Source organism: Lissotriton helveticus, chromosome 7, assembly GCF_964261635.1.
Source record: "Lissotriton helveticus chromosome 7, aLisHel1.1, whole genome shotgun sequence".
Lineage (NCBI taxonomy): Eukaryota > Metazoa > Chordata > Amphibia > Caudata > Salamandridae > Lissotriton > Lissotriton helveticus.
This window is the reverse complement of record NC_136068.1, coordinates 1,305,440,137-1,305,512,225: the sequence shown is the minus strand read 5'-3', so window position 1 is coordinate 1,305,512,225 and position 72,089 is coordinate 1,305,440,137.

The window sequence follows — 72,089 nt, the reverse complement described above, 5'->3', positions numbered from 1 at the left end:
TTGTAGCTTTGGGGTATTAGACTGTCCGTGATTGGTCACTTTGAGGGGTGGATGAGCATAACCTCATCACCTTATTGTTCAATTTCCGCAGAGTCATTGTTATAATTTAGAAAATAAGGTTTCTATTGTCTGTATCATTCCTCTTCCGCTTGTGTCCTTTAATTTGTTATTCGATGCCTAATTCCCACGTTCATGATGCTCACATTCGAAAAAGTTGGCATTCATTCCATAACCAGACTACACTTTCCTTGACCCATTCTGCACAGGCACAGGCTGCTCGCGCTTCTCCTTGTGTTCTGTCACACATGCGCACATCATCGCAAACTCGAAGTCGCGGTCAGCGCCCATTTTATTTGTGCCATATAGGCCACAAATGGGAACTATTACAGAAACAAACACAAATAAACATTAAATTTAGAAATAAAGTTCTTCTGTTTACCTCCCCCCATACTAAGGTATCCCAATTAGTCATTACCTAGCTTTTAAGCAACATATAGGCATGGTTTACTCACCAATCTCTATCATTTATGCCACAATAAGACAGACATAAAGCACATTCATGCGATTGTCAATTAGATTATAACAAATGCGCACAGATTAAACAGGACGCATTACATAATTAGTAGATTATGATTCGCAATACATGCAAGTTAGTATCCCACATGTGTTTGTGCATTCTATTCTATGTTGGTTAATTTCAAAACCACACAATTAATTCATGTTACTGTTATGGAAAAGTGATTTTACAAGGGGTATACAAAAATGTTTGTTTCCAACCTTGCTCCATCACTATCCTAGCTGTACCTGTACTTTGAAGTTGAGAAGCTTGCACGGTTCCTGCCCAAGGTGTACCTGATCTTAGAAGAGAGGTGTTTTGAATGCTGTTACCCCATCTAATAAAAATACAAAGGATATTTTGAATACATTTGCATAACATGTCCAGGCCACTTAGAAGCTTTTGTTGGACCAAGGGCAAGAACTAGTTGAGGGGCCCTGACCTAGAAACCCTGGTTTCAATCACAGTTTTCCAGCTTGACCAAATTGTGTGATCCTGAACAATTACTTTTCTTCCCTGTGCCTTCTTTTCCATGATCATCATATTTGAGAGCACCTTAAAACAGTTCAGTTTAGGATTTTCACTGTACAAAACTCTCTCATATATGGTTTAATTGACAATATTGTTGGTTTACTTATGACAGAAATAAAGGCCTTGCATAGATGGCTCATGGAAACTGGCTTGCCTCTTGGATCACTGATAGAATTGTCAACAGTGCGGAAGGGGAAAAGAATTCAATACCCACCCAGGGTCAGAATTGTACAATGTCCATTCAGGAAACCTGGCTTCAATCCCAGATTCCAAGGTTGACCAACCAGCATGACCCTAGGCCAGTGGTTCCCAAACTCTTTCGGCACGCAGCTCCCTCGACCATTTGGTCTCCATTACATTTTCTTTGGAGGGAAAGCATGGCCTCTGTAGTGCTTTCATTTTAATCCCTGAAACTAATTGGGATGAAGGTATGGAGGAAAGTGCGTGCAAAGTGCATGCAATGCAAGGATATGTCTACTCTCTCTTCAGAATATTTGTGCGTCCTGGGGCCATGCAGTGACTACATCTGTTTGCTGCTCGTGCTCTCTCAGCTTGGAGCTGGACACATCCAGCCAGGAGTACCGGGGTGCCGCTGAGCACAGTTTTGGAACCACTGCACCAAGTCGTCATTGATTACAGAAGTAGCATTTTTCTGAGGCCTATACATTGATGGAGGATGCTTCTCTCATTTGCTAAGCTCTCCGTTGCTTATGAGTCTTTGTGACAATTGACCTCGGGAGGTGGGAATGTCAGTTAACACATGTTTGAGTACGATTAATTGAGGCGGCACATTTTCCCACAACAGTCCTTTGTAAATTGGTGAAGGTTACAATGTGTCCCAGATCCTCATTATGCTACAGGAGACCAGATGTTTTTCTTTTTATTTGACCGAAGACTTTAAAGTACTCAATGTACTGACTTTGGAAGAATGGAGACCTAAGTCAGCCAAGCCGGGAGTCGAAGTTGTGACCTACAAATCACTATACTTTTTAAGGGTGAGCACTGAATTCAAATCCCGCCTCTGATACTTTACTACTGCTTGACAGTATGTGCCGCTCATAGCCGTTTTTGGACTCCGTCTTGGATTGTGTGGTGAAGCGAGACCCTGCCCGGATTGACTGGTGGCGCGAACTGCGGAAGGGGGACTAACTCCATTGGCGAACAGAGGGAGCGGGACTGCGAGTCCCAGGCGCCAGTGCGCGAAGGTGATCCAGCGCACCTGGGACTCTGCCCGCCCCCCTCATCCCCAGCAGCATATCACGGCTCGCGGCCCCGCTTAGCGGGAGCCGCTAGTAGCCGTTTTTGGACTCAGTCTTGGATTGTGTGGTGAAGCGAGACCCTGCCCGGATTGACTGGTGGCACAAACTGCGGAAGGGGGACTAACTCCATTGGCGAACAAAGGGAGCGGGACTGCGAGTCCCAGGCGCCAGTGCGCGAAGGTGGTCCAGCGCAACTGGGACTCATCCCGCCCCCCTCATCCCCGGCAGCATATCACGGCTCGCGGCCCCTGCTTCGCGGGAGCCGCTCGTAGCCGTTTTTGGACTCCGTCTTGGATTGTGTGGTGAAGCGAGACCCTGCCCGGATTGACTGGTGGCACGATCTGCGGAAGGGGGACTAACTCCATTGGCGAACAGAGGGAGAGGGACTGCGAGTCCCAGGCGCCAGTGCGCGAAGGTGATCCAGCGCACCTGGAACTCTTCCCGCCCCCCTCATCCCCGGCAGCATATCATGGCTCGCGGCCCCCGCTTCGCGGGAGCCGCTCATAGCCGTTTTTGGACTCCGTCTTGGATTGTGTGGTGAAGCGAGACCCTGCCCGGATTGACTGGTGGCGCGAACTGCGGAAGGGGGACTAACTCCATTGGCGAACAGAGGGAGCGGGACTGCGAGTCCCAGGCGCCAGTGCGTGAAGGTGATCCAGCGCACCTGGGACTCTTCCCGCCCCCCTCATCCCCGGCAGCAGATCACGGCTCGCGGCCCACGCTCCGCGGGAGCCACTCATAGCCGTTTTTGGACTCCGTCCTGGATTGTGTGGTGAAGCGAGACCCTGCCTGGATTGACTGGTGGCGCGAACTGCGGAAGGGGGACTAACTCCATTGGCAAACAGAGGGAGCGGGACTGCGAGTCCCAGGCGCCAGTGCGCAAAGGTGATCCAGCGCACCTGGGACTCTTCCCGCCCCCCTCATCCCTGGCAGCATATCACGGCTCGCGGCCCCCGCTTCGCGGGAGTCGCTCATAGCTGCTTTTGGACTCCGTCTTGGATTGTGTGGTGAAGCGAGACCCTGCCCGGATTGACTGGTGGCGCGAACTGCGGAAGGGGGACTAACTCCATTGGCGAACAGAGGGAGCGGGACTGCGAGTCCCAGACACCAGTGCGCGAAGGTGATCCAGCACACCTGGGACTCTTCCTGTCCCCCTCCACTCCCCTTAACACATAACTACGCCCATAATCGCGCCTCGCGCGACACGCCCGTGCGAAGCCCGGGAAAAGGGCAGGCCGTCTGTGGCCGTCAGGGGCTGCAGGAGGCTGGGCTGGGCCCACTCCCTAACATTTGGCTCAGAACCATCTTATATTGGTCTATCTATGCAACAGTGAGTTGTTACCCGTTTGAGATTACCAACTGTTAGTGCTAAAGGGTTATTACATTTTCTGGACCCCTTACGCTGTGATCCATAGTGACTACGACTGTCTTTACTATTGTCTGTTGGTTCAAGCATGTCTATGTGTTCACTAAATCCCTTACCCTCCACGGTAGGGGCTACAATACTAGGTCCTCTAGATAAATATTTTGCCAGGGCTACCCGCGAGATAGACAGAGAAATTGCCCTAGCTGAGAGACGTGCTGAGCGCCGGTTATCCATTGAACTTCTTAAACATCCTCTAGAGAGGCGGTCGTCTTTGGGCTCCTCGGCGCTGGCTCTTTCTCCAGTACGTGCAATTGCTTCTGTGTTGAATGTTTGTCCACCCCTGGATCAGCCAATGGCGGCTGCTTTGAGGGTTAGCTCTGACAGTTTGGAGCGTACGGCAGACGTAGTTCCACCTATCGAAGATGATGCTACGGCCTTGTGGTCTAGTAACGCCCCTGCCCTTATATCCGCTTCTAACACTCCTTCTAGTCACGGGGAACTCCCTCCTCCGCCTGTGTTGGTATCGTGGGTAGCAGCTAGAGCGGTCCATACCAAAAGGAAAAGAACTGCTAGCCAGCGTAAAGGTTGCCATCCCAAACCCTACAAGAAAATTAGGAAACTTGGCACTAGGGTGGGTGTGTCCCATAAGAGTGCAGGGGTGGGTGCATGTTGCCCTCAGGGGGTCACGGGGGGTGTGCCCTGCGGCGCGATATCAGCAATTCCACGCGCTGATCTGACTACAGATTCTGCTGAGCTCACAGCCCTCGAGATCCCCTTGATCTCCCAAATAGAGATATTGATGAAATCTCTATTGATTCCGGTCTTAGAGAGAGTCAAAGGGCTGGTGGAGCGGTTGGACAATTTTGAGCAAGTGACCCTGGACAATTTCTTCTCCACAAAATCTCTTATCAAATTACATTCTAGAATTAGGGATCATGATCCAGGGGGGGTACCTGTTGCCCGGGCGACCTCTTTTACCCCACAGGATTCATTTAATGCAACTGGATTGGCCAAAGGGGCGGCAGCGGTAGATGCTCACGCTGTACTTGCTGTCACGCCAAATGGGGGTGATCGGAACCCCGGGCTGGCCACAAATAACATTATCAAACACCCAAATCTTCCAAGGGCTACCAATATCCATGCCAAGAAGCCTGTGCGTTCCGAGGTCACTGGTAAAAATGACTCTGTTAATCCTAGAAATCCTGGCACTGGCAAAGGTCCCGAGCTAGCCCAACCTAGAAGCATTAGTTCCATTCCTCCTCCTGTTATCCAGCCTGATGTGTTACCTCCCAAAGAGGCCCCTAGAATACCACCCATGAATCTACCCCCAGATGTTCACCCCTATGTTGCCATTCTTACTAATGTACCACCCTTGAAGGCTGACCAGCTAGAATCCTACCAAACGCAAAAAAAATTAAACCATGCATTGGTTAAGGACAAACAGACCCCTTCCTAGGGAACTAGATGGTTTGATCCTGGGTGTTAGAAGGGTAGGGTGGGTGGGTTATGGGCATAAACATTTTGAGGGTGACTGTGTGGTGGTCAACTTTAAGGATGTCAGGGTTGCCCAGACAATTTGCAATCAGAACCTGGGGATTGGTGGGGCTGGCATTGGAGTAGTAGACTTGACCTACTTCTACCCGAGATCTGTGGGTAATCATTGTGGTATCAATTTGGATGGAAGAGGGAGGCACAATTTTACCTTACCCGGGAATGACTTCTTCCCCATGCCTTATCAGCCAGTTGCATGGCTAGGGTTACATGGGAGGATGCCAGGATATTGAAACAATACTTCCCCCGGGGTGGTCCCCTTGCCTCCGGGACTTTGGTCAGAGCCTTATGTCTTAGACATTATTAACGCCAGTCCGTCACCCTCACCAGTTGTATGTAGTCCCCTAGTACAGGATCCTAATCTGGTGATCGGGTTTCAGCAAGGAGTAAGTGCACCTCAGACACCCCCGAGAGGGAGGGAGTTTCCTGCCCCGTACCTCGCAGCGAGCCTGCTGTGGCGGATCCAGATATAAGGATTCTCAGCTGGAACGTTGCGGGTATTTTGAGGAAGCTGGCTCTACCCGAATGGAACACCCTTGTGGAAGGCTACTCTATTTGCATTTTCCAAGAAACTTGGAGTAGGGAGCCTTGTCACAAGGTAGGTTTCTCAACCTTTTTTGTACCAGCAGTGTCACCCCTTTCGGGGAAGGGCCGCCCCTCAGGAGGCCTCCTCATTTGGATCGCCATTTCACTTGGCTGCCAAGTCACTCAGCAAGTCTTAAATTAACCAGATCTTCTGAGTATTTCAATCAAGGGACCGAGGAGAGGGCTGACCTTGGACATCTTTAATATCTATGCCAGGGGCACGAAGGGATGTTCGCACTCTCCCATAGTATCAGAGTTGGAATCTTTGCTTAGGCAGGGCACTAAAAGTTCTCATGTCCTGGTTGCAGGGGACTTAAACTGTACGTTTGAGCCCCTTGGATTGGAGGACACCTTGGGGACAGCTGTTGAAGATATTAGGAGAGGAATACCAGTCCTAACTATACCTCCCATCAAGAGGTGGTCTCAAGTGGTGGTCCAAATTAACTCCCTAAATATGGAATTTGGCCTTAGGGCTGTGAATGGTAGGACGACGTCAGATCCATTTGGAGCCCACACTTACAACAGGGTGAACCACACGTCTAGGATAGACTATATCATCCTTGACGTAAAACTTTGGAGCTTCTTGCAGGATATGGAGGTAATCCCTTCAGTCGAGAGTGATCACAACCCCCTTTCTCTTGCCCTCCGTCCTCTGTGGATTGGGAACCCGGGGGTGCTTACGTCTTACTTGGCGCCTACCCATCAGGAAGTATATCCTTCCAATTGTGGTAGACGTTTGAAATGGAGTAAGCTCATTATAGATGAAGAGAAAGTGTTAGCTATTGGGGCACTCTTAGATATTGCTCAGTCTAAATTCCCCAGTCTGAGGAAGTCTCAGCGCTTTTTTGTGACACTACCAAGGCCCTGAGTGGCCTTTTCTTTCTCCCAAGTAAGGCCTCTCGAATTGGCAAGAGTAAGAACTTGTCGAATCCGCCTGGCTGGTATACTAAAAAATGTAGGGAGAAGAAAAATTCTCTTATTGGTGCTGTTAAAAGTAAATCCTTGGATGCTATAAGACTGGCAAGGAAAGAGTACTCCCAGACTACGTCTGCAGCTAAGAGAGAATGAGAGGATAGGTTCTGGGCGGATCTCATGAGAGCAAGCTCGGATAGGGATGCCAGAAGCTTCTGGAACCTTATAAGATCTAGGGATAGGCCAGTTAGCACCATGATGACGTGTAACATCCCTGCCCACATCTGGTTCAATCACTTATCGTCCCTCTATACCTCTGCTGGGTCGACTACCCCTACCACCCTCTCTATGGCTGTCTGCCCAGGGGGTTTTGAGTATGTTCCCTTCACTGCTAGAGAGGTGGAAGATGTAATTAAAACTTTGGTGCCTTTGAAAGCAGCAGGGCCTGATGGGTTACCGGGTGACTTGCTACGGGCAAATCCCAAGGAGTGGGGGAAGTTAGTTTCATCATTGCTAAATGCCATAAGTAAAGGTGCGCCCGTACCCGAATCCTGGAAGGGGGCTGAGGTTGTCCCGATGTTCAAAAAGGGGTGTCGGGACAACCCTGCCAACAACAGACCAATAAGTCTCATTGACTCATCCCAAAAAGGAGCAGGGAAAGTGATTCTGGGAAGGGTGCTTCAGTGGGTGGACGACAATAACATTCTGTCGTACCTCCAAGCCGGATTTCGCTCTGGTACTGGGACCATTGAACAGGCCTTCATACTGGCTCTCTTATATTGGAAGGTGGTGGTGCTGGGCAAAGGCAGTCTGTATTTGGCCTTCATAGACCTTAAGACTGCCTTTGACCTGGTACCGAGGGAGGAGTTGTGGAATGTTCTGTCAGAACTGGGGTTGCCTGCGTATATTCTCTCTCTTCTTGCAAGACTACATGCTGGCAATTTTGCGCAGGTTCGTTGGGGCACGAAGGGTGAAAAAACCGACATGATCCCTGTGGGAAGGGGCGTCCGCCAGGGATGTGTGTTAGCCCCCACCCTGTTTTCCCTTTATGTAAACGGTGTGGTCGAGCATTTGCTAAGAAACCCTTCCGACGCTCCATCCCTGGTGGGCAAACGGATCCCAACACTGCTTTTTGCAGATGATACTCTTCTTATCTCAAAGTCTCCCATGGGTCTCCAGTGCCTCCTGAATAGTTTCCAGGAGTTTGTTTTGTTGAGGGGGTTGGTAATCAATACCGATAAAACCACGTTTTTGATTATGAATCCCCCCAAGAAACTTGGGCGACCCCCGGCTCTGAATTCTGTTCCATTGGAGAGGGTATCCGAGTTTGACTATCTGGGTATCCGCCTTAATGATTCTCTTACCTGGAACCCGCATTGTGGAGAAGTGTGGCTCAGTGGTTAGAGGCGGCAGACCCGGAAGCTGAGATCGGCTGTGGACCAGGGTTCGATTCCCCGCCTCGGCGGGTCTCGGGCTCTAAAATTCCACGGACTCGATAATTCTCGCTCCGGTGCCTACTCGACTCACGGGGTCACACTCTGCGACTCTGGGCAATAGCTTGCTTAATCTCCACTGCGGCCCCTCGCGGCGGGATGCCTGGCTTTCACCTTGTGGATACCCTGCCGGGGTATCTCACAGGGGAATACCAGGACGGGTTCCCTAAGCAAGCGCTTAGATACCGTGTCGGTGATTTGCGCTATATAAATACATTTACATTTACATTTACATTTACAAAAAATGCTCCTCGGTCACAAAAGGGTGGGAGGTGCTCTACTTAAGGAACAATGCTCCTCCACAAGCAGACCTATAGCCCCAGTTGTGGAAATATATAAAGCCAGAGGGGTCAGCGATGCCCTATATGGGGCGGAGCTGTGGGGTACCTGCAACCTGGATGTTTTAGCAAAATCAGAGAGCAAATTTTTTAAAGATCTGATGGCTCTCCCATGGAGTACACCTACCGTACCAGTGTTAATGGACCTAGGCTGCAGATCAATCAAGGACCAAGCGCAACTCCGCCCCCTGCTTCTTTGGGCCCGACTGTGGCGGGTGCCTGAACTAGCCCCTTACACGGAGGCGCTATCAGAGGTTATGGCCATGGTAGGCTGGTCCAGGATTAAATGGCTGAGGGATGTTAAATGGCTATTAGCGGAGATAGGGATAGGTGATGCATGGGCATTGAGAACTGCCCCACCCAAAGCCATGATTAAGAAGCTGTACTGGAACTGGGTCTCCTCCAAACTACATTCAGATTTATGTAATTGTAACAACACTGTAGCTTTTGTGAGGATTAAAGTCGTGGTGGCCTATGAACCCTATCTAGATATCATTTCCATCCCTTTTGACCGTGCCCTGTATTTTAAGTTTAGAGTGGGGATTCTTCCAGTAGGTGAACTAGTTTGCCGCTGGAAACCATCTTACCAGTCTTCCCCGTTCTGTGTACGCTGTCCTACCCGAGTAGAGTCGGTAGCCCACATTCTTTTTGAATGTCCCGATTACTGTGCACCCAGGAGCCGCTGGCTAAAACCCTTATGCAGACTCCTAGGCACCCGCCAACACAACGTGGCGCTGCGTATTTTAATGTCAGACACATCCACCTTGATTGTTTGCGCTGTGTCAAAATTTTTAAAGTGGTCATGGTTGATTCATGCAAGTGAGATTCCGTGAATTCTGAACCCGTTCCATAAAGGTCATGGTTTCGTTATGAATTTGATATTAGCGAACCATAACTAGTTAGTGCGGCAAGTATGAGTGTTTTCATCATGTTAGACTGATGGATTCACTACATATTTAGAGATTTCGTTCTGAACCCTTGGGTTCCATTTTGTGTATGGCAGCCATTTTGTGGTTGCCCTCACATAGGCCGATGACTGTGGCTGAACAAGTCTTTTAAGTACATGTACACCTTAGCTCCAGTTCGTGCTGACTCCTGTTTGACCTGAGTGAACTGACCCTGTTGCCTGAAGCCGACCTTGTTAAACCAGTTCCTGCCCTTTAGTTGATCAACATTAAGGATCAGAGCACAGGACATCGTAAAGTTTTATTGCACACAAATATGCCTTATCCTACTCTCACCTGTTTCTGCTCCTTTCTTTATGGTCCATTTATGATTGGGTTGTGGCCTTTTTTATTATGGGTTCGTTCGACCTGTCTAAAGAAGAATGTTGGGTTTGACCGATGATTGATCATGGGCTGGGCAACTGAAAAGTGGGTTTTACCGTCACGCGATACCTCTGGTGTGGATACATGTGATTGGACAGTTTGTAAATGTTAGGTATTTGTCTGGAATGTGATTTTGGCATAAAAAGGGATGACTTGCTGTGTAAAATTGAGCAGTCTCCTGAGAACTCATACGGTGATGATTTCTAGGACTTCTGTTACTGGCTGCAGCCAATAAATTTGATCTTTGACGCCACCAAGAAGTTTCCGTGTCTCTGTATTCTAAGACAGGTGGAACCCGAAGACTTTGGGCGTGCCCCTGGCGCCGCTGGGTATTAAATAACCCGGTTCTTCAATTGGCGCCCAACGTTGGGCGACTTCAGCGGTACCAGTCCAAGCCTGAAGATTGTGAGGAGCTTCATGAGGAAATTCTGGAGGACAGCCACCACTTCATCGGCCCCGGCATGTCGAATGTGGACTGAAAGTCTTTTCTGCGAGGCTTCCCGCTTTCCTGACGGCTACTAATGACTGCTGCCCTGACTGTCGCCCTGTCTTGGACCCATTTGTGATGCTTTGTACGGCGAGACGATAGACGGGTCTTCTGGTGGCGTGACTGATACCTCAGTTAAGTATAAGTGGGTCGCTCCCAGTCCTTAGTTTTTGGTTCTTTGGTTCTTAGTTTGTTTGGTCCTTAGTTTTCATTTGAAAATTGCAATTTCCAAAGCCGAGGGACTCGTATGTTTGCGAGACTATCGTTGTAGATAATCCCTTGAAGTTTGAAGCTCGATTAGTGAGCGAAGATGCCTAATCGTAGCAAATTTGGTACTTGGTTTGGTTGTGGTTGTGGTTGCAACAGGGATTCCCGATTGGAGGATTCATGTCCGATACCTCCAGTTGGAACTCCGACTTATGAGCTCTATTCTAAACACGGCGTAAGCCCCATTACGTTTAATGAAGTATGGGTCCGATACACTAGGAAAGACGGTGTTTTAAAATGGCCACATCCTGGTAGCTATGACACAGAGATTCTAGATAATTTGGAAGTTAAACTATTTAAGAAGAAAGCCCGGCCGGCAATGTTTGACTCCTTTCGCCTTTGGCGTAAAGAAGCCAGACAAAGAGAAATTAAACAAGCTAAAAGAGATCAAAGAGAAAAGGATGTATCAATAATGCAAGCTGCTAGGCTGTTTAAAGAAAACGAAGAAGATAAAGCAATTGAGGTGTCGGATAGGGAACATAATATGGCTATTGATAAATGTTATCCAGCGTTGCCATCTCGTCTTGAGAATGCAATGAAGGACCCTGAGAAGTATCCTTTGATGTCACATTTGTTGAGATTACCACCTCCTTATGCACAGAGTGCTACGGCACCTCCGCAACCTCCAGTTGCACAGCCTCTTGTTGCTGTTCAGCCACCCGGTACTCCACAGATGGCTTTACCTCCTCCTGCGCAACCCGCTCTAGGGTCGCAAGCTTCACTGCCAGCTTTGCCTCAAACTCCTTTGCCTTCCGCTTCTGCATCTGAGACTCCTACTGTTCTTATTCCTACACCTTCTTTGCCTCAAAATACTTATTCTCCTGTTCTTATGCCTGCTTCTTCTTCTTGTGTTCGAAAACGAATGACAGAGACTGTTTCTAGTTTATTGTTTTGGTCATTGAATATGACCCCTGTTTCGGAACATAGGCAGAGTCGTAGTCAGCTTCCTGGTTCTGTTGGATTTGTTAGCTCGTAAATGGATTATGAATGCCTCAAGGTATAGTTTGCCAGCGGTTATGGATGTTTTCTTTCAGTGGGAACCGCCTAAGCAAAGGTATGTTTTTAATGTAATGTGTATGTTTCTGCGTCAGGAATGGGAAGATAATGATTTGGGTTTGATCCCGCAGGAACTACTTGATGTTCAGTCGGATTTTGCTAAAGGGATGATAGTGAAATCTGATATTACAGATGTCGTAGAGACGATACTGGCTTTTAGATCTAGCCTTCCGCCTCAGACATTGCACGAACCTGATTCCTCTGTTAGGAGAAAAGAGAAACAGTATCCCATGAGAGAAGTTCCCCCAGTTTGGAAGGAAGGGGACCCAAACGCTAATCCAGCTATTCTGCCTCATTTTCAGCGAGTATGGGTACATGTGCCATGGAAGAGAGCAGAGGTCTTGGCTCTTAAGCAGACCTTACCTGATCCCCGTAAGAATCCAGCTGGCTATTACAAAGAATTGTCCCAGACAGTTGACGCATGTATCATGAATTTGGCAAATATAGATATGCTGTTGGGTAATGTAGTTCCGCAGCCTTTGTGGGCAAAGATTCGTCATGAGAATCATGCGGTCGAATTAGGAGATACTTGGGCGAATATTGTTGCTGCAGATGGAAGACAACAGGGAGGTGCTAAACCTGAACCTTTGGTTACGGAATTGCCAGGTAGAATTATTAATTTAATGAAGACGATGATGCCAGTGTTACAAGTAAATTGGGACAAGTTAGCAGCATGTAAGCAGAAGAAGGACGAAAGTGTATCTGATTTCTTCACTAGATTTGAAGAAACATTTATAGATCATAGTGGTCAGGACCTGAGTACGGAAGGTGGGCAAAGATTATTTGTGGACAAATTTGTCTTTAATTTGCTCCCTGAACTTTCTAATAAGTTGAAAGATTCTGAAAGTTCTTGGGCTGTTTCATCGTCGGCCCAGATATTGGCGACTGCACAGTACTATGAGAATAGGGATAAGGACGAGAAAGAAAAAGCTGAGAAAAAGACAAAAGACTTAAAGACAAAGGTTCTTTTGCAGCAGGCGTATCCGCCTCGCTCGAATCAGCAAGAGTCACAGCAACGCCCACAGTTTCAGCAAACTCCACAGTTTCAGAGACCTCCAAGACCACCCTTAGGTCTAAATCAGTGTGCGATTGTAGGGAGGAAGGCCATTATAAAAATGAGTGCCCTGTGTTGCGACAGCGCGCGAGTGGTATGACGGCCCCGAGAGGCCGTGGTAGTTTTCAGCAAGTGTCTTGGGGTAGAGGACGTGGTGCGTTTCCTCAGAACGAACATTCCTTTCCCCCGCAGAATTCTATGAATTGCTTTGATCAAAAGAAAATTGCATCTGGTCACTCGACTCAGTACTATGCTGATGACTATTATGTTGAGAGTGAGAATGCTGATTATAAGGATTGCTAGGACAGCCATGGACAAAGAGAGGGAGTAGTGTCGGTTCCAGTAGATCAGAGTGGGCCTTATGTTGCAGTAGCCACATCGGGTGTGGTAGAGCCTTTTCTTTTGGATACTGGTGCAGCGAAGAGTTCTATCATGCACTCTAAACTCCCTGGCGCACCTTTGTCTGGCTTAACTAATGTTTCAGTAGGATTCTCTGGCGCCCCAGTTCGTAACCCAGTTTCTAGTCCCTTGTCTCTTTCTATAGGGCCTTGTGAATTGGAAGCACCTCTCATTTTAACGACAGGTTGTGGTGAGAATTTGTTGGGTATGGATTTGTTGAAAAGGTAGCATGCAACATTACGTTGTTCTCCTGCTGGAGTACAGCTTACATTGGGTAAGAAAGTGATCTCTCCGATGTATTTGTCTAAAGATCGGCTTCCACCGGAATTGCGCTCTCTCCCTGATACTGTTTGGGCTACTGGTCCTAATGATGTGGGTCTTTTGGAGATTCCACCTTATGTTGTAACGCTTAAAGCGAATGTTAAAATGCCGCGTATTCCCCAATATCGGATTTCTAGCGATTGTGAAAGAGCGCTTTTAGCAATCTTTTATGATCTGATTGAGAAAGGTGTGATTGAAGAAACGAGAGGTAATGTCTGTAACAGTCCTGTTTTGCCTGTCCTGTAACGCACTGACTCTTCTCAGCCACCTGTTTACAGGTTTGTGATCGATCTTAGAGAGGTTAACAAGATTGTTGTGCCACAGTTTCCAGTTGTTCCGGATATTACTGCTTGACTTTGATTAATGCTTCAGCTGCCTGGTTTTCGGTTATAGATCTGAAAAATGCTTTCTTCAGTATTCCAATTGCTGAGGAGAGTAGAGATATTTTTGGCTTCTCTTTAGGACGCCGAAGCTTCCGGTTTAAGAGAGCTCCCCAAGGCTATTGCAAAAGTCCTTCTATTTATAGCCAGGCTTTGAAGACTCAGCTTGATACTCTTGTGTTGCCTGCTGGTGCTGCTCTTATTCAGTATGTGGATGATCTGTTAGTGGCTGCTGATGATGAGAAAACTTGTAAAGAAGCTACTATTTCTTTCTTGCGACATCTGTCGGACTTGCATCATAAAGTGTCCCCTTCTAAGTTGCAGTATTGTCGCCAAGAAGTGACCTACTTAGGTCATCTCTTGTCGAAGGAGGGAAGAAGGTTGACCCCAGAACAAATTCAAGCGATTGCTCGAATGACTGTGCCAAGTACACAGAGAGAAGTGCGTGCTTTCTTGGGTATCACGTCGTATTGTAGACAGTGGATTCCGAACTTTTCTTTGCTGGCGAAACCTCTATTGGCATTGACTTGTAAGGATATACCGAACCCTTTTCCTTGGTCCAACGATTGTCAGAAAAGTTTTTCTGATTTGCGTGATGCATTGTGTTCTGCTCCTGTGTTGGGTACTCCTGACTACAGTAAGCCTTTTACACTCTATGTCCACGAGAGAGAGGGTTGTGCATTGTCAGTTTTGACTCAACAATTCGGTGATAAGCAGCGTCCATGTGCGCATTTCTCGTCAACTTTAGATCCGGTAGCTAGAGCGTTGCCGAGTTGCTTGAGAGCTACAGCGGCAGCGGCTGTTTCTATCCGACAGTCTGCTGGACTGGTGATGGATAATACGTTGATTGTGATGGGTCCACATGCAGTGGATACTTTATTAAATCGGACAAAAACTCAACACCTTACTAGTGCAAGGTTGTCGGGTTATGAGTTGACACTTTTGGCTAGTCATGTGCATATTAAGCGATGCAATGTATTAAATCCAGCAACATTGTTGCCGACGTCTGTGGATACAGATGGTCAGGAACAACATGATTGTTTTTTGAGGACGGAAGAGGAGACGAAGGGTAGGATCGACTTGAAAGATTCTCCTCTTCCGGATCCTGATGGTACGTTATGGGTTGATGGTTCATGCTACAAGCTTCCGAATGGTGATACGACTGCAGCATATGCCATCACGACATTAAGTACAGTTGTTGAGACTGCACGAGTGAGCTATAATTCAGCACAAGCAGCGGAATTGATTGCAATAACGAGAGCGTGTGTTTTGTCTGAAGGAAAGAGAGTGAATGTGTATACCGATAGCCAGTACGCGTTTGGTGTTGCTCATAGTTTTGGACGCTTGTGGAAAGAAAGGGGATTCTTGACTTCCCATGGGACTAAGATTCAGCATGGACAGTTGGTGAATGAGCTTTTGGAATCACTTACTTTGCCGAAGCAAGTTGCGATTGTGAAGTGTAGTGCTCATCGGAAGGTTACGGATAATGTTGGCCGTGGTAATGTGTTTGCGGATGAAGTTGCGAAAGACACAGCAAGAAATCTGATGAGCCGAATGTATGTTGCAGGCCCTGCGAGATGGATTGGTGATGTTGGAATGTGCGAAGATACGATTGAGAGTGTGAAATCAATACAGGCTGAAGCTACTGAAAGTGAGAAGAATGTTTGGAGAGAAACTACGGGTAGATTGGATTCGACTGGCTGTTGGGTTGAATTGTCAGAACACCAAAGATGGATGTTGCCAGATGCGTATGTGCTTGCGGTGGTTACGATGGCACATGGTTTGTCTCACATTAGAGTGAAAGGGATTTGTAAGTTGTTGGCTCCAGTATGGCAGAATGCTGGAATTCCCAAATGTCCAGAGAATGTGGTCAAGAATTGCATGGTGTGTTTGATGTATAATCCTGGCAAGGGAACTCCAACTCCAGCTGGTCATTTTACGCCTCCAACGTATCCGTTCGAGGTTTTGCAATTGGATTTCATCCACATGGAAAGGTGCAATAGTTTAAAGTACGTCCTTGTAGTTGTTTGTGCCTTTTCTAGATGGGTAGAAGCATACCCCCTAAAAGATAATACTGCCTCGTCCACTGCCAAAGTCCTGGTCAAAGAATATTTCCCTAGATTTGGATTGCCAAGGATGGTATGGAGTGATAATGGAAGTGAATTCGTGGGGAAGGTGATGAAGAGAGTGTGTGAAGGGTTGGGAATTCACAAGAAATTCCACGCTGCGAATCATCCCCAATCAGCTGGTTTAGTTGAGTGCTATAATGGCACGTTAAAGTTAAAGCTGGCTAAGATTCAAGTGAGCACTGGTCTTCAATGGCCTGATGCTTTACCGTTGGCACTTTTGTCGACTAGAACTACAGTACATTCCCGAATAGGCCTTAGTCCCTATGAGATAGTTTTTGGCCGTCCGGCAAATGTGTGGGGAGTGCCGAGGCCAACGAAGTTCAGTGACATCGATTATCCTATGCTAGTGGACTACTTGTATGACTTAACGACTAAATTACGTGTCTTGCATCACCAGGTTCATGATAAATTGCCGCCAGCTTCTTTGGATCCAGGTCACACCCTCAATCCTGGTGACTGGATTTTGGTGAAGAACTTTCAGCGAACCAAGAATGATCAGCCCCGCTGGACCGGCCCACACCAAGACTTGTTGTCTATGAGGACCTCAGTGAAAGTTTTCGGGAAAAAGAACTGGATCCACAGCGTACATTGTAAGAGGGCGCCGTTGCCTCTGCCGTACGACCAGTGGGTCCGTGAAGGTATTGCAGATTCAGAGACTGAAAGGGTGCCGAAGTTTGCACCGTTTAGCGATGCTGAGTTGGTGTGGAGAGGCTCCGAGAAAGAAGATGACGATGTCCTTCAAGAAGCTGTGCCTGTGTCTCAAAGAGAGCCGTTGAGAAAATTAACTTTAAGAAGAAACTGTGTAAAATTATGCATAGCAAATGTTTTCTGATCACATGTCTTTTGATGTTTTTTAGCATGACGTTAGCTTTGGTGGGTTGGTTTGTATTTTCTCTTCAACTGATTTCTGCACCCATTTTCCAACCTACGACTTTACCTGCTACTACTTCTTTGCATTCTTTTCATACTTTACCTGAACACGAACAGATTAGAAGGTCGGAATTTGTGAATAATTCCTTTGTGCAACTTCTCCATCAACACCAGTTAGTAGTAAACACCACTAATTGTTGGGTGTGTGGTCTTATGCCACATACTATGGATAGAGGTATTCCTTATCTGGTTCTGCCATTCAGTTACAATGGGTCCGTATGGGCATATCAGACGATGTTTATTTATGCCATCGAAATCTATCCCCTGCGTTCCATGAGAGATAACTCAAGTAATAAAGCCTTGGTGAAGGGAATTACAGATATGAGTAGAGATATCGAAACGTACGAGACTATTCCCAAGGATGAGTTACTAGCATATGTTGGTTGGAATGCAACTGTATATAGTATTAGTCTGGGTGAGAAGCAGAGACGAAAAAGGTCACCTCCAATTTGGATTGTACCCCATCTAGTCATTTTTGTCTGCAATGGAAAGGCAAGAATCCGAGAGCTCAGTTAGGGAAGAGTATTTGTACTCAGACGTATGTCTTTGCATCCCAAACTTCCCCACCATTTTTAGCAGCTAAGGGCAAGTATTTTGTCTGCTATGATAGAGCACATACATGGTTGCCCCCTGATTTTTCGGGAACATGTTTTGTTGCATATTTGTTGCCTCCTACGTACACTGCTGCCGTAGATTACCACAGAACGAGAGTCGTTAGGGGTGTCTTCAGTAAGGAAGATACCACTGGACAAGAAGTGGGAGACTTTTTCAAGGGTTTCCTACCATTTTGGGGACCCATGGCAAACAGTAGAAATTTATGGCAATTAACGAGAGTGGTTGAATCCACCATAAATGAAACTGCCGGTGCCCTTAGTAATCTGACCGCTGAGCTTCAAGCGGATCGCCTTATGACGTTACAGAATCGAATGGTTTTAGACGTCATACTTGCAGATCGAGGTGGGGTATGTAAAGTGATCCAATTGAGTTACTGCGTTTTCATACCAGACAATGCTCCTACAGTATACCAGGCCATTTCTAAGTTACATAAGATCTCTGAGTCTATAAATGTGGATAAAGGAGATTGGTCGTTGATTGGATGGTTTTGGGAACTGTTATCGACCTGGGGATGGAAGATTCTGATGATCATTGGGATGGCTTTAGCGATTCTTTTCCTGTTCTGTCTTTGTGTGCAGTGCGCTCCTGCTATATGTGGCCTCTGTGCTACTATGTGTGCAAGGAGACCTGTCCCAAGAGAGGTACTAAGTAATAGGATTATGCTCCAGCAACATCTTGATGATCTGATGAATATAGACCTGGATTCAGATTGACGTGAGTTTAGGTTATTGCCTATGTAAGGGCAAAAGGAGGGTCTGAGGTTCCGGGAATTCTGAACCCGTTCCATAAAGGTCATGGTTTTGTTATGAATTTGATATTAGCGAACCATAACTAGTTAGTGCGGCAAGTATGAGTGTTTTCGTCATGTTAGACTGATGGATTCACTACGTATTTAGGGATTTCGTTCTGAACCCTTGGGTTCCATTTTGTCTATGGCAGCCATTTTGTGGTTGCCCTCACATAGGCCGATGACTGTGGCTGAACAAGTCTTTTAAGTACATGTACACCTTAGCTCCAGTTCGTGCTGACTCCTGTTTGACCTGAGTGAACTGACCCTGTTGCCTGAAGCCGACCTTGTTAAACCAGTTCCTGCCCTTTAGCTGATCAAGATTAAGGATCAGAGCACAGGACATCGTAAAGTTTTATTGCACACAAATATGCCTTATCCTACTCTCACCTGTTTCTGCTCCTTTCTTTATGGTCCATTTATGATTGGGTTGTGGCCTTTTTTATTATGGGTTCGTTCGACCTGTCTAAAGAAGAATGTTGGATTTGACCGATGATTGATCATGGGCTGGGCAACTGAAAAGTGGGTTTTACCGTCACGCGATACCTCTGGTGTGGATACATGTGATTGGACAGTTTGTAAATGTTAGGTATTTGTCTGGAATGTGATTTTTGGCATAAAAAGGGATGACTTGCTGTGTAAAATTGAGCAGTCTCCTGAGAACTCATACCGTGATGATTTCTAGGACTTCTGTTACTGGCTGCAGCCAATAAATTTGATCTTTGACGCCACCAAGAAGTTTCCATGTCTCTGTATTCTAAGACAGGTGGAACCCGAAGACTTTGGGCGTGCCCCTGGCGCCGCTGGGTATTAAATAACCTGGTTCTTCACAAGAAGGCTTTCTTTGTAAATTTAATTCTGTATTAACTGTTTTAATATTTTCCTCACTGTCCTTATTTTTTTTGTGTAAATAGAATGCGATTGTTGTAATTGTTGTGTTTTATATTTGTTGTACAAGCTTTTATGATATTTTTATATCGAAATAAAGCCAATCAATCAGTTATAAAACACACACATTTAAGAATAAATTAATACATTTTGGGCAAGCTATCACTGGAAGTTGAAAAAATGCAACTGTGAAAGTTTGTGAATTATGATCAAAGATACAAATAAGTTTTCATAGGTTGCACTGTGATCAAAGATATACAATATACAAGATAAACGAGTCAACCTTAAACTCCTTTGCCAGCTTGGCGTTTGCGATGTTCCCTGCACTGCTTTCGTAAAACCTATAAATAAATTCCACGGCCATAGAGTAAAGCACATTCTTAAAAAAAAAAAAAACGAATCTTAGACACAGTTTTCTTTTTTTTTTTTTTTTTTTTTTTAGGCCAAATGCATAAAATGTAAGCTCTCTAACCTAGACTTCTCAAGCATTTTGGGACTAATAAAACGGATCTTCCGATCAGCACCTTCTGTTTACTGGCTCTGACTGGAAATACACTTTGCCTTTGATTTGTATAGAATTTCAATTACCTCTGAAATGTAATGAACATTTTGGCATTAAAATATTTTGCTTGAAGACTGGGAGCAAGTCTTGAGGCGTGTGCTAATACTGGCATCTAGTGGCTATTATAAGAACTGCAGTTTGTTTAAAAAAATCTGTAAACTTAGTTTCACTGCTATGAGCAGCATTGATAGTTTTGTAGAATAGGCTGACTTGATGAGTCGAGTAGAATATGAACTGTGCTCCGCAATACCGAACACGGTGCCTCTGGCTAGTTTTGGCAGTGCACCGGGGTGCCGCGTGCACAGTTTGGGAACAACTGCTTTATTGTGTTGTGAAACTCCGTATATAATGTTCTGCTACTACACATGAGCAAAACATAATTCAGATTGCCAATGCTTGTTTTAATGCCTGATGTGAGTGAAAGCGTAATCCCTCACAAAATATTTGCACAAAGTTAACTTTTGAATGTATGCCTGAAGCAAGAAACATTTTTAACAGTGCTGCATACAATTGGTTGAAAAAACAGATGATGGTATAGTTCTTGGCTGCCTGCTTTGGGTCTTGAGGTCAATCAGAGGTTAAACAGACCAGTGGGTCGGAGGGCGGAGACAGCCTTTCAGATACAAATGCCAGTATCTTTCTGCGAATAGGTAGACATAAACACTCCTTAGAAAACCTGCAAAATGCTTGTTTGCCACAAGAGAGTGGGAAGCAGCAGTTAGACATGTCTGTAGTGTTGGGGCCCTAGGCCCACATGGTGAAAGGAATGAGACACAGGACACCAGTTAGGGGATAGTAGATCTGGCCTCGAGCACGTGCGCTCAGGGTCTTTTATTAACAGCGTCACCTGACCCAGTGACGTCTGTGGTGGGTGGGTGTTTAGTGTAGGGTTACACATGAAACAACTAGACTGTGTCCTAGCAGGACACTACATTCCTCCCAAACTTTAATGAAAGGAAAAACGAATGTCCAACCTGCAAGAAAACAGAACAATAACATTTGATAGCCCCAACAGATCTGCTTCAGGCGATCAGCTGGGAGAATGTTGAAAGTTCCAGGACTACAAAGTCAGTCAGATGAGCTTCACCTCGGCGGTGTACTTCAGATCATCCTTGTCTTGCTGTGTTGACGCTTATATACAGTGTTCATCACTTGGAGCATTGGGAGCAGAATGGGTGTGACCCTTGAGGGGTCTCGCAGGTGTTCCTAGTCCAGTGGATGAAAACGCTTGTTGGTTGTAGGAGACGACTATGGCACGAGAGGTCTTTCTTTGGATTTGCTGACCTTGATGCCTTCACATCTCCGTCCGGCCAAGTAACTTCCGACTTGCCTTCCTTGCCAGACTCCTCTCTCACTGGAGCCTCGAAGACTGGCCTCTCCTGCTTGGACTCTTCTCTCACTAGAGACGCTGGGAGGACCCTCTTGCCAGACACGATGGGACCGGGTGGGCCGTGCGGCCTTCGCATGAGCCGCGCAAAGGCGTCGCTGCCGAACTGCCAACGGACTCACCGCCAAGTCTCTCATGATGTCCTCGGGGGTGTTGATGTCATCCGCCAGGATGGTCTTGCCGTTAGGACATGGGTTCAGTGTCTTCGACAGACCGTTTCTCGGTGCCAGGTGTTTACCTGGGGCCTTCATGCTTCCTGTTGCCTGTCGTGGAGCTGCCGCTGCTGTACCTCTCCCATCCGGATTCCTCTCACAGGACATGCGGCCGAGGCCCTTGTCCCCTGGACTGCCACATGATCGCGTGGGCTGTGCGGGTCACTGCGGAACTTCGGACATGGCCACAGTCGAGTCTTGTGTAGTCCACAAGGGTGGATTGTCTAGTGCTCAGGTATGCTCTGCTTCGGCAAGCTTCAGGTTCACGGGGCACCCATGCAGTTCTTCAGTGGTTGGTCTCCTCGAATGCAGGTTGTAGGGATTACTGGGATCCACACGGATGTTGCGATGTTCCTTGGCCAGCACCGATGTTCCGATGTGCTGACTGTTGCGATGCTCCTTGGACAGCACCGATGTTCCTGTGTGCTGTGGTTCTCTCTCTTCCTCTGTGGAGTGATGTTGTGATTCTCCATCCTTCCTCTACGTTCTCTTCCTCGACGCGGTCCGGTCTTCTTTCTTGCTTACTCATGCTAACCAGGCTTCTCCATGTAGCGGGCCCTCTACATGTCGTCCCCTTGGTCTTGTCCATGTGGTAGGACACTGTCTTCACTTGGCTTGGTGACTAGACCTGTCGTCGTATCTTCCTGTCCCTTCTTCCTTTTCTTTATGGCGTCGCGCCCTTCCTTTCCATGTTCCTTCTTGCGACGTGGTCTGGTCCTCTTGCTGTCGTTGGCCTTCCCGACCGGTCTTCCCCAGGCGGCGTGCACTCCACCTGTTTCTTTCTGGTTTGGACATAGCTCTCCAGCATGGTGCTCTTCTCTTCTCTGACTGGACCAGTTGTCGCGATCTTCTCTGTTGCTGCTTTTCTTTCCTTGGCGACCAGACTGGGTGGTCGGCTTTCATCTTGGGCATGAGTTGTCATGCTGTGCTATTTACTTTGTGGTCGCTATTCACCGTCACTGTGTTTTGGCGTTGGCGCGCTTTGTCTGCGCGGAGGAGTGTTGCGTCACCGCTCCTGGTGCATGCCGCCATGCGTGCTGACGATGGCGTTCTGGTTGCTGGGAGACGTCGCTCTCTCTTTTGGGGACCTTTGTGCGCTGTCCCGTGGCGTTGGCGTGTCGCTGTGCAGCGTCACTCTGGCGCTCCTGGCATGTTCCGGCGCAGTGCTGCGCGGTCCTGGCGTGCGGGTGTGGAGTTCTGGCACTCCTGTCGCGTTCTTGCGGCATGGTTCCGTGCTTTTGGCGCGTTCCTGCGTGGTCTCCTGATGTGTTCAGGAGGTTGCATATTGACGTGGCGTTATTCGGGCGTGGTTGTGTCCTTGTGCTTGGACAGATTCTCCTGGTGCTGTTACTGTGTGGCGCGTTTCTGCGCACTTACTGTTCAGGGTTCTTGGACTCCTGTTGTGTGACGTTGGGTACTTGCTGCTTTGGCTGTCGTCAGGTATTTGCTGCTTTGGACCGTTGGCGGGAGTGGTTGATGCTGCGGTGAACACCTGTGGCCACAAGGCGTCGCTGCTCTCTCCGTCGTTTGATCTCGGCACTCGTTTTCCCTGGACGTTCTCCCAGTGCTTGGCAGTCGTTTCCTCCAGACGTTCTGTCAGTGCTTGGATACTTAGTGAGGCGTTCGTGCCTCTTTCCCACGTCGCGCTGGAAGTGGCATCTGCAGACTCCTTGCTGGTGTGTGTGGGTGTCTTCTGCGTGGTTGCGCACTTACTTGCTGCGTGGTAGTAGATTCTCCTTGGGGGCGTTACTCAGTCTGTTGCCCCTTGCTGCTGCTGATTTATCTTGTGTTGTGCAATGCTTGTTTTATTTCTCCTGGTGGCAGGTGCGCTTTTCCTTTAGGCCACTGGGTGGCAGTGTTGCTGGATAGCTTTCTTTCAGGAGTGGCTTGTTGTGCCTGATACTCTCCTCCCTGGCTGTGCACTCTACTGTCCCTTCCCCTCCCGGTGTTCACTGTGGTCTGGAGCTGCTGCTGGTTACCTGGCCTCACGCTGCCTACCTGGTGAGTCCCTTCCCTGTTTTCGTGTACTTTTGGGGGCGGGAGGGCACAGGCATGATGGTGAGGCAGTTCTGTGGGTATGTGCTGTGCAGGGGATGAAAGGCTCAGTGTCTCGCACAATTGGCACAGCTTATCTTTGGCGGCGCTGGCCGCTTACAGGCACTTTGTTCTTTCCCTTCCCAGCCCGCGGCCGTCCTCACGCGGGCGGGGGGGGGGGGGGTGTTGATGCTTCCCTCAGGCGGGGGAGCGCGTCGCTCCCATCACTCCTCCCTGGGCGGGGGCGCTCGAGGCAGGCCGCGGGTGGGCTCCGCCGGCTCTGCTGATTTACCCGCTGCTCATTCCTCGGCACGGGAGGCTCCACTCTTCCCGGTCTCCCGCCGCAGCAGCTTCACCTTGCTCACGCTGCGCGGCGGAGACCTACCATGCATGTTGCAGGCCGCGGGTGGGCTCCGCTGGCTCTGCTCAGTCGTTCTTCCGCTGGGGGCCGTCGGGAGGCCGCGGGTGGGCTCCGCTGGAGCTGCTGAGTCTTCCCTCGGGGGGGCCGCTACCGGCAGGCCGCAGGTGGGCTCCGCTGACCTGTTGAAGGTCCAGACCACGTTACGAGGGGGGTCGGGAGGCGGTTAGCTACTCCGCCACCTCCCCCTCGTAGTTCACTTAAGGTACGGGTCCGGCCGCACACTCCCCACGCCGTCTACAGTCTCTACGCCCACCGCCTTCACTCGCACACGCGGCGGGGCAGGGGACGCCTCGGGCAGGCCGCGGGTGGGCTCCGCTGGTCCTGCTTATAATTGGGCAGTGTTCATGGGTGGGCACTTCTCGCCTTGGCTCACCTTCGGCCGGCGGGCCTGATGCTCTGTCGCGGTTGTGGCGGGTGGGCTCCGTCCGGCCGGTGCACCTCTCCGGTGGGGGTCTCTGCTTCGCAGCCGTCTCAGGTGGGCACTGGGCGGTCCGCTCTTTCCTGGTGGCGCTGGATGGTGGCGGCCGACGCGGGTGGGCTCCGGTCGGCTCGTCCTTCAAGGCTGGTGCGGTGGGCCTCACGGTCGCTGCAGGCTGTGGGGCTCCGACGTGCCCACCGGCTTCTCGGCGCGCTGCGCCGTGTTGCAGGGGATGCCCTCCAGGCGGGCAGCTCTCTTCCCCTTTTCCCTTTGCTGTGGGTAGTGGCACGCATGGGCTGCACTACCGACCTCGTCGCCAATGTAGTGTTGGGGCCCTAGGCCCACATGGTGAAAGGAATGAGACACAGGACACCAGTTAGGGGATAGTAGATCTGGCCTCGAGCACGTGCGCTCAGGGTCTTTTATTAACAGCGTCACCTGACCCAGTGACGTCTGTGGTGGGTGGGTGTTTAGTGTAGGGTTACACATGAAACAACTAGACTGTGTCCTAGCAGGACACTACAATGTCTAGAGACTCAAAGAAAGGAAAAATGTCTTGTCACTGCTGATCACAAACACATCCTCAGCCTAGAACTTGGTGCGATTCTGATGTTGCGCTCACAACACTGCACTGAAGAAGTACCACACTTGCAGCAGGTGCTGCTCCAGGAGGCCAGTGCCTCCATTGCTACAATCTCGACGAGGCCTTTTAACCAGTACATTCATGTTGGCGTGAGGCATTCTGAAGCTGTGGGACGGACCATTCTGTGATGTAGGTGGGCACTCTGGCTCTGTATTGGAATTGTGTGGGCTGGGCTAGCTGCAATCTATTGCTGCTGTAAATGCTTGTTTAGTACGAAGCTGTTTCTGGAGGGATGTGAGAAGAGAGGAGATCGTGGTTTCAAGCAGGATAGTTTAGGGTATCACTGTGAGAAACAACCTCGCACAATCAACAATAGCAAGGTGTGTCGGTCAGAACAGTAGCAGGGGGCAGTCAGTGCTCCTCTCCACGGCAAGACGTGGTAATCAGAATATAATTAAAGTCGCCATTTGATGAATGGTGTCACAATACCTCTCAAAACCCTAGCAGACGTCACGAAACCAAGCAGCGTAGAATGCTACTTGCTGGTGATTGTAATTGCAGGATTGGGTAAAGAGAACGGTGGGGTTTTCCCTCTTCAGAAAGCACATCGATAGTAAATTGAAAGACTTTAAGCAGCTGCAAGTATGAATGGCAACAGACAAAACATGACCAAGAGCTGAGTTTAAGATATAACAAGCATACAACCAGCTTCATTGCTGTGTAATGGGCAGTGAGTTTTTGAATGATAGCAGCGAGGTTCCTATAATTCAATGTATTCTTTTCGGCTGGAATCATTTTACTGCACAAACACCTCAAGTAAAGGAACTGCACAAACAGCTTCCTTCATAATGAGCAACTTAAAAATGCAAGAGTTAGTCATTGACCCTTGGTGACCAAAAATGTTCTTTTATACTTCACTTTTAGACCTATTGAAATAAAGAAATGCCTTTGCCGTATTCCCCATGAGACATAGCTAGGGAAAGCAGTGAGTGGGGTACAGGAGTTGTCGACATGAACTGGAGGTGCCTTGTTCTCCAGATAAACCCAGGGTTGAACAAGGCAGGCAGTCACTGGGGGGCGGGGGTGGGCAGAAAGCTGTCGAGAGGTGCACAAATACTATTCTGGAAGCTGGATGGTGAGCATTTACCCCAAATTCTGATCATAATCAAGTCGCTCCACATCAAGGCAAGAAACGTCTGGACATTGGCATGCCCAACCCTGATATTCAGGCATACTCCCTCTCGGAACCTATGCTCTTCTCACCTCTCACTCCTCACCATCCTCGTATTCAAACGAGCACGATTGCCACACTTGCCCCTAAACTGTGGAACTCCTTCCCGCTGGAGACCCGGTCCTGCACTGACCTCTTGCAATTCAGGAAGTCCCTATAAACGTGGCTATTTGCACAAGCCTAAAACTATGGCTGTCTGTTGATAACCTCAGAGCCTCATTAGCGCCATGAAACCACCCAGTGTACGTGCGCTTTACAAATCATTATTAACATTATCATTAACATTAACAACCCAATCACTCTGGAACGCAAAATGTTGTGGCACAGAACGTGATCTCCAGTGACAAAAAAAAAGCTTAGGAGTGACAACCTGATCATGGAAATCCCTTCAGTCAAGAAAGCTAAACTCTTAAACAATCGTTCAGTGGAGAGCCCCCAGGGAATGGAACTCGGCCCCTCACCCCAACCAATGTCAGAGCTATCATTTCCAACCCCTCCTCCAAAAGAGAAATTCATGGCTGACTGCTTCGCCGCCATTGTTCTGTACTGATAATCTGAGGGGATAACCTTATTCTCTTCTATGCCCACATACAGAGGCAAGCCAGCACCCCTGACCCCTGCCAGGCAGCCACACCCAGAGTGACCCAGTATTACAGAAACCCTGGCTCTCACTTCTCTTCTTGTTTTCATGCTTAGGCATCTATACACTATTTTGACTGCATGTTCCCAGCCAGCATTGGCCCATGTGTATCATTATAAACAATATGCGCCCTTCGGTGAAATCTATTGTGAATGCTGTAAACAAACAAGAAAAACCTCAATAAAGATGGTTGTTAAATTAAGAACTTGAATCTCTTATATGATAAGTGTTAAATTTGGGTGCTTAAGTTAACTCAATTCAATTTCAATTTCGAAACTTTATTTCGCATTAAAAATGCATTAAAGTGCATAGAAAAATACACTTAGAGTAAAACCATGAAGCATAAAATAGTGCCATACAGGGTATAAAATATCTTGCAGCATTACCAGTCCTCTTTAGAATCAATTAATTCACAACCAAATTATTAAAATTCTAACAAAGAAATCTTTACAGCATAAAAAGCTATTTTACCAATAGTGCTCCTCTAGGTGGTCATCATTTATAATTACAGCCAAATCCCATCATTCTGTCATGGACACTCACCACAACCAGTAACAGTTAGCGAAAGGAAGCCCCAAAATGCATTAGGAGCTGGTATATGCTTTTGCACTTTAGCTCCTAATTGACTTTGTTCGTATCACTTTAGTCTACTAGAGAAATAACAGCCCCACGAGTTTTTATAGCCACCTATAAAAAGGAAGCAATCACAAAACATACATATGGGGTTTCTAGTTGTTGAAAATCTCTAAGTGCTGCCATGCAGTTTCGCAGGCTGAAATCCTTAGTAATGGGACAATAAAGTCTTTCCTCTCCATCCAATAGAAAGAGCAACAAAATAAAATATGTAAAATCGACTGCTTTGATTTGTCATCACATGGACACACCAAAAGCTGATTCAATGAATATGAATTTGCAGAATAAACCAACATTAATGGGACATTATTTAGGCGGAATTGTGTCAAAATGTAACCGTGACGTGGATTTTAAACAAAAGCGAGATAGGAGGAAGAACCATATAACACAGAGGGTACAGAGTAATATGTTCTTTCTTGGGTTCTTTCCATTCCGTCTTGTATACTTTTGGACATAAAGAGTACTTTTAATCTCGATTGAGGAAAAGTTTCACAATGGGTTGGATTTTCATAAAGATCCGCCAATCCCATGAAATAAGTGTGTCTGAAATAAAATAACCATGGGATTTTAAGGGCGTGATCGAGATTCATAATATCTTTTATAATGAGCTAATTATATTGCCCCGTTTTACTTTTCCAGATCGACAGCAATAATAATAATGAGGCCATTTTAATTGTATCGCTAATAAAAGGTAAACCTATTTCTTTATGGGGAATAAGGTTTGAACAAGAACCTGGGTCGGACAATAAGTTTTTAGCAAACCTATCCTCTATTGTTTGCAAAATCTCAACTTCTGCTATCCCCCAAATTGCGTCCCGATATGTGGCAGCAGGTATTGTTTTTGGCAAGTAAATTTTGGCCATTTTCTGTATAGGCTTGTTACCAAAATTGTGGGCAAATCTGAAGACTGCGGCTATACTTTTATTTATGTGGTTAGCTCTAGATGTCACCATCTCAGGCCATCTTAATTTGGAATCAAAAAGAATACCTAAGTATGAAAAGTTATCCATGTGTTCATTTTTCCTACCTTCTATGTGAAAACTTGCTTTCTTGTTATTCTCACCTCTTACCATCATGATAAAGGACATTGTTTTCTTTACATATAGATCCAAATCCATCATGAAGGTCACATAATTCATAATAAAGTTTTGTGAGAACAGAGGAGTTCTGGCCAACAGGACCGCATCATCTGCGTACAACAGGATGGGGAGAGGAGTTGAATCTGCATAAGGAATGTCTTTGCTCTTTTCAACCAAGGCCTCGTTTAATCTCTTAGTGTACAGAGAGACTAGAAAAGGAGCAAGGACACAGTCTTCTCTTACTCCTTTTTCAATTTAAAAAGGTTTCCGATAGCGGACCATCGCTGTTGCTCCTGAATATAATTGCCTAATGAAGCTGATTATCGCAGCGTCCACACCCATTGCCTTCATGATGAGCCACAATTTGTTATGGGCCACACAATCAAAAGCCGCAGATAGGTCCATGAAGGCCATATAAAGTTGGCCTTGTTTAGCTATAGAGTATTTTGCAGTTAGTAAGGTTAGGTTAGAGCACTGATCCAGTGTACCCCTGTCCTTCCCAAATCCGCACTGAACTTCTGCAAGGATCCTATTTTGAGCCACCCAGTTTTCCAGTCTATTTAATAATAACCATCCCATTAGTTTTGCTGTGCTATTTATTAAGCGGTACCAAAGGGGGTGGTGATGGACGGAGCATCTGAACCAATCAAACACTCACACCCAGTCAACAGATCTGGGTTTAATCCACCCCCTTTTGTACCACTTTGTTCGCCATAAGTTGGCAGGGTATGCTCAGACGTGAGTCCCTTGCTCACTTTGCCACTGGATTCAAGCAAGCCTGGCTGAAGACGGCTGAAATGCCAGAAACTGGTCTTAGGAAGCTTGTTTCCGGTCCAGGGAAGGCATGGCTTGGCAGTTCGAGCTGGACTGTTCCCATGAGGCACAGGGTCAGACTGATTTGCATATGGCCATGTCTGAACGGGGGTGGCAGAGTGGGCTAAAGAACGGTGATGGATTAAACCCAGATCTTTTGACTCGGTGTGAGTGTTTGATTGGTTCAGATGCTCCGGCCATCACCACTCCCTTTTGTACCGCTTTGTTCGCCATAAGTTGGCAGGGTATGCTCAGACGTGAGTCCCTTGCTCACTTTGCCACTGGATTCAAGCAAGCCTGGCTGAAGACAGCTGAAATGCCAGAAATGCCGGAAACCGGTCCTAGGAAGCTTGTTTCCGGTCCAGGGAAGGCATGGCTTGGAAGTTCGGGCTGGATGTTCCCATGAGGCACAGGGTCAGACTGATTTGCATATGGCCATGTCGGAACTGGGGTGGCAGAGTGGGCTAAAGAACGGTGATGGATTAAACACAGATCTTTTGACTGGGTGTGAGTGTTTGATTGGTTCAGATGCTCCGTCCATCACCACCCCCTTTTGTACCGCTTTGTTTGCCATAAGTTGGCAGGGTATGCTCAGACGTGAGTCCCTTGCTCACTTTGCCACTGGATTCTAACAAGCCTGGCTGAAGACGGCTGAAATGCCAGAAACCGGTCCTAGGAAGCTTGTTTCCGGTCCAGGGAAGGCATGGCTTGGCAGTTCGGGCTGGACTGTTCCCATGAGGCACAGGGTCAGACTGATTTGCATATGGCCATGTCAGAACTGGGGTGGCAGAGTGGGCTAAAGAACGGTGATGGATTAAACCCAGATCCTTTGACTGGGTGTGAGTGTTTGATTGGTTCAGATGCTCTGTCCATCACCACCCCCTTTTGTACCATGCTATTTATTAAAGAAATAGGACGATAATTCACCAGATTTGATCCTTCCCCTTTCTTGAAGACCCTGATGATTAAAGATTGCTTCCAAGAAGGGAGAGAACCTGTTTTAATTATTACATTAAAGACTAATGTGAGTAGGGGAACCCGTAGAAATTTATTAAGAAGAAAAATATCCACAGGTTCCCCGTCTGAGCTTGCTGCCTTTAAACTCTACAATTGTGACAAGGCACGGTATATCTCTTCCATTTTAAAATTCAACAGGAGAATATCCCTTGGAGCTGCATAAAACACATCTGAGGTATTTTTATCTTTCTTTTGAAAGATACTCTGAAAGTGGTTAACCAATGTTTCCTCATTTATATCTATATCCAACGATGGGCCGCCCTCATCTTGCAGGAGGGGAGTATTGATCACTTTCCAAAAGACTTTGCTGTCATTGCTATGTGAGGCTAGACTTGATTTCTCCGACGTCTCGTCTCCTAGCTGTTTCTTTCTATTTTCTCTGTTTTTTTTATATATGGCCCCAAGAGTTTCAATGCAAGCCTTATCCCTAGGCTTCGTCTTTAAGGCTTTATGGATACTGGCAGAATCCTCAGAACAGTACTTCTCAAACCATCGATTTAGATGCTCGTTCCTTACGGGTAATGGGGTGGGATAATTGAAGTTTAATACTTTCTAAGATCTTACCAAATGCTTGAGTTACCTTATAACTGTTTGCGGTAGGCTCTAAACACATCAAGACCTCATTATAATGTTTAGATATGATGTTAATAAATAGATTCCTTTCATCTACTTTATCCAATCTTAAGGAGTATCCATTTCATCTTGCGAGGATAGGTTTAGGAGTAATTGTGCCACACTTTTATATTTTGGGATTTTTCCATTGGAGCATAGTTGAAATTATCTCATGATTGCTGAACTCAGCCATCTTGATCTTTATCTTATTGGAGTTACATCCAAAGTTGGCAGAAGTTATTATATGATCAATTGATGAGGTGTGCCCTGCCCTAGGAAAGTGGGAATAAAGAATGTCCATATGTTGAATGAGTGAAATGTGAAATTATTAATTAATTCATTGTTATGGTCAGTTACTCCACATATCCGGAAATCATCTCTCTGGCATCTGTTTATATTAAAATCGCTGACCCAGATAAGATACAATGGTTTTGGGCGTTGGAAGATAAAATCCTCCAGGATCCTTTTTAGGTCCTTTATCACTGAAGATGGATTCTCAAATGTATTATTATAAAAATGTCTTATCATTAAATTACAGCTAGTGTTTCAATTTACCACCAAAATATGGAAGTATGGCGAATTGTTCATAAAGGTCACCAACATAAGCATAATTGTGTTCGTCATACATGTTAATAAACCTCCCTTAGCTTTCCCCTTTTTAGATGGAAGTGTTGGGGTTTGAAACGAGCGATACCTCTTTAGATTAATGTTATCCACCTCCCTTGTTTATTGGCGGCATATAATCTGGTAATTTAGTAATTCCTTATGCCAATCATAATTTTTTTTATTATTATATCCTGCTATATTCCACGAGAGTAGTGTGTAATTATCATTTCTCATTAACGCCGCATTTCCTTTTGAATCATTAAGAGCGGGGATAGGCATGTATACACCAGCACTACGTTCTAAAATTTCTGTTTGGTTTTCCACTATTTCGACTTCCATAGGGACAGATCCTCTATGCACCACCAGGTTTAAGCTGTCGGCTAACTGGGTTGCTGTTCTGTTCCTGTTTTCATGCTTACGCATCTATACACTATTTTGAATACATGTTACCAGCCAGCATTGACCCATGTGTATCAATATAAATGATATGCGCCCTTGTGTGAAATCTACTGTGAATGCTGTTAACAAACAAGAAAAACCTCAATAAAGATGATTGTTAAAATAAAAACTGTAATCTCTTATATGATGTGTTACATTTAAGTGCTTAAGTTAACTCACTCCCCTCTTGAAAGGTGATCTCTATGCTATCTCTATATCCTCTTCAGTATTTCATGTGTTGTTATTATGCGAGTTGCATTATGCAAAGAGCCCTATCTCTTCTACGGTGAAGTCCGCACAATGTAATTCTGCGTAAATCCATCAAATTGAAATCACTTGTCACATTTCCCTGCTACGATCAGATATTTAAAATGAGAGAAGAGGGATTTTCATAAAAAGCTAATGTGCTCATAAACAGAGACCTACCTGCACAAACTGCTGGGGGAATCTACAATCACCAGCCTTGGGAAAAGCTGATATCTCTGTAAAGCCTTTAGCATTAAAATGGCAGAACACTATTCTACAGGGTAAAATTATATTTTAATAGTTCATCATTACTGACATACAGAGGCGCCTGAGCAAAACATTCAAAGCCAGGACCCCAAACCATCTATAGGATTACAATTAAACTGTGCTGCTTTGGCACAGATAAGACTCGGACTGCTTACACGCTAAACCAATGCAGAGACAACACGACTGCACCTCAAGTGGAAATGCACAAAAACAGCAAAGCAAGTTACAAGAACTCCCTACATAGTAGTGAACAGAGACCCTAGAAAACTCATTCCTTCCTAATATTTACATCCCAGCAAAAAAAGCAATTTAAAAAGCTGTTGAAACATAACTGACTTGTTACGAATTGTAACAGACAGCTCGAGATAAGCAAAAAACAAAGAAGAAGAAGGTGATACGGAATGTAATTCTGTGTGCAACAAACACAGAAGTCTGAGGGGCATCAAAGAACATACAAAGAAAACCTAAGCACATATTCTTAGTTAAGAAAAATAGAAGTATCTTTTAAAACAAACAATTTTTCTACAGATGTTGTAATCTATAAAATAAAAAACAAACTGACAACAAGCTGGGCTTCAATCATGTTAAACTAAAGTGGGGTGTGTGGCATCGGTCTAGTTGTATTGGTCGGTGCCGGAACAGGAAGTTCCGAGGCCGGAACCGGAAGGCGGCCATGTTGTTTGGCGCCGGACGGCTCCGTGCAATACATGGATTCCCGGCGCTCCGGGTTGAATAAAGATAGAGGAAACAGAACCACTTGTCCTCGCCTTCTTTTCACGTGAGCAGCAACATAATAATGGCGACGAGGCGGGACCAACTTTAACGAAAAAAAGAAAAAAAAATCGGGGAAAAAAAAAGTCAGCGAAGGAAGGATCCCCATTAACGGATCCACGCGCACACATAGCGACGCTGTCCCAACAGAGTGAAGGCACTGAGTGTGGCAAGGGCCTGAGAGCACGCCCAGGAACATCATAAGGCACTGCACTTTGGGCGCACTTCGGCCTCTCTTGACCCATAACCCCGGAGCGCGGCAGAGGACGCGTGTCACGGCCACCCACGAGCCGGTGGCGCCACAGCCCCTCAAAGCACGCCACCCAAAACGGCCCCACCCAGACAAGAGTCCATCGCCACACAAGAGTAAGCCTGATACCTACCAAATCGTCAGGGGCAGAAGCGGTAGCGGCAGCCTGCGGTCGGATCTACTCGCAGACGGGACCTCGGGAAGTGTGCGACATAGGGCAGAGAGCGAAGGAGACACCGACACCAGGCAAGCCCCAGGCAGTCCGCCCAATAACGCAGTTCCCGTCCAGGCAGGCCCCAGGGGCGCAGGCAAAATGACTACGCCATCCACTTCCCTTGCGCACATGGTGCCGCTCTTGCCCAAACGTGGCGAACCCTCCATGCCGTGGGAGGACTGGAAAAGGTACTTCCAGAACTACTTGGAGGCCATAGAAGAAGAAAATGAGGCCGCGTACACCGAACAGAGAAGAAGGAAAATCTTGTTGCACAATCTAGGTCCGGAGGGCCTGAGAGTGTTTGACACCATCGTAAAGCAACCGAGGGATGCCAACGACACGGAGGTATTCCGACATGCCTTGGAAGACCTAGATGCACACTACAGACCGGTGGTTTGCGTAGCCATCGACAGGCACAAATTTTTCCACAGGAAACAGGAAAGCGGACAAACGGTCGATGAATACGTTGTGGCGTTGCAGAAGCTAGCCCTCACGTGCAAATTTGGTGCTCACCACGACGAGCTGGTGAGGGATCAGATAATAATGCACACGACGAGCACGCACGTCCAGGAAAAACTCTGGGTCAATGGGGACGCTCCGCTGAAGGAGGTATGGGCCCTAGTAAAGAAAGCGGAAATGTCCAAACGCTGCGCACAGGCAGCCAGAAAGGACGGAGGAAGTGCACCGACGGTATGCAGAGTCATGCTACACGACAAAGGGGACACTCATAAGCAGCGGGACTTCCACAGGTCACAGGATCCCAGGAAGGATCAGCAGCAGGGCAGACCACCGTCAAAGGCTGGAAGAGGGGGAAGACCGAGTTGTTACAGGTGCGGGAGCTTGGCACATTTGGGCAACGACAAAGCATGCCCAGCGTTCAGGGCCAAGTGCGCTTTCTGTGGAGTGTTTGGGCACTACGAGAAGGTGTGCCGAAGGAAGCCAAAAGGGTCCACTGTCAAATACATTGACCAAGAGCAGCGAGAAGAGGATGAGACAAGGACGGAGGAAGATGGCGGTGACGACCTCCTTTACATCGACGCCCAAGTCCTGGAAGTTGGGGGCAAAGATTCCGACAAACCGAGGCTCGACATGCATATAGGAGGAATCCCGATCGAGATGATAGCAAACTCAGGTGCCCCCATAACGATTGTCCAACGACGGATTTGGGAGACCAACTTCAAGCCAAAGGTGAAGGAGGAGCTACGCCCCATGGATGTGAGGCCTGTCCCCTACACCAAACAGAAGATACCCATGGTAGGATACTGCCGGTTGCTCTTTGAATTCAAGGGACGCCAAGCCACCTGCAAACTCTATGTGGCCGAGAAAGGTCCCTCGGTACTCATCTGGAAGGACCAAGGAGCATTGGGGATCATGCTAAACCCAGGAGGCGTTGAGAAAGTGTTGCTAATGGAGATGAATGAGGAGCAAGAGAAAGAAATGTGGCGAAGAAACTACCCCGAAGTATTCAGCGGACGAATCGGAGAATTGGCCAAGTTCAAACACGTCATCAGGTTGAAGGATGGGGCACGGCCCGTCATTCACAAGGTTCGAAACATCCCATTTCGCTGCAGAGAAGCGGTACAGGAGGAACTCGACCGGTTAGAAAGGAGTGGTGTCATCCAAGCCATAGAGAGTGCGGAATGGCTATCACCCTTAGTGGTCGCCCAAAAGCTGAACGGAAAGGTGAGGTTGTGTGTAGACCTCAGGGAACTGAATAAAAACATTCTCATCGACAAATTTCCACTTCCTCGTATAAGTGAAATGCTAGCCAAAACCAAAGGAGCCAAGTGGTTCTCGACTGTGGACTTGTCATCGGCCTATCATCAAGTAAAACTACACCCCTCGAGTAGCCATCTTACCTCCTTCATAACACCGTTCGGATGCTACAAGTTTGTCAGAATGCCCTTTGGCCTCGCCTCGGCGGCTGCCGTATTCCAAAACCTGATGCATAAACTGTTCCGCAAGGTGGAAGGAGTCCAATTTTTTCAGGACGATATCCTAGTGATGGGGAAGACCAAGAGAGAACACAATGAGAAACTACATGTGGTGTTGCGCACGTTACAAGACAGTGGGCTCACGGCAGAGTGGTCCAAATGCAAATTCAGCGTATCCTCAGTTACCTACTTGGGCCATGAAGTCAGTGAAGGGGGCATAAAACCGAAGAGATCCAACATGGAAGCCATACAAAATGCCCCTTGCCCAGAAAAAAAGGAACAAGTACGGTCATTCCTGGGCATGGCCGAATTTTATAGCAAATTCATCCCCAATTTCGCCACCAAGACGCACTGTCTTCGCCAACTGCTGAAGGAGAAGAACGGGTTCAAATGGAGTAAGGACGAACAAGAGGAGTTCGATGCCTTGAAGCAGGAGATGAGTAGAGCTATTCCTCTCGAAGGTTTCGACACAGCGGCAGAATCCGTACTCACTACCGATGCAAGTGACAAGGGACTGGGAGCGGTGTTAATGCAGCGAGCCGACAATGGAGAACTATCCACGGTCTGCTTCGCGTCCAGGGCCTTGGCTCCCACTGAAGAACGTTTCAGCGTCATTGAGAAAGAGATGTTAGTGGTAGTATGGGCGATTGAGCGTTTCAGGCAGTACCTGTGGGGTGCAAAATTCCTGGTCCGTACCGACCACAAACCCCTGATAAAAGTCTTAACGTCCAATTGCCATGCGCATGCAACACCAAGGATAGTCAAGATGACACTGAGACTATTGGACTTTGTGTACGAGGTGGAATATATACCTGGTCCCCAGAACAAAGTAGCTGATTTTCTTACTAGGGCGGCAGCCATGGAAGAGCCGCATGAGCAGAAGGCACCAGGATGGGAAGGCTATGTTGTAGCGACGATACAGGACATGGAAGGAGTGATCAGTGCGCAAGAATGGGCGGAGGCCTACACACAGGATGAAGAGTTAGAAGTAGTCAAGGGGTACGTCATGCACGGCTGGCCCGAAAAAAGACACCTTAAAGAGACATTGAAAAGGTACTGGGAGGTAAGAGGCGAACTGTCGCCGGGAGAAAACCCCATGTACTTACTCAGAGGCGATAAAATCATCCCTCCACAAGGGCTTATTGAACACCTCATCACTCTGCTACACGAAGGGCACCAAGGGATCACAAAAACCAAAGCCCTAGCCAGACAGGCATACTGGTGGCCGGCCATCGACGCCAAGGTGGAGAGGTACGTGAGGCAGTGCGACTCGTGCTCCAAAGCGGACAAATCCCAAGTGATGCTGAGGCCACAGTTGGGGAAGTTTTCTTTGTCAGGAGGACCCTGGGAGATGGTTTCCATCGACATCTTAGGGCCCGTCCTCAACGTGGAAGGAATACAAAAATATGCAATAGTAATGATTGACAGATACTCCAAGTGGCCAGAAGTGGAGATAACAGACACAGTAGACACGGAGGCGGTGATATCGTTCCTAAACACAGTATTCACAAAGGAGGGCATCCCCAAGACCATAACATGCGACAATGGCCCACAATTTGTCTCCACCAAATGGGAGGCATACACCGCCAGGAATGGGATTGAGGTCAAGCACACTCCTATATACCACCCGGCGGGAAACGGTCAAGTGGAACGTTTTAATAGGGTGATCATGAGCACCATCCAAGCGGCCATAAACGAGGGGCAAGATTGGGAGGAGTTACCCAAGATGCTATGGGCCTACCGTATCACCCCAGGAAGCACGGGCTACAGCCCCTTTAAGATACTGAGAGGCAGAGAGCCGTTCACCAAAGACAACACCGCGTGGAGACAGATGGTCATACAGAGCAAGTGGTCACCAGCAGTGGTAAGGAGGAATCTAGAGAAAGCGCAAGAAACATACACTGAACACTTCAACAAGAAGCGGAACGTTCAAGGATTGTCGGTAGAGAAAGGTGACTGGGTGAGGGTGAAGGTAGCCACCCTGAGAAGGAAAGGGGAGAGCAAGTTCACACCGCCGCTGAAGGTCATCGAACCATACACCAGGTCAGCATTACTTAGTGATGGGAAAGTATGGTCGCAGGATAGAATGGCGAGGTGCAGCAAGATCCTGCAGTGGAATAAGGAAGAGGATGAGAGTGAAGGAAGGAATGTGGAAATGATGGGTGAGGGATGTTGCGAAGAGAGACAAGAGCAAGTTGAAGAAGGGACTCAAATAGAGGAAGTGCCAGAGGGCGAACAGGAAGAGAGTAATAGAGCGAAGGGCACAGGAAGGTTCGTGAGCAAGAAGGGAAACAAAGAGGAGAGTTTGGAAGGAACAAGCGAAAGACCGGCAGCACTGGAGAGCGAGCAGGATGGAGGAAGGGTGAGAACGAGAGCAGGAAGAATCGTGAGAACACCCAAACGATTCCAGAACTACGATATGGACTATAAGTAAGATTGTTTTATTGTGGGTTACAAATGCAATAAAAGGAGGGAGATATGTGGCATCGGTCTAGTTGTTTTGGCCGGTGCCGGAACAGGAAGTTCCGAGGCCGGAACCGGAAGGCGGCCATGTCGTTTGGCACCGGACGGCTCCGTGCAATACACGGATTCCCGGCGCTCCAGGTTGAATAAAGATAGAGGAAACAGAACCACTTGTCCTCGCCTTCTTTTCACGTGAGCAGCAACATAATAGGGTGCAGAAAGGTCCCTTGCAGGGCTCTTGAAAGAGTGCGCCCCTGCCTCAGGTTCATCATACCAAGCTGTAGATTTTTTACCCCACCGCTGCACATACAAAAATCATGTATGTGCGTGAGAGGCCTTTGCAGTGACATCGATTGAACACCAGAGTGGGGATCTGTGGTCTGGAGTGGCACACTATGGGCACCAACTTTACAGAGCATGACAACCGTCAGCTCGCCTAGCTAGCGAGGACCGACAGTGGTGGCGAGGGCACAACGGTTTAAATAGCAAAGCAGTCTCTCCAACCGATTCCCACCAGGGACAGTGGTCTAATTTCACCTTCCACCATTTTAAATTAGTCTGACTATCCCCTAAAACCGGGTCCTTCATCCGTGTGGGACATGTATATCCCATCTGTATACCTTACTGCCCTCTCTAGCAGTGCAGGTGGCGCAAAAATAAAACACTTACCTTGAGGTGCGGCGTGACGTGCGTCTCTCTTTCCAGGCAGTTTCCAATGTGCGACCAGGAAACTGCACTAACCAATGCTGGCGCTGCTCTCACAGCATGGAGGGAGCAGCCTCACTCAGCGCTCCCAAGAGTACTGGAGGCCTGCACGGAAGTTTAAAATGCGCATGTCTGGCTGGCCAGCATAAGACAGCCGGCCAAAGAGACATGCACATTTAAAAGCGCCCAGCTGCCTGCTGCTGCCCCTCGGCATCCCTGGCCCTGCTGCGTCCTGTCACTCAGTTGAGGACGGGTGGGTTGCTGAAAAATAAAATGGTAATAAATAAACTTTATTACCATTTTAGTTTTCTGATCTGGCCTGTGGGGCAACGCTCCTCCACTCAACTGGAGTGGCCGGCCCTGCTGTCTCCTTGATTTGTGCAAGCATGTGTGACACATTCAGCCATGGCCATACTGCTATCCATTTTATGTTTCGAACATCCTAGTGGTACCTTAGATGGAGAGTTGGAGAGGACCCAGACAGCAGATGTGTATTGTAGGGCTGCTCACGGACGTACCAGGTATCCTGTGTAGTGTGTCAGACTGTTGGGTGTAGACGAGAGGAGGCAAATGATCCATTTGAAGCTTTGGGAGTTTCACCTGCCCTTTCCTGGCCCATTGTTCACTGGAAATGTGAGAACCCACAGAATAACAGGTCACTGCGGGACACAGCCTCCCTTTCTTTTATACCCTTGGGTTGTGTTTCTCCAGACTGGGGACTCACAGCACCCTGGACCTTGCTCTAAGCTCTCTGCAATCAAGGCGCTGACTGAACCCGTCTAAGGGAAAAGAGCAAAAGGGCCAGAACTGCCCTGAAAAGGTTTTAGAGCTGACTGTTGGAATACCAAACTACTGACTGCAATTTTGGTATACAGATGGGACAGTAACATCCAGCTACTGTGTTAAGATTCTTTTCCAGATTCCATGGTATCCAAGCCTATAGTAACCTTGTGCTCCAGGGTTGGGAAAACCACGGCCTACTCTCCTTGTCAGGACCAGAAGCCTGGAAACTTCTATTAAGAGTGCCAGAAGGGGCTGTGATGGAGAGATTAAAACCATCTACATGTGCCTTTGAACAAGAAAGATGCTGTTCAGAGGAAAGGGCCTGTAAATATGCCTAGATAGAATGAGCTGAGGATGTCCTCTGCACCATACAGCAAACATCCTGTACCACTATGCAAGGACGAGGCCCCCAATTCCTAAAATTTCCCAACAGCAAGGACAGAACCAAGAGCCCCCATGAATGGTGGGTATCATGGAATTGAACTCCACCAGAGTTCGATTATGAAGTGGTGCGCCAAGAGGTATCGAGGCACAGGAAGAAATCAAATCACCATCTGTGGTCCACCTGAAAGAGAAACCCATGTGACAGAGGAACCATGATGTCAACATAGCAGCCTGTGCCAATACTTGAGCATTTACCGCCACTTCCAGAAATTAGCACAAAGTGTGTTTGGGTGCTGGGTTTTGCAATTGGGCCAGAGGAATAAACCACATTGCAAGATCCTCTGATCTGTGAGCACTGTAAACTAACCCCGGGCGGAGTACACTGAGTGAAAATCTCAGTGGAACTACGCTTCTCTCCACCCTCCCTAAAAATAAAAAATAAAAGAGATTAAAAAAATGACTTCCCTGCTTTGGCATCTTTGGGCTGCCCGCGTCCTTGCCGAGGTCTCTCCTCCTTGCCGGTTGCAAACCCCTGCTTTGTACGTCTTTCAGGACTGCACATGCGCGTGCATGCTCAGTCCTCCCAAGACGTACAAAGGGGTTTACGACTGGCGAGGACGAGGACGGCGAGGAGGAGAGACTAAGGTGAGGAGGCGGTAAGCAGGTAAGTGATTTTTTTTCTAATGTTTTGGTGGGCGTGGGCATGGACTAACTCCGCTCCGCCGTGGAGTCGAAGTTTTGCCTGAGCTCCGCGTTCGCAATGGAGCACAGAGTTGGCAAAATCCCGCAAACTCCAGTGGCAGAGTGGAGTTTGCCACCCGGGCTTACTGTAAACCCAAACTGCTTATGCGACTGGTGCTGTTTCTAAATCTGCTTAACTAGTTTACTACACTGGAGCTGTAAACACCGACTGTCAAAAGTAAAGAGGGCCTAAGGGAAGGCACGGCCTGTCATGCTTGTGGGTCGTGCAGTGCACACCTACACGAGCAGTGCTGCCTGTACCACAAGACAAACAGAAATGGATAATAAAGTATTGTGCAACTCAAAGAACACCGAACGGGAAGGGAACAAAGCACATACGCATACAAGGGGAATAATCACGACACCTGGCCTCAACTACTTTGGCCTCCCCAGGGACTGAGGTCCAGATTCACAGTGGTTTAGTAGTCAGGTTAGTGTTACTTTTTTAACACTAACCAGACGGTAAACCTTTTTGGAGATTAATAAACCAACGTTAATTTGTATTAGCATTGGTTTGTATGGAAACACTCCTTTGAATTACTTTGCGTCAAGGGGGCATTACATGGGCGTTCCATGCAACCACCCATGCTTTTTTATGCTAAACCCTATTTACTAACATCATAGACAGGGTTTCGCAGCTACAATTAACGCCTCTGGAAAGCAGAGGTTAAAAGAAGAAATGTTTTAATTTCTCATTTTTTTCTGACTGTGCATGTGTTGGAAAAGCTTTAAGATGTGTCTAGCCATAATATTTTGTACAGGAAGGGAATCCTTTCTGTACATAACCTATGGTAGACTCAGGCATGCACCCTAGCACTCTATGGTGCACTGCAGCTGAAATCAGCACCGTCACTAGGGAGAGGGGAGGAGAGCCATATCTCTGAATATGGCGCTCTCTGTTCTCTCCCTGTCATGCAACACAGTGCAGCATTTTTGGCTGTTGTGCTGTGTTTTGTGACACCTTTCAGAATCTGGGCCTGAGAGTTCTGACTCCTCAGATAGAATCACAGAGACATGTTTCATAAAGGAATCTTTAGAATCTGTCCCACAGGCACAGCCTAGACTTTGTTCCCAGTAACCACTGCATAGTATAAGAATTGTGTCATTTTTTGTCTTCTGATGTATGAAGTACATATTGACATAATGTGTAATGTAGTAAAGTCCTTAATTTTCAAGGTCTACCCACTGTCTGGGCATTGAATTATTAACCTATATTGATTGAATTGTTGAGTTCTGAGTCTCAAACCCCTGGCCACCTTCCTGAGTAAACCTATGGCTGCTTAACTTTGCTAATTGTTACAGGGATGTACTTGGTGCCCAGTTTTGGGCTCAACCGTAAGGTAAATCCCCAAAACTAGTGGTTAAAGAGTCTGATTGGCCCAAAATGAGCCCAGTAACCCCTGTCTTGTCTGGGACTCATGAAAAGTTCCCACAGAAAGCATAATACATGTCCAGGGAGCACAGATGGAAGGAATTCAAAGCAGCCATGTTGTTCCAGAGGTTCTGCTCTAGACCCCTCAATCTTCTACACAGAGCGGAGAGCTGCCATATTGTGCTGACAGTTGTGGTAGTATGAGGTACCTATGATGGGACTGCTAATGCTTTATCTGCTCACACTGAGGTGAGCTGAGACCTCCTATGTGCTCACAGGCCTACATAAACTCAGGGGGCAGATTTACAAGGAAAGTGACTCAGTCCTTGCCGCAAGCCAATTGGCTGCACCGCACTGAGTCACTTTCAAAGCACAGGGCTGCGACATATTTGTAATAATATGTCGCATTTCTGTGCTTCTCCTTCCCCTGGCGCACAAACTGTGGCCTTGCGCCGGGTCAGGCACCCTTGCACCATGGTACAAGGATGCCTGCGTCGGGGGGGGATATTGTTTAAGTGCAGTAAGGGTTCCCTTACTGCACATAAACAATCAGAAATGGCGTCTTGCAATTTCTATTCACCGTCCCCCATCGACATGTGAGATATTGTGAAATATAACACTTTCAGAGTGATAAGGTGTCCTGCATTGTGGTGGGTTTTACGATTGTTATAATATTTCTAAATTCTATTAAATCATCTCGAAAGGTTGGAAAATGTTTGTAAAACTAGTTAATCACATTTTATTAAGTAGCCCCTTCCTTAAGGCGTCATAATGCCATTATATGAGTGTTAACGGGCTAACCCTAATTACTATTACAGAGTAGGCGTTGGTAACACTAAAGGCCAGCTTTTCTGTGAATGAAAAAACAAAGACATTCTTATGGGAAAAGGAGATTTTACTTGAAACTCAAATAGTTTTTCTTTTCAAGCGCAGAACAAGAGATCGTATTTACACCCTGCATGCATTAAGAGGCTGTTCTATTGTGGCATCTGTGTGGGTAGCACAACAGGGGCCTTCTATTGTAGTGTTCAAAATGAAATAATACAGGCATGCCTCAGAAGTAAAAAAAGAGTCAAATGAAAGTCTACAGAAAGCAGAACAAGTCGCCTCTGTGTCCTATAGTCAAGTAGAAGAGCTTTACACTGGCAGAACCTGCAAAGAGACAGTATTAGCTTCCCTTGCATTCTTTGTTGACTTCCAAAATGTTTTTACTATAACTGGCATTTAGGACTATTGCTAAAAGTCCTTCAAACAGCATACACGGGAAGAAAGTATATGAAACCATTTAGGGCATCTACTTTCAGACCAAGTGCTACGTCAACGTCAGCGACATCATGATAATAAGACCATCAGGACAAGAAGCGGGTGATTTCTGAATCTTACACGCTCTTTAATATTTACATGACTGACCTGCCTATAAATTACGAGAAACCGGCCGCCCCATGATCTCAACTATGAGAAATGAAGAAAACAATCATTGAAAATGCAATAGGTCTCGCCCTCGTTTAAGTTAAAGCAATTATGTTTGTAATTAGGTAGGTGGCTTTTAAACTTTGCTTTTATTAGTGTCTTTCAAACGTTCATGTACATAATATATGTATATGCATGCATGCATTTATATTTGTATTTATATAGATATGCAGATATATATATATGTTTATATATGTATGTATGTATATATACACACATACATATATATAAATGCATATGTACAGAGGTAGAGAGTAGTAGAGAGAGAGGTAGAGAGAGAGGTAGAGCGAGAGGTAGAGAAAGGTAAGAGGTAGAGTGGTAGAGAGTGAGTAGTTGAGAGTGTAGTAGAGAGTAGAGATTGGTAAGTAGTGAGTAGAGTGAGTAGTAGAGATTAGTAGAGAGTAAGAGAGAGTGAGTAGAGAGTGATTCTTGAGGGTGAGTAGTAGAGAGTGAGTAGTAGAGAGTGAGTAGTAGAGAGTAGTGAGTAGTAGAGAGTGATTAGTAGAGAGTGATTAGTAGAGAGTAGCGATTAGTAGAGAGTGAGTAGTAGAGAGTGAGTTGAGAGTGAGTAGTAGAGAGTGAGTAATAGAGAATAGAGAATGAGTAGAGAGTAGAGTAGTAGAGAGAAGTAGATAGTGAGTAGTGAGTAGTAGAGAGTGAGTAGTAGAGAATGAGTAGAGCAGAGTAGTAGAGAGTAGTAGAGAGTGAGTCGTAGATAGTAGTAGAGAGTGAGTAGTAGATAGTAGTAGAGAGTGAGTAGTAGAGAGTAGTACAGAGTGAGTAATAGAGAGTGAGCAGAGAGGAGTAGAGAGAAGTAGAGAGTAGTAGAGAGTGATTAGTAGAGAGTAGAGATTAATAGAGAGTGAGAAGTAGAGAGTGAGTAGTAGAGCATGAGTAGTAGAGAGTGAGTAGTAGAGAGTAGTAGAGAGTGAGTAATAGAGAGTAGAGAATGAGTAGAGAGGAGAGTAGTAGAGAGTAGTAGATAGTGAGTAGAGAGTAGTAGAGAGTTAGTAGAGAGTGAGTAGTAGAGAATGAGTAGAGTAGAGTAGTAGAGAGTGAGTAGTAAATAGTCGTAGAGAGTGAGTAGTAGATAGTAGTAGAGAGTGAGTAGTAGAGAGTAGTACAGAGTGAGTATTAGAGAGTGAGTAAAGAGGAATAGAGTGTAGTGGAGAGAGAATAGTAGAGAGTAGTAGAGATTGAATCGTAGAGAGTGAGTCGTAGAGAGTAGTAGAGTGAGTAGAGAATAGAGTAGTAGACTGAGTAGTAGAGAGTGAGTAGTAGAGAGTGAGTAGTAGAGAATGTCTCACACACATAGTGTCACACACACAGTGTCACACAGTCTCGCCCTCGTTTAAGTTAAAGCAATTCTGTTTGTAATTAGGTGGCTTTTTAGCTTTGCTTTTATTAGTGTCTTTCAAACGTTTATGTATATATGTATATGTATGCATGCATTTATATTTGTATTTATATAGATATGCAGATGTATATATATATATGTTTATATATGTATGTATGTATGTATACACATACATATATATAAATGCATCCAAACCTAGTTCACCCAAAGGAAAAGAGGGGCCCATAAGCAAGGTGAAGGATTCAGATTTTTATTCTTTGAAGGAGCGCAGCTTGCGAAATGGATGCAAAAAACAGCAAACAGTGAAAGTCAGCCTGACGCGTTTCGTATTGCTACTTCATCAGAGGCAATGACTGAGGATTGAAGGCAAACACTTTTCTAGGCCAAATTACATCAATGGTACCCGCCCTAGTGGGCGTGGCCGATCGCAGGGCTTCGTGGTACCTGTAGTGCAGAGTCCTGTCCTTCTCCGGTGAGTGGCCTGCCTTAAAGCACATTGTTCAATGAAAAATAAAACCACAGTGGGGTATGCAGTATTCCATCACAACACCGCAGCTGTCTGTAATGCCCCAACAAACGCTCCTCGCTCCCAAGTCGGTGGCGTTGTTAGGCGTCTCCGTGGGGGGCTTGGACAGCCCCAGGGCTGACCTCCGCGGCTCAGGCACTCCGCTACTACATCCAAACCTAGTTCGCCCAAAGGAAAACAGGGGCCCATAAGCAAGGTGAAGGATTCAGCTTTTTATTTTTTGAAGGAGCGCAGCTTGCGAAATGGATGCAAAAAACAGCAAACAGTGAAAGTCAGCCTGACGCGTTTCGTATTGCTACTTCATCAGAGGCAATGACTGAGGATTGAAGGCAAACACTTTTCTAGGCCAAATTACATCAATGGTACCCGCCCTAGTGGGCGTGGCCGATCGCAGGGCTTCGTGGTACCTGTAGTGCAGAGTCCTGTCCTTCTCCGGTGAGTGGCCTGCCTTAAAGCACATTGTTCAATGAAAAATAAAACCACAGTGGGGTATGCAGTATTCCATCACAACACCGCAGCTGTCTGTAATGCCCCAACAAACGCTCCTCGCTCCCAAGTCGGTGGCGTTGTTAGGCGTCTCCGTGGGGGGCTTGGACAGCCCCAGGGCTGACCTCCGCGGCTCAGGCACTCCGCTACTACATCCAAACCTAGTTCGCCCAAAGGAAAACAGGGGCCCATAAGCAAGGTGAAGGATTCAGCTTTTTATTTTTTGAAGGAGCACAGCTTGCGAAATGGATGCAAAAAACAGCAAACAGTGAAAGTCAGCCTGACGTGTTTCGTATTGCTACTTCATCAGAGGCAATGACTGAGGATTGAAGGCAAACACTTTTCTAGGCCAAATTGCATATATATATGCAAATGCCCTAGTGGCATATGCATATATATATAAATATATATATGTGTGCGCGTAGAGAGGTAGAGGTCGAGAGGTAGACAGTAGTAGAGAGAGAGGCACAAAGAAAGGTAGAGCGAGAGGTAGCGCGAGAGGTAGAGAGTTTAGAGGTAGAGAGTGAGTAGTAGAGAGTAGAGAGTGTAGTAGAGAGTAGAGAGTGATAAGTAGAGAGTAGGGTGAGTAGCAGAGAGTAGTACAGAGTAGAGTGAGATGTAGATAGTAGTAGAGAGTGAGTAGGAGAGTGAGCAGTAGAGAGTAGTAGAGAGCGAGTAGTAGAGAGTAGGTGAGTGAGTAGGAGAGAGTAGTTGAGTGAGTAGTAGAGAGAGTAAGAGAGAGTAGGAGAGAGTGAGTAGAGAGTGAGTAGGAGAGAGTGAGTAGTAGAAAGTAGTAGAGCGTGATTAGTAGAGAGTTGAGATTAGTAGAGTGGGTAGAAGAGAGTAAGTAGTAGAGAGTGAGTAGTAGAGGGTAGGAGAGAGTGAGTAGTAGAGAGTAGTAGAGCGTGAGTAATAGAGAGCACAGAATGAGTAGAGTAGAGTAGTAGAGAGTAGTAGATAGTGAGTAGAGAGTAGTAGAGGGTGAGTAGTAGAGATTGAGTAGAGTAGAGTAGTAGAGAGTAGTAGAGAGTGAGTAGTAGATAGTAGTAGAGAGTGAGTAGTAGATAGTAGTAGACAGTGAGTAGCAGAGAGTGAGTAGTAGAGAGTAGTAGAGAGTGAGTAGTAGAGAGTAGTACAGAGTGAGTAATAGAGAGTGAGTAAAAAGGAGTAGAGTGTAGTAGAGAGAGAGTAGTAAAGAGTAGTAGAGAGTGAATCGTAGAGAGTAGTAGAGAGTGAGTCGTAGAGAGTACTAGAGTGATTAGAGTAGTGGAGAGTAGTAGAGAGTGAATAGTAGAGAGTGAGTAGTAGATAGTTTCTCACACACAGTGTCTCTCACACAGTGTCACACACACAGTGTCACACATTCTCACCCTTGTTTAAGTTAAAGCAATTCTGTTTGTAATTAGGTAGCTTTTTAGCTTTGCTTTTATTAGTGTCTTTCAAACGTTCATGTACATAGATGCATATGTATGTATATAAGTATATGTATGCATGCATTTATATTTGTATTTATATAGATATGCAGATGTATATATATATATGTATATATATATGTTTATATATGTATGTATGTATATATACACATACATATATATAAATGCTTATGCATATATATACATATATATATGTGTGCATATGTGTGCGCTTAGAGAGGTAGAGGTAGAGAGAGGTAAGAGATAGAGAGGTAGAGAGTGAGTAGTAGAGAGTAGAGAGTGTAGTAGAGAGTAGAGAGTGATTAGAGAGTAGAGTGAGAAGAAGAGAGTAGTAGAGAGTGAGTAGTAGAGTAGTAGAGAGTAGAGTGAGTACAGGTAGTAGAGAGTGAGTAGTAGAGAGTGAATAGTAGAGTGAGTATTATAGAATAGTAGAGTGAGTAGTGGAGAATAGTTGAGTGTGTAGTAGAGAGTAGTGAATGGTAGAGAGTAGTGAGTAGTAGAGAGTGATTAGTAGAGAGTAGTAGAGAGTGAGTAGTAAAGAGTAGTAGAGAGTAAGTTGTAGAGAGTAGTAGAGAGTGAGTAATAGAGAGTAGAGAATGAGTAGAGAGTGGAGTAGTAGAGAGTAGTAGATAGTGAGTAGAGTGAGTAGTAGAGAGTGAGTAGTAGAGAATGAGTAGTAGAGAATGAGTAGAGTAGAGTAGTAGACAGTGAGTAGTAGATAGTAGATAGTAGTAAAGAGTGAGTAGGAGAGAGTGTTAGAGAGTGAGTAGTAGAGAGTAGTACAGAGTGAGTAATAGAGAGTGAGTAGAGAGGAGTAGAGAGCAGTAGAGATAGAGTAGTAGAGAGTGAATCGTAGAGAGTAGTAGAGAGAGAGTCGTAGAAAGTAGTAGAGTGAGTAGAGTAAAGTAGTAGAGTGAGTAGTAGAGAGTAGTAGAGAGTGAGTAGTAGAGAGTGTCTTACACCAACACAGTGTCTCACACACACAGTGTCTCACACACAGTCTCACACACACAGTCTCACACACACAGTCTCTCATACACAGTCTCTCATACACAGTCTCACACACACAGTGTCTCACACACAGTCTCACACACACAGTGTCACACAGTCTCTCACACACAGTCTCTCACACAGTGTCACACACAAAGCCTCTCACACACACAGTCTCACTCAGAGTGTCTCACACACACAACACAGTGTCTCACAGTGTCTCACACACACAGTGTCTCACACACAGTGTCTCACACACAGTGCAGTGTCTCACACACACACATAGTGTCTCTCACACACACAGTGTCTCACACACACACAGTGTCTCACACACACCGTCTCACACAGTCTCTCACATAGTCTCTCACACACACAGGGTCACACACACAGCCTCTCACACACACAGTCTCTCACACACAGTGTCTCACACACAGTGTCTCACACACACAGTGTCTCTCACATACAGTCTTACACACACAGTCTCACAGTCTCTCACATACAGTCTCTCAAACTCAGTCCTCACACACAGTCCTCACACACAGTCCTCACACACAGTGCCTCACACACACAGTGTCTCACACAAACACACAGTGTCTCTCACACACACAGTGTCTCTCACACCCACAGTGTCTCTCACACACAGTCTCACACACACAGTCTCACACACACAGTCTCTCACACACAGTCTCTCATACACAGTCTCACACACAATCACACAGTCTCACACACACAGTGTCACACACACATAGGCCAACGCTTCGGTGTACGCAGCACCGCTTCTATACATTCACATACAGGAAGTGCCCCGACACACAATATCAGCACATCGCCGGCTGCAGTCGGGCACACGATTCTATAAGCGCTTGGGGGCATCCAATGGTGGGAACCAGCTCTACTAATCCACGTAAGTGTGTTGAATGCGAGTTTCCTCTTCTTGCTTCCAGGACAGCGCTTTGCTCACGGCAGACGGCTCTGCAGCCAGCCATTACTGGCCATACTTTAGCGAGTTTCACTCCTTGCATACACTTTGGGCTCTCACTAGTCTCCTGGGGTATTTTTGTCTTTCAAATGGCAGTCCTTTCTGTAGCGCCGAGAGCCTTAAATTCGGGAACGTTTTTCAATATGCACCAGCAGGCAGCATCTGCATGCATGGTTGGATGCGCTTTGTGGACCGGTTACTAAACTGTAGATGCATCTTTTTATGTTGGGGGTCACGGCTCGCGTAACAAGGCCTTTCTTCTGACCAGAATCCCAGATTACACTGCAATTGGCTTAGTATTGTGGTGAAATGTAACCACAGTCGTGAGGCGGCTGGAGCTGAAAAGAGGTACATCTGTTGGGGTTCCTTGGCCTGTGCTATTTTTCTGGGACGAGAAAGCATGCCCTCAAGTATGTGTACCTACGCGTAGAGGCCAGTGACTCCTTAAAATAAATATCTTGCAAAAGACGGTATACTGGTTTTCGCTCCGGGGTGTGGGAGGAACAACTGAAAGGGGCTTGTTTCCTAAATAATGCAGACAGAGGCCTCTGTAATGGATGGATTCTGAACAATGGACACCCCAGGGGAAGGGCTGTTTGTATTGTGCACTGGTGAGGAGGGAGTGGGCAGAGGGCAAGGAAGGAGGTGCTTGTGTGCGGGGGGGGAGGAGAGCGACCGGGGACCATGCAATGCCCATTAAACTTCACAAACACAAGCTGAAGCGTGGCCAGATCAGACAACACAAAGAATCCAAACCCCTCAGCAAATACGACCCACCCAAAGGGTAATAGGAGCCCCAAGCCTGCCAACGACAAAATGCTCAAAATCGCCTGACGTCAAGAGGTCTTTGAGGACCTCAAAGTGAGAGGCGCCCGAGTTCTACCCGCAACGAGGGGCCTCTCCTCAATGCAGAGATAACCGAATCGTTCCAACCCAAGGCCTTGCAACTCCCCTGCAAGCTGTACAAGGTGTTCCACACAGAGCATGCACACCAAGCAAGTGAAAACCAAGCGTTGCCACAGGGCCTGCACATCAACCAAGAGAACCCCGAGCTCTGCCCACAGACCTGCATCCAGCCAGTAGGTTCTAGAGGCCTGCAACGTAAACAAGCGCTCGCCAGCCAGCCACGGTTTATTTTTGCATCTCGCTTTCACTTTAAAGTGAAAGCCAGATGCAAAAATTAAAACGCCGTGGAGCTTGTCTTTATGGGGCCATGTGTTTGAAACACATGGCCCCATAAAGATATGAAAGCTTTTGCGATGAACGGAAATCAGACAAGCCCGTCCAAGTGGGCCGTCTGAAAAAGAGAAAAGTCTACATCACGAAAAGCTCTTTCCTAATGGCAGGTCACCCTTTAGCATAAACTGTGACGCCAGCCAATGGGAAAGAGGGGCGGGGATTGCTCCAGACTGCCTTAAAACGTGAAACCAGTTCTACGTCATCCGCTAACAGGAAGCAGTTTTGAGGTCTCAGCTAGCGAGGCTGCGCTCATGCGCAGCTCGCTCGGCGAGATTTTATGTTTTGGAGGACTTTCATTAAAGTCCTCCAAAACATAAAATCTCGCCGAGCGAGCTGCGCATGAGCGCAGCCTCGCTAGCTGAGACCTCAAAACTGCTTCCTGTTAGCGGATGACGTAGAACTGGTTTCACGTTTTAAGGCAGTCTGGAGCAAGCAGGAGTCTCCGGTCACGCTGCAGCCCGTGAATTGGGTTGAGCCCCTAAGGACAGGCGTCCCGGATTGTGGAGAAAGGAAAGAAAGAAAGAGCGTTGTCTCTGAGAAGGTTTGGCCAGGGATCCATCATATCCACCCAGCTGTGAGGCGCGCGCCGGAGCGTGTCTTACTTCTGAAGTTACCGTTCTCACAGAAAGATGGAGCAGCTAAGGACAAAGGAATCAAAAGACACCTGAAAGGGAAGGCTCTCGCCTTACACACCCATGGACCAAACCAACACAGCAAGGCGTGTGGGTAAAGAAAATCGAAAAAGCACTTATGGAACAAAAGAAGATGAATTAATGTCTACCGTGGAGAGACAAACGTTACTGCAAGCGGGCAGCAATACTGTGGAAGGGGATAATTGCAAGTGCATTGAATTATACTTTCCTCCATAGTCCCTCGTTACTCTCCATTAGTGCTTAGGTGGCACACAGACCAACTCCGCCTGCGCCTAGTCTGTAAATACCACAGTCTACTGGATCTCAGCCTGCCCTTAAGGGATCTGTGAGACCTTCAGCCACCCCAAGTTACCTTTAACTAACAATCAGAAGGCCCTCACGGTTCCTCATCTCCGCTCACCAGCTCTGAACAGGTCCTCACATGCCTCATACTGCCAGTCTCCAGAGTTCCTGGGATACCTCAGCTGTATCTTACTGCATATCACACAGCCCTGCAGATCATAGCTTGAATCCTGGCCCACTCTACTGGTCTTCATTAATCTTACAGCACCTCAGCTAGCCCTCAACACATCACCCTGAGTATTGAGGTATCCTCAATCCATTGGAGCAATTTAGATCAATCAATCAATTTAGATTCCCGCCACCGGTCTGCAGACTCCGTAAGATGTCCTGCCTGTCTGTGCCCCGCTCCCAAACTATTGGAGACCTCAGCCCCCACTTGCGGCGTCCAGTGAGTGCCTTCACTAATCTGCAACTGTTATGGTGATACTGTCACCTTTGCTTCCCTCCCCGCTTGATGGAAAGTGAGAGGCTTCTTTGCTGCAGTATGCAGCACATGTGTTGCTACCAAACTGCAAGACGGGGGTAACAAATTGTATATAAAAAAGGTACAAGTATGTAAATATGTGCATACACACACATACACACACAGACAAGTGGGGCCTTCTTGGAGGGCTCCGAAAACTAAAGGGGCGCATAAGTAGTCTGGGTGCAAGAGAAAAGGGTCTGTTTTGTCTTTCTACAGGTATTTGTGTTCTGATCTATACTCAGTTGGCTGTTTAAGCTTTATTCGTTGAGTTCTGAATGTTTAATATTCATGTAGAAGGACTGAGTGTGGAGGAATTTACCAGCTGCTTGTGCCACTTCTATGTCATAGTAGGTGAAGATTTGTGTCTGGGCTTTCCTGGTAGCAAATACGATTGGATACCTAATACTTGGTATATCTGGGCTGTGATGGATGGGTGTTCAAATGTAAGTTCAATGGGCCCGCTTTCTAAACTACATTTTGTAGTACATTTCGTGGTACTACTATAGTATTAAAAAACACCAGCGTCAGACTGGGACCAGAAATAGGCCGGGGTAACCCCCAAAAAAGTGTCCCACATACGAGGAGTGCGGACTTTCACAAAACATTGCTTGGTTAGTATCAGGCATCAAATTGTTTGATAAATGTGAGGTACGTTAAACATTTTAAAGCTTGTAAGGTTGGTATCACTGGTAAAGACTGGAAATACTGCGGATGTAAAAACGTAGGGCCTCCTTTATGAGAAGAGACGCATTGCTGCATGAATGCAGCGATGCGTCTCTTCTCAGTGCGCCCTCCTTGCGACATGATTGATGCGTCATATTTACTGAATGACGCATCATGTCGCAAGGAGTTACAGATACGTCAGTATTTCTGACGTATCTGTAGGCACAAAAGTGATGCATTGCTGGAGTGTGTCACAAAAGTGACGCATCTCCAGCAATGTGTCCTTTCACATGGGGCATTCGTCATGTGAAAGGACTTGCGTCAGATGCATTTGCACCCTATAAGTGGCGCAGTGAAATCTGGTATATTAGAGACTTAGGGCCAGATTTAGGTCGCCCAATACCGGTCTGTAACGGCCGAAATTACTGAATTTCGGCAGTTGCCGACCAGTATTTGGCTTTTGAGATGTAGGTGGCATGATACCTGGATTCGGTATTTTACTGAATCGGTAATTTAAGGAATCGGTAAATTACCGAATTCTTAACGTACTGATTCGGTAAATTACCGAATCCGTAATGTAGGGAGCACTCAAGTTAGTGCATTCCTGAGAAAAGGATTTGTTATTTACCACCAACTACAAGTTAGTGGTAAATATCAAAAACCTTTGAAAAAGCAATTATTTTGCTTTTATAACAGTGCGATGTGGCAGACATACATGCCCTTAGGGCATGTATGTGTGCCACATGTGCACCCATGCACTATTCAGGGGTGCAACAGGGTGTCAATGTGACACCTTGCCACCCTTGAAAATGTTCCCCCTATTACCGATTCGGTATTTACCGAACCGGTAATACCGAATGGCTTCCCATTCATTCCTATGGGCTTCCAGGCCCATAGGAATGAATGGGAATTACCGAGTCGGTAAATACCGATTCTTAATTACCGAATCCTACCGATTGGGTCAAATTTACCGAATAATTATCTACATCCCATTTACCTATTCTTAGATACCGAATCGGTAAAATTTGGTATTTAAAAATAGGTAAATTGAGATTACCTACATATGGCCCTCTGTTACATGGGAACACCCACCCTGCATACATTATACCTTACGCAGGTATAATGTTGCACAGGGGTTTACAAAGTGACGCATCTGCTTAGATCGTTACTTTGTAAATAGGATGCATGTTTTGCGCAACTGATGAGTCACAAAAAGTGACGCAATGGCAGCGCAAAACTGTCGCAAGGCCTCATAAATAAGGCCATGAATACTTATAGCCCGGGCCAATGGAATTATGGAGCAGGGGAGGGCCAAATTATGCAGGAGGGATGAGTAAATTATGCAGCAAGAAAAGCTAAATTATGCTCCATAATGCAGCGCAATTTGTGATAGTATGATTTCATCATTTTGGCTATTTTACACTTGTTAACACTGTCTGGCCAATGGTTGCACTTCATTAGTGCCCGTTTAGTACCCAAATATAGAATTAAGCAACAGAAAGTTGACCAGTCGCCCTTTGAAAGGGCCTTCTACTTCGTGGCAATATGCGTTGCTATATTTTCAGTAACTTTTGAACTTTTTGAGCTACAGACATTTTTTTCTAAAATCTGCAGATTATATGTGGAAAATGTGGGAAATCAACAATTCTGTGAAAAACGCACCAGCCGCGCAATCACTTAATTCCAGTGGCCCTACATATACCAATCTAAAGACCTTGTACAACCTTGCTATTGTTGCTTGCCCCTTCCAGCTCTCCGTGTTGTTGCATGCCCCAATTTGCTGCTCTGTGTATGCCACCCCCCACTGTCCATGTTGCTGCTTGCCCCCTTCCACCCTCCATGTTGTTGTTTGCCCCAGCTGCAGTCTGTGCTGTTGTTTACCCCCTTTGCCCTCCGTGTTGTTGCTTGCACCCTCCCCCTATCTATCATGTTGATTGCCCATTCCCTCTGTCCTTCTTGTTGCTTGCCACCACCCGCTATCCGTCTTGTTCCTTGCCCCTCCCGTGCTCCCTCCATTGTCTGTGTTGCCAGCTCACCCGCCCACCACAACAATAACAAAGCGCTAGGATGTGGCCAGCGGTGACTGTGTCACAGAGCTGTTTTTAAAAAAAAATCTTTCATCAAACCCTACCACCCAACCCTCCTTTGGTTGTTGTTATCTCCCCATACCCCGTTGACACCGCTTACCCCCACCCTGCCACCATACCATAAAAAAGCAGTATGATGAGGACACTGCTGGCTGCCTCATAGTGCTTTTTATTCCAATTTCAGCCCAGCAACACAGCAACCATGTTGCTGGGCAACATGACTAAAACATTGACAAAGGCAATAGCTTGTGTAGCCAAGACCTATTGGTTTCCCAATGCTTGTTTTTAGTATAACTAGTAGTGTATAATATCCTACTATTCACTACGAATAAGACTTTATTATTGCCCATAGAACCCTATTTAGCAAAGTTAGAATAAAGAAATATTGAAAATAAATGAAATCGTTAAGTTCATATGCTTTACAGTTTGTATGCAGCACCTTAATGCTAATTCATAGCTGTAATAACTTAATTCAATAGCTCATTGTCCTACAGTGAAAGGACTGTAATTTATGAACTGCAAGTAACAACGGGACCTCTGTGATAAAAGCAGTAACCCACTGATCTATCTACAAATCCATGATCTGCATGTTAAACATTTTGTTTTGCAGAAAGCACATTAACACTCTGTGCTAACTTGTGATGAGTCAAAGCTGTCACTAGATAAAGCACAGGCATTTCCAGCAAGTACTTTTGTCACTGTATGAAAAACAGAGACACGTAAAGGAAAGTAGGTGCGATTGGGCTGTCTGGGTCGAAGTGAAAATGGCCCAGTGGTGACATCTAACCCTGCCTCCCAGTGAGGCCTCGGAGTCTTTACACACTCCCCTCCCCATAGGCTGAGGAGAGAACGGCCCAAGAGCTAGAGCAACACCTGGCCTCTCAGGAGGTCTCTAAATACTATCTCCACTCTCCTATCCACCATGGGATGAATGTGAAGCCTAGGTGGGAAAGGGTCACAGAAAGTACCCAGCTTCTGGGCCATCCCATGGGGCCCTAGGTGGCTAATCACTCCTCTCAAATGGTATACTTTGACGCCAAAATATGGATTCCCTGCCTGGGTACAGACAGGAGGCCAGATTTACCACTTACTCCTGGAGTGCAGTACAGCAGCCGCAAATACTGCGCTGCGTGAAAAGGAGGGAGGAGGAGAGCACCATATTTACAGAAGTATGGCACTTTCCGCCCCTTTACCTAGCGCCGGCGCTGAAATCAGCTGCCGTGACCCATGAAGAAACCTTTGCGCCATGGTGCAAGGGTGTCACCGTGAGTCTACCATAGGTGTTGTACAGGAAGGTTACCCGTCCAGTACAAAATACTGTGCATAGACTGACTTTAACCCTTTTCCCTCTTTGTATGCGTGCTGTAAGGTGCAGCACATGTACAAAGTCAGAAAAAGAAGGAGAAATGAAAGCATTTCTTGTTCTTTGCTCCTGCTTCAAAAGGGTGCAGTTTTCTGACACTAAACCCTGCCTACTTTATTTAGTAAATAGGGTTTAGCATCCGAAACCTTGAAAGGTTGCATGGGAATGCCCATGTTCCACACATGGTACTCCCCCTTGGCAATAAGTAATGCAAAGCAGCACCATGCGCTTGCATTACTTTCATGTTATTTTCAGCGCTAAAACAAGTTGAGTGCTGGTAAGTAAATCAGAAAGCAAATGCGTTGTAAAATCTTAGTAATTCTCCCCCTGGAGGTGGTATCTTCGTACATAACAGACACTTGGATATTATTTGTAGACCTAAACTGGCAAGTGGGTGTGTGCACAATTCGATTGTGTGATGCATGGTTGACATCTGGAAGATGTCCCAGGTCCGACTTAAATTATCTCCACTGATTTATTCTTCTCCTCCGATATGGAATAACACTGAGCTGCTTATAGGAGCCTCCATAAGTCACTGAGAAAGGTGAACAAGGGCGGTAATTGATAGGCTGGGCCACCTTCTTGATAATGATCACATAGGGCCCGATTACGAGTTTGGCGGTGCGTTGGCGGGACCGCCGCACCACCAAACCCAAGTGAGAACCACGTGCCGTATTATGTCTTTTTAGTAGTTTGGTGTTCCCATGATGGTGTCTATAAAATAGGCACTGCAATGGGAGCATAAAAGGAAGTTCCAGCATAGCATAGACTCTGAAGTCCATGCCGTGCAGGAACTGGGGTTGCATGCACACAGAGGGGCACGTGTTGTGCCCACCTGTGTGCATCCACATGGAGTGAAGCACAAGGGGACCTCCATGGAATCAGTGGCGATGAGGAAAGCCGTAATATGCTTGGCAGGACTGCGGCGGTCCAGCCAAGCATATTACTGGCTCAAGACCGTCGTGCCACGGCCAGGGAATGGCGGTTCCCTGGCAGAGTCAGCGTTGCCAGGGTGGCACGACTGCCAAGGTCATAATGTGATGGTCTGCAGACCACCACCGCCACTCCACCACAAGTCTGGTGGTACGTGGACTGCCAGACTCGTAATTAGGCCCATAAACTTTTATTTGACATTACAATAACAGAATGTAACCTGACTCATGTACAAAGGTAGAAATATAATCAGTTGTCACATTGTTTATGCACCTTATTCTACAACACCTCGATTACCACCCAACAATCTCCTCTGAGATATAACATTGATTCAGTGGAGTTTCATTAGGGTTATGTGGCATAATTATATATTATGTATATTCTACTCTTTTAGAAATCTCCAGACCTTTTTGGCAAACAGCACTGAATGGTGAGTATCCTGCCGAGTTTTTGTCTAAATTGCTACTTACACAAGAGATGCTTCTGCAAGTGTCCAGGATGACATTTTGTTACTTTAAACTGTTTCATAATTAGTATTAGACTCCTGCAAGGCTGTACAATGAATGCCTCATTGGGCCTATCAGGTTGCAGGCAATGTTAAGAACAAAACTGTGATTTACTGCATATACTGTGAGAATCTCCTAACATTACGTCACATTAGGCTACTATTTGGAACATACTGGCCCCTCTATACATCTGGCTATCCTTCCTGAAATGAAAGACAGCTCAATTCTTGTATATGTACAATGTATAGGTACTTTAGGCAATAAAGACCCGGTGCCTGCCCTCAATGCAGTGCTTAATCTGTAAAAAAAAAAAAAAACTAGGTGCAGGGGCCACATTTCTGGTTAGGAGCCCGTCGCTGCCAAATGCTGGAGGTGTTGAGGACCAGGGCCGCCTAGTTTTGATTCCTTCGCATGTCTCTTCCTTTTATCCCCTCCCACATTTCTACCTCTTCATCTCATTGCTGCAAGTCTTTTTTCTTACCTACTTCTTCCCTTTGTGATTGTTTTCCCATCTTTCTCTTTCTCCTCACTTTTCTGGCTTTTCGCTCTTTTTTTCTGGGTCAAGGTCTAATGGTGGCAATTAAGTCCCAGCCCCTAAAATGGAGCATCCGTGCCCTCCAGCAATAAACACCGACGCAGATTAAGGAACGCTCAATGTACAAAGGAAGGCATACAAATATGGGAAAGAAAGAGAGTATGCAACAGGGTTTCGCTTCGGTAGTACAAGTTCAGTCGGCCTGATAAAACTCCCGCATTCCGCTGTGTTTGTTAGGTTGCAGGGGCTCCTGAATGGCGAGCGCGGGGGCGGTTCTTGGTTTTGAACAGGCTAAGGTATGGCTGCATGAACACCTCTGTCCTTCCCTGCTCCCTCCCTCTTCGGCGCTTCTCACATATATCTTTGCATCTTTTGTTTGGGCTGTGGGTGGTGGAGGGCAGAATTTCAACCAAAAGAGAAAGAACTGGAGGAAGTATAAAAGTTGATCCGATTCTTACCCTGAAGCATAATACGAGTGAAATCCAATATGAAATCTGATGACTGTAATCATGTTTTCACTTTTCTCTGAAAATGTGTGAATTACAAGCTTGAAAACAAGCATAGGTGAGGGCCTGGCATACGCAGGGGAAAGGGATTACTTTAGATAGCAGCTTTAAAAAATATGTTCATTTCTTTTGAGCTGTTTTGTAAACTACTGGGAAAGGAACGTCGATTGTTTTTCCAGCCATCATCGGTCCAGTTTGTGTCTTTTTTACATATTTTGTACACTACAGGGGTGCTGGAGCCTCAAAGACTGTCCACACTGAAATACCGATTATTATTCTCTTTACGTTTGATTTTTCATTCTCACCTTTCAGGCAGTACAACGGTGGCGGCCGCCGCAAAACGAAAGTAAGGGAGCGAGCAGTGGGGGATGGGGGCACGGGGAATTCAGGGTAAAAATTATGGGGCATATTATCAAGCACAGTGTTAACATTATTGCCGCTTAAGCCGCAGAAAACTGCCGCTAAAACGGCGATAATGGGCGTGATAATACGCCGTAGAGAATTCCCATAGAAGCCCATGTTCACACCAGAACATGGGCTTCTAAGGGAATTCACAAGGGCATTTTATCAAGCCCATTATTGTCGCTTTAGCTGCAGTTTTCTGCTGCTAAAGCGGCAATAATGTTAACGCCGCTTCTTGATAATATGCCCCAATATTTTTCCAAAAACATACCTGTTGCTGCACTGACGCCGGCGGCCACCTCGTGCTTCACTCCAGGCAGTCACTGGGAAAGCACAGGCTCCCCACCCAATCCAGAGCAGCGCCAGGGTTGGTCTGAGCGGCCTGGTCTGCTGCTCAGAGAGTGATTGGGAGCCTCCACCCCCAGCTGTGCAGCACAAATAGAAGTGCACATGTCTGTTTGGCCGGCAACAGACATGCACACTTATAAGTGCCCACCACTCCTCCCTGTCATGACCCGCCTCAGCCAGAGCCAGTCACAGAAAAATATAATTATATGATTGTTTTATTAGCATTTTCTTTTTCTGTGACTAACTTTGAGCAGTGGAGCGACGTTCCTCCGCTATAACAGAGGAGCCGCCCCAGCTGTACAAGATAACTTTTAATAGAGTAAATTTATGTAAAGTGTACAGCCATAGGCGTGCCTGCACTATAAGATTTTCGGTCTCGCCTACTAGACAAGCTGTCCGGTAGCATAATAAATTGTGGTGCCAGCAGAAATATACAGTTGGCTTGCAACACTTCTACAGCATGCCATGAATTGTTTTTGTTGTCACTTTCATTTGCATCTTATGATTGCTTAGTTCCCGCAGGCTTCCCTTCCTTTCTTGTGTACACACCTCTCTGGAGTTTTCTTCCTCGTATTTTTCCCCATCTTTTTTTGTTCCTCGTCTTTTTCCAACACACCTTTTTGTTTATTTTATAAGTGTTTCGGTATTATTCCTGGACGTGCAATGTGCTTGGCAACTTTTAACCCAGGCATATGGCTTCTTACTTATGTTGCTTTTCCCCTATCTGCCATCTCTGTTGACGCTTTAGTTACGTACACCAAAATCTGTACTACTTTACGCCACTATACTGTGTGCTATTCCACTCCTTGCCCCTCCACTCTACTCTATTCCACACCACTGTACCCTGTAACTCTACTCTATGCCTCTCTACTTCACTCCAATCCACACAATCGCACTCTACACCACCCCACTCTACTCCGCTCTACTCTTTGCCACTCCATTTTACGCCACTCAAATCTAATATACACCACTCTAATCCGCACCACTCCACTCTCCTTTATGTCACTCCACTGTGAGTCTCTCCACTACATGCCATTCTACTCTAATCCACTCCACTCTAGTCTACACCACTCTACTCTATGCCACTCCATGCCACTTCACACCACTTCTCTCCATGCATCTCTACTCTACGCCACTCAACTCTATGTCACTCAACTCCAAACAGTGTCACTCTACTCCACGCTATACCACTCTAATCTATATTGCTTTACTCTATGCCACTCCACTCTATGCTATGCCACTCCACTCTATGCCACTCTACTCCATGCCACTCTCTTTACTCCACCCCGTTTTATGCCATCCCAATCTCTGCCACTCTATTCTACTCAATGTCTATTTACTTTACCCCACTCTATGCTAAGCCACTCCACTCTATGCCACTCTACTCCACAGCACTCTACTCCACGACACTCTACTCCACTCTGCGCCACTCTACTCCACACAATGCCACTCTACGCCCTTCCACTCTATGTCACTCAACTCTACACCACTCTATTCTGTGCCACTCCATTTTACCCTACATCACTCCACTCTACACCACTCCTCTCTATGTCGCTCTACTTCACTCTGCACCACACTCTACTCTATGGCACTCCTCTTCATGCCACTCTACCCGCACCCATCTACTTCACTTCACCCCACTCTATGAATGAATGAATGAATAAAAGCTTTGTAAAGCGCAAACTTAGCCCAGGGGGGTCAAGGCGCTGTGGAAAGGGACCAGGATACAGAAGTACCCATAAGTAAAAGGCTTACAGATTTGAGGTGGTAAAGAGCCAGGTCTTCAGGGCCGTACGGAACAGAAAATGAGTTTCCAGAGCCGTGATTGAAACAAGAACGGAATTCCAAAGATTAGCCACAGCCAGCAAAAAGGCCGTACCCCCCATCTGGCTTTCCTAAACCTGGGGACTATCACCAGGTTCTTGCTGAAAGATCTTAGCTGCTTTTCGGGGACATAGCTCTGAAATAGTTTTTTAATGCCTTCTGAGCCCATGTTGTAAAAGGCCTTGTGTACCAGACACAGGGCTTTAAATACAATCCTCTGACCCAGCGGAAGCCAGTGCAACTTGCTGATGGTTGCCGAGACAGAGTGGTGTTTGTGGAGGCCCATCACCAGTCTGGCAGCGGCGTTCTGCACTAGTTGATGTCGATGCACAAACCCCTTATTTAGGCCAACATAAAGAGTGTTACAATGGTCTAATCTAGACAGCACAAGGGCCACAACTGCCTATGTTTGCGACGGGAAGGAGAGAAATTAAGAGATCTTTTTAAGGGTCCTTATCATCCCAAAACAGGTGGAAACTGTTCTATTTATTTGGGGGCCCAGAGAAAGGGAGGTGTCAACTATGAGGTCTAGGTTTTTGGCACCAGGGCCAGGGTGGGGGCAAGATCCAAGTGTGTCGGTCCTCCAGGCCTCTGACCAAATCTCCTGTTTGTCACCAAATGCCACCGTACTCTACGCAGCTTTACTCTCCTCAATTGCACTATTTACCAATCTACTTTATGCCTCTCTACTTAATGCCCCTCTGTGACATACCACTCTACGCCACTCCATTCTACTCTATGCCGCTCCACGCCACTCTATTCCATTCCACTCTATGCCACTGTACCTTCTGCCACTTTACTTAATGCACTCTAGGCCATTCCCCTCTACACCAATCTATTCCATGCCATTCTACTCTACTCTACTGGATGCCACTCCACTACAGTCTATGCCAATCTACACCACTCAAGTCTACACCACTCAATTCCATGACACGTCCTCTATGCCACTTTATCTCATTCTACTCTGCGGTTCTCTACTTTACGCCAATCTACGCTGCACCACTCTACTCTATGTCTATCCTCTATATGCATCTCTAATCTATGCCACTCTAATCTACTCCACTTTACACCGCTCTACACTGTGGTTCTCTACTCTATCCCAATCTACACTATGTCATTCTACTCTGTGTCACTCCATGTGTCTCTACTCCACTCCAGTCTACTATACGCCACTCCACCCTAGACCACTACAGTCAAACACTGTGTAGCAATGGAACATCTTCCAAGTGCACGTTCCCATTTGCCTCCATTGTGTGCAAAACCTGGTGGTGTCATGTGCAGTTCTGTTTCCTGCGTTGGAAGGGGGAATCGGGTGTGGTCTGTAGTCGCATTTTTTTATGGTTTTCATTTTGATGTGTTACTGTTTACTATTTCTTTTTGCAAAATAGGCCTGTTGTTACAATTGTCAACAATTTCACCCAGTTATCTCACTTGTAGGTGCACCGACACAAGAGCCTTCTGGTTCAACGCCGACCTCCAGACTTCCAAACAAACCTGCCGAAGACTCGAGAAGCAGTGGTGCCAAGTCCAGACACCAGACAACCACACGGCCCTCAAGGACGCCAGACGCAAGCACCACCAACTAATTCAATCCTCCAAAAAGACCTTCTTCAAGGAATGCATCGACATGAACGCACACAACAGCAAAGAGCTCTTCAGCATCGTGAAATAACTCGCCTCCCCCAACTCCAGCTCCAACGGCATCCCGCCGTCACAAGAACTCTGCAACTCCATGGCCACCTTCTTCCACCGCAAGATCGCAGACTTCCATGACAGCTTTGACACCCGGACACCGACAACAGTCGCCGACACCCCAGACTCAACGCCCTCCAAACACACCGACCTCCTGCTCTCTTGGAACAACGTGAACAATGAAGACCCCATTAAAATCTTGAACATCATCCACTCCGGCTCACCCTGCCCACACCACATCTTCAACAAAGCAAGCTCCATCATCGCACCCCAACTCCGAAAGATCATCAACAGCTCCTTCGAAACCACCACCTTCCCGGAGAGCTGGAAACACACCAAAATCAACGCCATACTCAAAAAGCCCAAAGCGGACCCAAAGGACCTCAAGAACCTTCGACCCATATCCCTGCTCCCATTCCCAGTGAAAGTCATTGAGAAGACCGCAAACTGACAACTGACTCACTTCCTGGAGGAGAAAAACATCCTGGACTCCTCCCAATCCGGCTTCCACAGCGACCACAGCACCAAAACTGCTCTCATCGCTGCCACTGACGACATCAGGACCCTGCTGGACAATGGCGAAACAGCGGCCCTCATCCTCCTAGACCTCTCTGGGCTTTCAACACCGTCTGCCACCACACTTTGCGCACACGCCTCCACGATGAAGGGATCCGTGACAAAACCCTGAACTAGATCACCTCCTTCTTCACCGGTAGAACCCAGAGAGTCCGCCTCCCCCTTTTCCGATCCAAAGCCACCACGATCACCTGCAGCATACCCAAGGATCATCCCTCAGCCCGACCCTTTTCAACATCTACATGGCACCGCTCGCCGACATCGTCCGAGCGCACCCCCTCAACATCATCTCATATGCCGACGACATCCCAGCTGATCCTCTCCCTCACCAAGTTCCCAGCCACCGCCAAATTCAACCTGCACGAGGGAATAAAAGCCGTCACAGAGTGGATGAAGACCAGCCGTCTGAAACTGAACTCTGACAAAACGGAGGCCCTCATCCTCTGCACCAACCCCTGCGCATGGGACGACTCCTGTTGGCCGACCACGCTGGGAGCTGCCCCGATACCCACCAACCACGCACGCAACCTGGGGTTCATCCTGGACTCAACGCTCTCTATGACCCAGCAAGTCAACGCTGTTTCCTCCTCCTGCTTCCACACCCTCCGTATGCTCCGCAAAATATACAGATGGAACCCCACCGAAACCAGAAGGACAGTTACCCAAGCCCTCGTCAGCAGCAGACTGCACTATGGCAACACCCTCTACGCGGGAACCACGGCCAAACTCCAGAAACGCCTCCACGTGCCTCATCCCCGGAATCCCTCGACACATCACTGCCCATCTGAGAGACCTGCATTGGCTCCCGGTCAACAAGAGGACCATCTTCAAACTCCGCACCCACGCTCACAAGGCTCTCCACAACTCCGAACCAGCCTACCTCAACGAACAACTCTCCTTCTACATAATACAAAAGGGGGTGGGAGAGCCGCGAACATGTCCTTGCCGGATTACCCCATTGCCTCATGGTCATTGTAGTTCAGTATTCTTCATTTTAGTTCAAGGTTCTCAAAATGTTCAAAAGGTTCGTGGCCAGTGCCCGTATATTCTCAAATCATATCCCTAGGCACGTGTTTCTGGTTAAATACCTTCATCAGTAGGGAAAAATATTTTCAGAGGTTGCTTGACATGCCACCGTCGTCTCCTCAGGACTATTACCACTCCCGGTGTGCACGGACGTTCTCCCAGAGCTCGTCAGCTCGTGGCTCACGGGAGCCATTTTATATAATACAAAAGGGGGTGGGAGAGCCGCGAACATGTCCTTGCCGGATTACCCCATTGCCTCATGGTCATTGTAGTTCAGTATTCTTCATTTTAGTTCAAGGTTCTCAAAATGTTCAAAAAGTTCGTGGCCAGTGCCCGTATATTCTCAAATCATATCCCTAGACACGTGTTTCTGGTTAAATACATTCATCAGTAGGGAAAAATATTTTCAGAGGTTGCTTGACATGCCACCGTCGTCTCCTCAGGACTATTACCACTCCCGGTGTGCACAGACATTCTCCCGGAGCTCGTCAGCTCGTGGCTCACGGGAGCCATTTTATATAATACAAAAGGGGGTGGGAGAGCCGCGAACATTTCCTTGCCGGATTACCCCATTGCCTCATGGTCATTGTAGTTCAGTATTCTTCATTTTAGTTCAAGGTTCTCAAAATGTTCAAAAAGTTCGTGGCCAGTGCCCGTATATTCTCAAATCATATCCCTACATGCGTGTTTCTGGTTAAATACCTTCATCAGTAGGGAAAATATTTTCAGAGGTTGCTTGACATGCCACCGTCGTCTCCTCAGGACTATTACCACTCCCGGTGTGCACGAACGTTCTCCCAGAGCTCGTCAGCTCGTGGCTCACGGGGGCCATTTTATATAATACAAAAGGGGGTGGGAGAGCCGCGAACATGTCCTTGCCGGATTACCCCCTTGCCTCATGGTCATTGTAGTTCAGTATTCTTCATTTTAGTTCAAGGTTCTCAAAATGTTCAAAAAGTTTGTGGCCAGTGCCCGTATATTCTCAAATCATATCCCTAGACACGTGTTTCTGGTTAAATACCTTCATCAGTAGGGAAAAATATTTTCAGAGGTGGCTTGACATGCCACCGTCGTCTCCTCAGGACTATTACCACTCCCGGTGTGCACGGACGTTCTCCCACGCTCACAAGGCTCTCCACAACTCCGAACCAGCCTACCTCAACAAACAACTCTCCTTCTACACCCGAACTGCCAGCTTCGCCCCACTGACCTCGTCCTCGCCACTGTCCCACGCATCCACCGAATGACCACCGGCGGAAAATCATTCTCCCACCTCGCTGCCAAGACATGGAACACTCTCCCCATCCACCTGCGACAGGCCCAGGACCTGCTGACCTTCAGGAGACTCCTCAAATCCTGGCTGTTCGATCAGTAGCTGCGTCATCCCCTCTCCCTCTAGCACCTTGAGACCCTCACGGGTGAGTAGCGCGCTTTAAAAAATGTTTGATTGATTGATCCATGGGCGCACAGACTAGTATACAAATGGCATTATGCCCTTAACAAAATGCCTTTCTATTTGTTGCTTGCATTGTGAAAGAGATGTGGCTTAGCAGCCAGGGTGCCTGACTCCAGACCACAGGGTTCACGGTTTGATTCCCGGTGCTGGCAGCAGGTTAGCCAGCATCATATGACTCTGGGCAATAGCTCACTTAATCTTCCTGACGGCCCTCAGTGCCGGACACCTCTCCGGAGGTAGCTGTGCGCTTTACAAATGCTGGTATTATTGTAAATTAGAAAACTCAATAATCAGATTCAAACAAAAAAAATAATTTGGGCATTCCTTCCTGCACATAAACAAAAATGAAAAAAATTATGTTTTGCAAGTTCTATGTGTGCTAATTCAGCACACATAGAAGTTGAAAAACGCCATTTTAGATTGTTTATGTGCAGGAAGTGAACCCTTGCTGCACATAAACAATCATCCCCGTGACGCAGGCAACCTTGCCCCTGCTTGCAGGCAGGTCGCCCCCACACTGCCACTCGCCACCTGCTGCATTTACCGCTGCTGCGACCTGCTCGGCCGCCGTCTTCTCCCCCGCCACCCACTGCTCTCTACCCGGCCTTACCGCCGCTGCCTCCCTGCCGTCCCGCCCCCCAGCACACCCATTGGCCTCCCCGCTCCCGTCTCCCAGCTACTCCTCCCTCCCAAGCCCTCTCCAATGCAGGCCGAGAAGCGGCCACGCAGCTGACGCGCGCCGCTGGCATGCCGAAGGCAAGCCTGTCTGCGCCCGTCCGCGCCTGGACCACGCGACCCTAGGAACGCCACGACACCAGACTCCAAGACGACACAAGCAGCCTCCACACACTGAACACCGGCCGAAACCACACCTGCTTCCAGGCCGCCCCGAAACAGACCCATGGACCCTTCTCCTGCCGCACCTGCAGCTTCACCTGCGACAGAAACACCAAACCTCCAAGGACTGGACCCAACCACCTCCGCTGCATTCTCCTCAACACCCGCTCCTCACGCAAACACGCCATCGAGCTCTGGGATCTGCTCGACACCTCCGCCCCAGACGTGGCCTTCCTGACCGAGACCTGGTGGAACGACTCCTCGGCGTCCGACATTGCCATAGCCATTCCGGACGGCTACAAGATCACCCGCATGGATCGAGCTAACAGAATAGGAGGAGGAATAGCCATCATCCACAAGTCAACCCTCAAAGTCGCCACCCACGCAGACGACACCATCAACACCGCCGAACACCTGCACTTCCTGATACATACCGACCCCAACACCACCCTCAGAGGAACACTCATCTACAGACCACCCGGACCCCGGGCTCAGTTCAGCGACTCCATCGCCGACCTCGCCAGCACCCACGCACACGCCTCCACGGACTACATCCTCCTTGGGGACCTGAACTTCCACCTCGAGAACAACAACGACGCCAACTCCGCCACCCTGAGAGACAACCTCGCCAACCTCTGCCTCAGACAACTCATCACCACACCCACCCACGCCGCCGGCCGCACGCTTGACCCCATCTACTCCACAGGCTCCCACGTCACCTTCAATCACACCACCGAACTCCACTGGACCGACCACCTCTGCATCCACTTCACATTCAAGAAACCAACCACTCACGTTTGATTTTTCATTCTCACCTTTCAGGCAGTACAACGGTGGCGGCCGCCGCAAAACGAAAGTAAGGGAGCGAGCAGTGGGGGATGGGGGCACGGGGAATTCAGGGTAAAAATTATGGGGCATATTATCAAGCACAGTGTTAACATTATCGCCGCTTTAGCCGCAGAAAACTGCCGCTAAAACGGCGTTAATGGGCGTGATAATACGCCGTAGAGAATTCCCATAGAAGCCCATGTTCACACCAGAACATGGGCTTCTATGGGAATTCACGAGGGCATTTTATCAAGCCCATTATTGTCGCTTTAGCTGCAGTTTTCTGCTGCTAAAGCGGCAATAATGTTAACACCGCTTCTTGATAATATGCCCCAATATTTTTCCAAAAACATACCTGTTGCTGCACTGACGCCGGCAGCCACCTCGTGCTTCAATCCAGGCAGTCACTGGGAAAGCACAGGCTCCCCACCCAATCCAGAGCAGCGCCAGGGTTGTTCTGAGCGGCCTGGTCTGCTGCTCAGAGAGTGATTGGGAGCCTCCACCCCCAGCTGTGCAACACAAACAGAAGTGCAGATGTCTGTTTGGCCGGCCTAACTGACATGCACACTTATAAGTGCCCACCACTCCTCCCTGTCATGACCCGCCTCAGCCAGAGCCAGTTACAGAAAAATATAATTATATGATTGTTTTATTAGCATTTTCTTTTTAACTTTTTAACTTTGAGCAGTGGAGCGACGCTCCTCCGCTATAACAGAGGAGCCGCCCCAGCTGTACAAGATAACTTTTAATAGAGTAAATTTATGTAAAGTGTACAGCCATAGGCGTGCCTGCACTATAAGATTTTCGGTCTCGCCTACTAGACAAGCTGTCCGGTAGCATAATAAATTGTGGTGCCAGCAGAAATATACAGTTGGCTTGCAACACTTCTACAGCATGCCATGAATTGTTTTTGTTGTCGCTTTCATTTGCGTCTTATGATTGCTTAGTTCCCGCAGGCTTCCCTTCCTTTCTCGTGTACACTCCTCCCTGGAGTTTTCTTCCTCGTATTTTTCCCCATCTTTTTTTGTTCCTCTTCTTTTTGCAGCACACTTTATTTGTTTATTTTATAAGTGTTTCCTTATTATTCCTGGACGTGCAATGTGCTTGGCAACTTTTAACCCAGGCATATGGCTTCTTATTTATGTTGCTTTTCCCCTATCTTCCATCTCTCTTGACGCTTTAGTTACGTACACCAAAATCTGTACTACTTTACGCCACTATACTGTGTGCTATTCCACTCCTTGCCCCTCCACTCTACTCTATTCCACACCACTGTACCCTGTAACTCTACTCTATGCCTCTCTACTTCACTCCAATCCACACAATCGCACTCTACACCACCCCACTCTACTCCGCTCTACTCTTTGCCACTCCATTTTACGCCACTCAAATCTAATATACACCACTCTAATCCGCACCACTGTGCATCACTCCACTCTCCTTTATGCCACTCCACTGTGAGTCTCTCCACTACATGCCATTCTACTCTAATCCACTCCACTCTAGTCTACACCACTCTACTCTATGCCACTCCATGCCACTTCACACCACTTCTCTCCATGCATCTCTACTCTACGCCACTCAACTCTATGTCACTCAACTCCAAACAGTGTCACTCTACTCCACGCTATACCACTCTAATCTATATTGCTTTACTCTATGCCACTCCACTCTATGCTATGCCACTCCACTCTATGCCACTCTACTCCACGCCACTCTCTTTACTCCACCCCGTTTTATGCCATCCCAATCTCTGCCACTCTATTCTACTCAATGTCTATTTACTTTACCCCACTCTATGCTAAGCCACTCCACTCTATGCCACTCTACTCCACAGCACTCTACTCCACGACACTCTACTCCACTCTGCGCCACTCTACTCCACACAATGTCACTCTACGCCCTTCCACTCTATGTCACTCAACTCTACACCACTCTATTCTGTGCCACTCCATTCTACCCTACATCACTCCACTCTACACCACTCCTCTTTATGCCGCTCTACTTCACTCTGCACCACACTCTACTCTATGGCACTCCTCTTCATGTCACTCTACCCGCACCCATCTACTTCACTTCACCCCTCTCTATGAATGAATGAATTAATTAATTAATAAATAAAAGCTTTGTAAAGCGCGAACTTAGCCCAGGGGCGTCAAGGCGCTGTGGAAAGGGATCAGGATACAGAAGTACCCATAAGTAAAAGGCTTACAGATTTGAGATGGTAAAGAGCCATGTCTTCAGGGCCTTACGGAACAGAAAATGAGTTTCAAGAGCCCGTATTGAAACAAGAAGGGAATTCCAAAGTTTAGCCACAGCCAGCAAAAAGGCCGTACCCCCCATTTGGCTTTCCTAAACCTGGGGACTATCACCAGGTTCTTGCTGAAAGATCTTAGCTGCTTTTCGGGGACATAGCTCTGAAATAGTTTTTTAATGCCTTCTGACCCCATGTTGTAAAAGGCCTTGGGTACCAGACACAGGGCTTTAAATACAATCCTCTGACCCCGCGGAAGCCAGTGCAACTTGCTGATGGTTGCCGAGACAGAGTGGTATTTGGGGAGGCCCATCACCAGTCTGGCAGCGGCGTTCTGCACTAGTTGATGTCGATGCACAAGCCCCTTATTTAGGCCAACATAAAGAGTGTTACAATGGTCTAATCTAGACAGCACAAGGGCCACAACTGCCTATGTCTGCGACGGGAAGGAGAGAAATTAAGAGATCTTTTTAAGGGTCCTTATCATCCCAAAACAGGTGGAAACTGTTCTATTTATTTGGGGGCCCAGAGAAAGGGAGGTGTCAACTATGAGGTCTAGGTTTTTGGCACCAGGGCCAGGGTGGGGGCAAGATCCAAGTGTGTCGGTCCTCCAGGCCTCTGACCAAATCTCCTGTTTGTCACCAAATGCCACCGTACTCTACGCAGCTTTACTCTCCTCAATTGCACTATTTACCAATCTACTTTATGCCTCTCTACTTAATGCCCCTCTATGACATACCACTCTACGCCACTCCATTCTACTCTATGCCGCTCCACGCCACTCTATTCCATTCCACTCTATGCCACTGTACCTTCTGCCACTTTACTTAATGCACTCTAGGCCATTCCACTCTACACCAATCTATTCCATGCCATTCTACTCTACTCTACTCGATGCCACTCCACTACAGTCTATGCCAATCTACACCACTCAAGTCTACACCACTCAATTCCATGACACGTCCTCTATGCCACTTTATCTCATTCTACTCTGCGGTTCTCTACTTTACGCCAATCTACGCTGCACCACTCTACTCTGTGTCTATCCTCTATATGCATCTCTAATCTATGCCACTCTAATCTACTCCACTTTACACCGCTCTACACTGTGGTTCTCTACTCTATCCCAATCTACACTATGCCATTCTACTCTGTGTCACTCCACGTGTCTCTACTCCACTCCAGTCTACTATACGCCACTCCACCCTAGACCACTACAGTCAAACACTGTGTAGCAATTGAACATCTTCCAAGTGCACGTTCCCATTTGCCTCCATTGTGTGCAAAACCTGGTGGTGTCATGTGCAGTTCTGTTTCCTGCGTTGGATGGGTGAATCGGGTGTGGTCTGTAGTCGCATTTTTTTATGGTTTTCATTTTGATGTGTTACTGTTTACTATTTCTTTTTGCAAAATAAGCCTGTTGTTACAATTATCAATAATTTCACCCAGTTATCTCACTTGTAGGTGCACCGACACAAGAGCCTTCTGGTTCAACGCCGACCTCCAGACTTCCAAACAAACCTGCCGAAGACTCGAGAAGCAGTGGCGCCAAGTCCAGACACCAGACAACCACACGGCCCTTAAGAACGCCAGACGCAAGCACCACCAACTAATTCGATCCTCCAAAAAGGCCTTCTTCAAGAAACGCATCGACATGAACGCACACAACAGCAAAGAGCTCTTCAGCATCGTGAAATAACTCGCCACCCCAACTCCAGCTCCAACGGCATCCCGCCGTCACAAGAACTCTGCAACTCCATGGCCACCTTCTTCCACCGCAAGATCGCAGACATCCATGGCACCTTTGACACCCGGACACCGACAACAGTCGCTGACACCCCCGACTCAACGCCCTCCAAACACAGCGACCTACTGCTCTCTTGGAACAAAGTCAACAATGAAGACACCATTAAAATCATGAACATCATCCACTCCGGCTCACCCCTGCCCACACCACATCTTCAACAAAGCAAGCTCCATCATCGCACCCCAACTCCGAAAGATCATCAACAGCTCCTTCGAAACCACCACCTTCCCAGAGCGATTGGAAACACACCAAAATCAACGCCATACTCAAAAAGCCCAAAGCTGACCCGAAGGACCTCAAGAACCATCGACCCATATCCCTGCTCCCATTCCCAGCGAAAGTCATTGAGAAGACCGCAAACTGACAACTGACTCACTTCCTGGAGGAGAACAACATCCTGGACTCCTCCCAATCCTGCTTCCACAGCGACCACAGCACCAAAACTGCTCTCATCGCT